Source organism: Lonchura striata, chromosome 4 (genome assembly GCF_046129695.1).
Source record: "Lonchura striata isolate bLonStr1 chromosome 4, bLonStr1.mat, whole genome shotgun sequence".
Classification (NCBI taxonomy): domain Eukaryota; kingdom Metazoa; phylum Chordata; class Aves; order Passeriformes; family Estrildidae; genus Lonchura; species Lonchura striata.
In genome coordinates, this window is record NC_134606.1 from 18660355 (window position 1) to 18732443 (window position 72089).

The 72089-nt window shown below is 37.5% G+C and overlaps 1 protein-coding gene across 1 annotated transcript; it reads left to right on the forward strand.

Annotated features, from left to right (window-relative positions):
* Window positions 1-1663: 1663 nt before the first annotated feature.
* On the forward strand, window positions 1664-58749 carry RBPJ (recombination signal binding protein for immunoglobulin kappa J region). The gene is made up of 11 exons (XM_021554435.2): window positions 1664-1723; window positions 33896-33934; window positions 37227-37322; window positions 42871-43036; window positions 44193-44367; window positions 45867-46004; window positions 46220-46332; window positions 48386-48526; window positions 52792-52947; window positions 53685-53788; window positions 54589-58749. Exons 1-11 carry the CDS (start codon window positions 1704-1706, stop codon window positions 54902-54904), a joined length of 1464 nt encoding a protein of 487 aa, XP_021410110.1. The 5' UTR covers window positions 1664-1703; the 3' UTR covers window positions 54905-58749.
* The last annotated feature ends 13340 nt before the right edge of the window (window positions 58750-72089 follow it).

A 72089-nucleotide genomic window follows, 5' to 3' on the forward strand; every position in this document is an offset into this window, starting at 1 on the left:
TTGTCAATTATTAAAAGAGACCAGACACTGCAGATTATTGTGTGCTATATTTTTAGATTTTCCAGTTTGATTCAAAACACACTAAAAGAGGGGCCCCACAAAATAACCATCTAGAGACAGTCCATGGCAAACATCCAGAAACTATTCTTAACGGAATGGAGTTAGCATGAGCTGAGATAATTCTTTAGCCTTGGGAGAAGAAAAAAAAAAAAAAAAAAAAAAAAAAAAAAAAAAAAAAAAAGAGAGAGAGATGTTTTTAGGAAAAGATTTCCAAACGGATTACGAGTTGCTCTTTGCAAACAATACAGATTTCCAGTATGCATTGTGTTTTTGCCGAGAACTGTGCGCACAAGGGAGCCAATCAAAGTCCTCTTGTATCTAATGAGTAGGGGGAAATCATGATGGGGAAAGTCCCTTAATGACAGGAGACAATAGCTGTTTGTACAGTGACACGTACAGAAAACTTTGTCACTAAGGAATCTCTTGAAACGTGTTTTTATTTATCTGAGACATTATTCATTCAATTAGCATAAGCAGTGAAGCGCATATGTGGGCAAGAAATCTGAAATCTTATTCGTGGGACTACTGAAATGTTATTTTTCCCCGTAATTTGGAAGACAGCAGACGTAGAGCTAACATAGTAAAAAAGATGTGGGCTTTGGAACCTCAACAATCTTTAATCAATGTAGCATTTGTCCCGGAGTTAGACTGACGTGTTATACTAAACACAGACGAAGTTGAAACAGACAGAAGTCTTAATGTAAAAGGATTATTTTTCAAACTTAGTCTCCTAATGGACAATCACACCCGCGCCCCGAAGGGTGCTGTTACATGAATCCAGAATAGGGATCGTCTTTTTCTGTGGTCTTTATCAGACGTGGAGCACAGCCCGTGCGGCAGATCGCTCGTGTCCCCGTGCCCGCACTCGGCCGCCTGTGGCCACGGGGCTCGCTCAGCTGGCTGGGACCCTGCCAGACCCCGCTGCTTCTGTTTGCTAAACAAACGCATCTTACGCACTTCAGCTGGGGATGAAAACAAAGTTATGAAACCGGGTTTCTCATGTAAAACTGACTTCTACAAAAAAAAAAAAAAATATGTTAACAATTCCACGCGAGGAACCCGAGAGGTCTTCCTAAGAGCTGAGGCTCCAAACCGCAGCCCCCCGCCCTTTATTCACCGTCAGACGAAGAGCTCCCCGCGCCCCGTGCCCAGCCCCGCCCCACGGGCCCCTCAGCACGTGCCGCGCCCGCGGGCAGCACGAGGCGCGCGGCCCCGCGCGCTCTCCCCGCAGGGGGCGCGGCTGCAGGCGGCGGCGGCCGCGGGCCGGTCCCCGCGCGCCAGCGGCGGCCCCGCCCCCCGCCCCGCCCCGAATGGCTCCTCCCCCTCCGCCCCTCCTCGCGCCGGCGGGGGCGGGACGCGCGAGCGGGCAGAGGGAATCCCTCGGTTTCCCCGGAGCGCGCTCCGCTCTCGCGAGACCTGCGCCGCTGTCCGCCTGCCGGCCGGCGGCGCACTCTCGCGAGAGCGGCGCGGTTCCCACGCCCGGGCTGTTGTGTCTGAGGGAGCAGCCCGGGCGCTGAGTGGGCGGCGCGCACCGCCCCCCCCCCGCCCCGCGCGTGTCTCGCGGGCCCGCGCACGCGCGCTCTGGGCCGTGGGGAGGGGGGCGCTCTCGCGAGAGTAGGAGTTTTGGCGAGAGTTTGTGGAAGATGGCGCCTGTTGTGACAGGGTGAGTGCGGGGCGTTCGCGGCGCCCGCCGGAGCCGCCGCCGCCCGCGGCTGCCGGGGCGAGACCGCGCCGCGCCCTCCCGCTCGCTCCTCGGCCGCCGCTCGAGCAACGGGGCACTGCCCTCCGGACGGCCCGCGGGCGGGCCCTGCGGCGCAAACCTCGTGGGGCTGGGGTCCCGCCGGGTGGGCGCACGGAGGAGGCGCCCCGGGCGCCGGCCCGGCAGCGGCCGCGCTCTCCGGCCGCCCCGCGGCGCGGCAGTCCCGGCGCGGCTGGGCGCTCACTTTGCTCTCGTTCTCTCCGGCACGGACGCGCCGGTCGGGACTCCGTGCAGGGTCAGTGCTCATCCCGGCTGCTTCGGAGCGGGTCCCGCTCTGAGGGGTCCCAGGGGAGCGGCGGAGCCCAGCTGGGAGCAGACCTGGGGCTGGCACGGGCTCTTCTCCCTTCTCGCTCGCCCTGGCTCGTCCCGCCGTAGGCGTGGGTCCTCCAGGCTCCCCCGGCTACGGACGGGGAGCGCTCGGACAAAGGCGTTTGCTGCTGCGGCTGGAAGTTGAGCGCGGTGCCCAGCGCCCCTCGCACGGCAGGGCCGGCCGGGGCCCGGCCCGGCGCTGTCACTGCCGGCGGAGCGCTCCGGGCGCGCCGGGCGCGGGCGGCTCTCCGCCCCTGCTAGCGGGACACCCGTGCCGTCGGGCTGGGCGACCGAGGTTCCCTTTCTCTCCTCTCTGCACACCATTCCCAGGGCTTTGTTGAGTTTTAGCTGCCTTCCTTCAAATGCTGGGCTGCAAGGAAGGGTAGCAGCCTCCCTACGCCACTAAGCCACGCTGGATCATAATGAATGGTAGTCTCCATCCCTTTCAACCGCACTGGGTAATACTTAATCATGGCTAGCCAGCTGCAGCATGTGTCACTGTAATAAGTGACACTCTCTTAGCCACCTACAGCTGATGAATAATAACAGATCCACTGCTGGTATACAGTGTGCAATCACACCTGCAGTGTCACATTGCACGTTGCCATCCTTGCCACATCTTGATTGCTGCTGCTGCTGCTTTTTTTAAGTGCTGTATCCTTAATATTGCACTACGCTGAGCAAGTGTGACCTCCCTCTATGTGTTGAGGGAAGAGACAGGAGAAGAGCAGGCTGTATCTGTACTCCACCTGTTCCAAATGAAATTTTGTCTCGTTAAAGTATTTCTAGGACTTTCTAAAACGCCGAACTTATTTTAAGATTTCGCAGTGTCTGTGACCTTCTGTCTTCCCTGTGGGATTACATTGTCTACAGCATTGGCTCTGTGGTTAGAGAGCAACAGCCTGCTTGGGGGTGGGGTGGAGTTGGTGGTTGATGCTTTTGTTCTTGTGGAGAAGGTAGCATTATGGTATTTTGTTGTTTTGATTAGCTGCAGTAGTGTTTCCAATTCCTCACTCTTGTTTGTCAAAAAATAAGTTGAAGCTTTTACTTGATTTCTTTCCTGAAGAAGGTGTCTTGTGGCTGATACAAAATTTCCCAATTAAATGTTCTTTAGGGAAGCTAATCTTGTTTGTAAATGATTCCTGGATTGTACTAGTTTAGAGGCTAGACTTGAAAGAAGGGAACAAATGCTTTTAAAGTTTGCTATAACTATTAGCCTGTGCTCCACTTAGTAATTAAGTTTTTCTATGTTTCTATTAGTTTACTCATCTGAATATTTGGACTCCATTTCCTTTTGTTTATTGATCATTACAGGATTGTCAGAAGTGATGTCATGTTTGTGACATTAGTTTTATCCTTTTCAGATGTGTGTTAAAATGTTGACAAAACAACTGTGGATTATTTTAAAAACAGTGATCAAATAATCAGAACAGTAGAAAAAAATGCCATTTTAATGAGAGTTAAATAATTGTTTGTAGTTTGGGATTTTATGCTACCTTTATTGTTTAAGCCCCTAAGTCAAATAATTATCTGGAAAAATAATTTTGTTTTCTTATTGTTAAATATTTCCAGTGTAGGTAAAATGAAATATGCTACCTTTTGTTGATGTTGTAGTTATATTATATGAAGGAGCCTGTTTTTTAATTGTTTTTATTAAATTACCTGTTTTTGGAATGTGGTTCTGATGCTGAGTTGTCTGTGTGTATTAGAATTAAAAATTGATGATTCTGCAGTAGGTGGTTGTTTTTTTTTTTCAAAATAGTATAGGAAGTTTTCGTTCTGGGCTGTTCTGTAAAAACTTACTTGGACGGGGGGAAAAAAGTGTTTTAAAAAGCAATAACTAAAGAATGTAATATGCAAATCCTGTACTGTGTTTGACTAGGCATCACATGGGCACTCAAACTTATAGCTCTTTTGCAGTCAGTGTTACTTGAATGAAAAAAGTTGTTTTGTTTTTCTTTCTTGTGAAAACTATGTGCCTAAGCTTAAGTTATGGTACATAGGTTTATGCGGTGTTGGAATGCAATAGCAGGAATTTCCTGCAGCACTTTTGGGGGGCAGTCAGAGTGTGTTTGTGCTTTGTTGTTGGCAGCATGTGGCACGCTCGTGCTGCTGCCTCACAGGAGCCTTCTGATGAAACTTGTGCATATGTACAGTGTGACAAGCCAAACTGCACAGTGTCAGAACCAGATACAGTGAGAAAGTAAACAGAAACATCAGACAAGTAACTTAAAAGGAATTACTATTCACAACTACTGTTTAAAAGAAGTGGATAATTTATGGCTGGGATTATAGGATAGTATTTTTTGGGTTTTGTGAAGTATTTTTGGTTTTGGTTGTGTACAATTTAGGGAAATAGCATTTTAAGATGACAAAATTAATGAACATGCTTCTTTATTATATTGTGAGCGCAAGCCACTTGTTTTTAAATAATTGCTATACTGCAAAAACACCTGTAGGCATCCATTAGCTTGAATATTGCTCTGCTAGGTCTAATAAAGCCATAGGTCAAAGAAAATCTCTAGTGCTATGAAACTAATTTTATAATTTTACAGTGACATAAAGTATGGAATGGTATCTTCTTAGTAGCCTGGGACAACCTGATCTTAGAAATACTGGAAGTGAACTCAGAAATAACAGATGGAAATTATAAATAGTAGACATTGTTTTAAGTACTCAATTACCAGTTAAAATCTCTGTAACAGCAGTATACAATATAGCATTTGGATTATTTTTCAAACAGGTTGAGAAGCCTTGGAAAAGCCAAAAATAGTTTGAGTAGGCTTATTGCTGGTATGATGCTGGTTTTCCATAGGCACTGTACAGTAGAAAATTGTTTTAGTCACATTTCTAAGTAACAAGCTGTTCAAGTTCCATGTCTGAATTAGTCATCCTGGAGTTCAGCGGTTATGAGGGGTTTCCTGAACCAGAATGCTTAATGATTTAAGGGTAAGGGAAGACCTAGGAGGTGTGTGATGGCACAGGAGAATATTTGGTATGAGTGCCGTGACTTTTTGTATAGTAGTATAGATGTGACAGCCATCTGGTGATTTTGTTTCTTTGTTTTTAATGAGAAATATGAAAAAAAACCCAATTGTAGGAGGTTTTTGAAAGAGAATGCTGCTTCTTGGAGATCTCCCAACCACAAGGGCAAGAGAAAAGAAGTTCAGAGGTGAAAATACAACAATTCACCAGAACTTTAACCTCATCTACAGCCTGATTAATAATTTTAGAATAAGGGCCTTGACCAGTGAGGGTATTGAAATAGAGAGTGAAGTGGATGCTGCTCAAGAAGTGAGATGAGGAAGGGCTTTTGTGACCTGGCTGTAGCCTAAAAATGCTATCAAGAGAGAAATGTCCTTAAGGATCAGACTCCTGTGGTCATGTGATAAAACTTCAGATAGTGGAGGGGTATCTTAGTAATGTGATGGGCATTGCTAGAATCTCTAGAGCAAGTTATTTCTAGGACCTATAAAGAACCTAGGTTTGAAAGCTAATGCTTAGTTAAGTTCAGGACTTGCAGTAGTGGAAAGGAAACTGAAGCAATGGTGGAATGAATAAGACCAGTGTGTTGTCTGTGCTGAGGCTGAGCTGATAGTGAGGCATCAGTGTAGGGAAAGAGAGACTCAAGCTGGGGTGTTGACTTGGACAAACACAAGAGATAGGGAGTAGAAAGAATATTTCTGATTGATGGCAGGTCGTTCATGGTTGAATTTGAATCATGGCCCTGGATAGAATGCAGACAAATGGAAAGGGATGCAAGACCAAAGCCTATGAAGTGATTCATAAAATAATACAGGTGAATGAGGAGGCTCCTCGAGAAGGAAAGATTGAAAGAACAGAGTGATAAGGGGTGAATCATGAGAAACAACAATGCCAAGGGAATGAAGGAGAGTTATTTCTGGAAAAGAAGCATTGCTGGTAGACTTGGGTGGTTGACAGGTCAAGGAAGATAACAATTATGTATTGATTCTGAGCCTCATCATAGGGTTAGGCTGCAAGAGGTGTCAGAATGGTTTCAGTGACGTTTATGGAGTGGAAACAGGATGATGTAGGCTATAGGACTAGCATTCATGGATGGGTTCTTCAGGCTACGGTTTTTACTGTCACTGAGGATTTTAACAATGCTTATTAAGATTTGAGTAGTATAACTACACCTATTGTATTGTGATGAGTGTTAAAGATTGGGAAAAACTCGTTCACAGTCAAATGAGTAGATGGTTTTGTGTGACTAACATTTTAAATCGTTATCAAGCAGCAAGAGCTGTCAAGTCAGACTATTGGGAAATCCTTGTGAGCACTATATTCTTGAAAGAGTCTTCTGAAATGCTGGCAAATACTCGTTTTAACCTTTTAACCTTCTACTTTCAGTAGAAGCAATTTTATGGAGTTAAGGTCTTAATTTTGATTTTATTTGCTTTTGCTGTTCACTATATTAAGTAGCTCTTTGTTGTTTGACTTATTCTGCTTGATACAGAGCACAAAGAAAGTTTGAAAATAATCTTTCTATAGCTTCATTTCTCCAGAAATAATCTGTAGACTATTGTATTTGGTATAGTATGTGTGTGCTTGTTACAGCCATTTAAAAGGCAGTATCATTTGCTGATATCTCTTTGCAAAAATAGTTCTCTTTTAAGTATTGTTCCGTACTATGAATTGCATAATGATAATGGGTTTGTGTTCTTTCCTCTGACTTGCTAATTTCTATTTTGCAGTCATAATTTATTTTAGGACTATATTTTATTATTTAGAACTCCAATTTCTGTGTTTAAAAAAACTGAAAATAAGAGCAAGTAGCCTGTAGGTGTGTATAAAATCTTTCTAAAAGACTTGTGGTGCCTTCACAGGTAAAGATTTTGAGGAAAGGTTTTATAGTTTTAAAGGTTTTATATATTCATTGCTGGTGAAGATTGCAGTTAAGGTGCAATGCATACCTGTTCTGTGCTATGTTTGGTTTTAGATAAACTTGAAAAGATAGGTTGGCATTTGAATTTTTAAAGTACAGATTTAATACAAATAAGTATTCTCTTATGCAGTTTGTTAGAATCTCTCTTGGGATGAATTATGTAGCTTATGCACAGTATTAGTTTGACATTTGGGGACGAAATCATGCTGGCAGAATTCTGAAGTTTCAGGACATCAATTTTCTGTGTTCGTAATACTTGCAACCCTAAATTCTCTGGATGTTAATTGCAAGCACATTATTAACTGAACTATATGGCACTAATGTGCTGAAATACTGCCTCCCAAGAGCATTTCACAGGGAAGGTGTATTTTAGGTGTTTTTTTTTTTTAAATTTGTTATTTCAATGTTTCTAAAAATTGAGCAATTATGAGTATTGGCTTTGATGGAATTACTTATTTTCTTCTTTTGTGTTTAGGTGAAAAGAAGAAAAAGGTAAATGTCACTAGCTGTATTGAAATCCTAATTCTGTAGGTAAATGTCACTAGCTGTATTGAAATCCTAATTCTGTTGACAAAAGTGGACATACCTTTTAATTCTATAGTATTTCAAGGCAGTTTTATAATTATAAATTAGAGTCTCAATCTCAGTGAACTTCTATTATTTTTATGTAGAAATGCTTATAGCATTATAATGTTATACACTTCATCCTTACTTTGAACATAATCACATTAATTAACAAGATTATACGAAGTAAGGAAATAATATAGAATTATGGTTATTTTTGTAATGTAAAAACTCAGAGAAGGAAACAGCTAATACACTTCATTGAAGAGGAAATTATTAATAGAAGCAGCTTCCATATCCCTATATTCTTACTGAGCCTTGGAAAAATAAGGGCTAAACGTAGAGTTTCTCATTTCCTGGTGTGCTACTTATGTGGTGTTCTTTACTTGTATTTTGTGGTTGCTACCTTTTACAAAAAAAATTAAGCAACTTTTTTGCTTAATTTTGCAACTTTTTTGCAAACTCCTTCTTTGTCACTATTTCTATGTCACTTCACAGCCGTTTTTCAGAGCCTATTTATACTGTTAAAAATAATTTAATTTTCTAAAAAATACTTCATGCTCTTGAACTGCACTTTAGTTATCCAGATGGTGACATATGGCTGTGTATCTTCTTGCTCTTGTGCTTGTAAATGTATAAACTACATATTTGTGGTGGTAAATCTTTTACCAAGAAAGAAAAGAATGTAAGGGTTTCAGTATGTACAGTGTGAGAAGTCTCTTGATTAAGCTTGCAGATTTGGATTCTTACAATAGACAGACTATTATCATATATATAATACTATATATGTATTAAAAATACATATAAAATATAAAATGGAGATTAAGATAAAAACTAATCTTTTTAGTTTTTTTTAAGCTTGACTGATCTGTAAGATTTTATTATAAGGTATAATTGTTATAATGTTTTACTGTTTGATTAATAAAATATTTTAGTGAATGGCATGCTGCTGGGACATTATTTGTTCTCTCTAAAATAGCCTGAACACTTCAGCCAACAACACATGTCTTGAGGAACCTTGTGAAGCTCTTTTTTGAGCATGTCATTTTATGTAGATGAGTCTTGAAACATTCGTGTTGAATTGAAGAACATATTTCCATAGTTAAGAGAAGCCCTTCAGAGTGATCTTGGCTAGTTAGAGGGCTGGGCAATCACCAGATGTGAAATTTAACAAGGACAAGTACCAGTGATGGGGCAGTTGTGGATGTGCATAGGCTGGGGCAGGGGGGCTCAAAAGGGACCTGGGGGTCCTGGTTGACAGAAAGTCGAACATCAGTCAGCAGTGCCCTGGCAGTGCCCTGGCAGCCAGGAGGGCTGAGGTTGTCCTGGGGTCCATCAGGCACAGCATCTCCAGCCGGGCAGGGCAGGGGATTGTCCTGCTCTGCTCTGCACTGTGCAGCCTCACTCAAGTGCTGGGGGCACTTCTGGGTACCACAGTGTAAGAGAGATGTAGAGCTCCTAGAGAGCATCCAGAGGAGCACCATGTAGATGCTGAAGGATCTAGAGGGGAAGTTATACGAGGAATGACTGAGATCAGCTGTCTTATTCAGCCTGGAGGAGACCTCATCATAGCCTAGAGCTTTCTCACGGAAGGAAGCAGAGAGGCAGACATGATCTCTTCTCTGGTGACCAGTGACAGCATGCAAGGGAACAGGCTGAATTTATGTCAGGAGAGGTTTAGGTTGGATATTAGGAAAACACTCCCCAGGGACATGGTCACAGCACTGAGCCTGACAGAGTTCAAGAAGCATCTGGACAATGCTTTCAAGGCACATGGTGTGTATCTGGGGGTGTCCTGCACAGGGCCAGGAATTTGGCTTGATGATCCTGATGGATCCCTTCCAATTTAGGATGTTTTGTGAGTCTGTGATTCTAAAGTTGTTTACATGCTTCACTTGGAAAACATGAAGACCTTAGCGTGGTTGTGGTTATGGTATAACTTTTCTTCATTTGTTTCTTATTCAGGAGCAAGTGTTTATCTCCATTTTGTTGTACTGAATGACTAGCTTGTATGCAGTGGTATTTCATCAGTGCATTGAAAATCCAGAACACTTTGTCAAATGAGCAGCAAGCTGTATTGGCAACTAATCATTTTTAATTGTTCTGTGTGAGAATCATACCTGGTTCTTAATTTAATTTTTCTACTTCTCATAGGTTAGATTAAAATGCATATACTAGAATGGATCCTAGTTGGTGTTTCAGTTACTAATCTAATTTCTTATAGTTGTTTGAGTAGAGGAATAAATACCTAAATTTTTTCCTTTGAATACAGACAAATATCGACATTCTTCTGAATGTGCCAGAAAAAAAGTCTTTCTGCTTTTATTCTTGGTAACATTGCTTGGTCTGTGGGATGTTTCACTGCACTTTGTTTTTTTTCAAAGCCATACTTGTGGCATATTTTTAGTGTGTGGTGTTTTGGGAGATTACCAGGAAAAGTTGGTATTGAAATGAAACTTGATCAGGCTGCTGTGAAATTCAGAATTTTCCAAGCCTAAAGAGAGAATTGAATTGTGCAAAATACTGGTCCCTAATTTTTGCCGAACTGTAGAAACTGCATGGAATAAAATATACTCTTCAGAAAATATCCTGCTTCCTTTTCCTGGCAGCTCTTATTTTTACACTGTAATGTAATTTTGTCTGGGAGCAGTGGCAAAGGATCTTGCAGGCAGTGCTTGTAAGTTGCAAATTGTGGATTAGGAACTACCAGTGTAGAAAATAAGGTTAGAGTTGTTTGTTTAGCAGAAGAATTTGTGAAACTAAGCTTTTATCAGTTATGGATTACAGAGGAGGTTGTCTTGGTAAGGGGTGTTACTGCTTTTGGTGGTGACCTTACATAAAGGGAACTTTAACATTAAGGTCTAGAGTTTTGAAGGTGCTTGTGCACACTCTTGGGTTTATGCCATTGTGGAAGAGTTCTAAGGCCAGGCAGAATAAATAATAATTAGCCGTACTCAGTTATTGTTGTTGTCCAGCCGTCTGCGTAAAAGCTCCTCATGTCCTGAACATGAAAAAACAAGCACAAAACCCCAGTGCCTGCCAAGGTCAAACAGAGTCTGTGGAGAGGTGGAAATAGAATTACTGTCTCCAGCCTCTGTTCTTGTACTTGGTGTAGTTATGGGCTGTTTGCTGGGTTTTGACAGGTGACATCATGTTGTCTCTCCCACATGCGGCCATGAAAGCTGGTCAGGAGAAATCAGACTTCCTTAGGTTTTTCATCTGCATAAGAGAAAGGTATGGTAAATAAGACTTAAGTGACTGTATTCGTCATTAATGTGTTTTGGTTATAGTGGGCAATATTAGAGTGGGCACTAGAGAGATGCTGCTCTTACTGAGGCAGATGCCATGGTTAGGGCATCACCAGTATATAAACGTGCCATGTAATAAAATGAAGTGGTGCTACAGTGTGCTGTTGCCATATCTTTATACTGTGGGGGAAATTATTCTGTATAGGTACTTATTTTCAAAATGAAAATATTTCATTACTTTCCAAATCTGCCACCCAGCTCTGGTTTCAGTGGTGAGTGTCAGAATTCAGAAAAGAAAAGGCTTTGGTGAGAGACTGCAGTTATTCTGCATGTGTGTGCTTCTTTTCATGCTTTATTTTGTTGTAGATATACAGTAACAACTAGTAAAATCCTCAAAAATGTAATATCTTCCAGAATTTATGGGGATATATCAGAACTATTTTGGATATGTCTTTTTGTCCAAGTATTTTTTTGGCCAAATTCTTTTCTTCTGCTGTTCAGTTCTTCTTTGTCAGCATTGAGTCGTGGGGTGTTGTTGGTTTGGTGTAGTTTGGGTTGGTTTTTTTGTTTGGTTTGGTTGTTGGTTTGGGTTTTGTTTGTGTTTTTGTTTGTGAGGGTTTTTGTTTGTTTTTTTAATTTTCCTTTTGCATTCCATTTTTTTATTTACTGTTGTGTGGTTGATGCTGCTTTTGATTTATTTTGTATGTGTGCATTACATATTTCTCACAATAAGTCATGGAGTGCAGTTAATCAAAATAACTATTTGGGGTAAGGATTCCTCTTTGAAAGAGGCTTGTAAGTACTCTTGATGTATTGTGACAAACTGTTGTAGTCAGCACAGATGATACTGAGATGGAATTCTGATCACAGTATAAAAGCTCAAGGGATCTTTGTATAAATACTAAATTTACAAGAGTACCTTCCTCTGTTAATTGTTTTGCTGTTGACGATGGAGGTAACGAGTCTCTTAGTTTGTCTGTTAGAGTGATAGAAGAATGTGTTAAGTAGAGAGGAAAAAAACCAGGCAGTTCTCTAGAGCTAAAGCAAATTTCTTGCTCTAAGAGTCATCTAAAGCAGGAAAGGTATGAAAATTTATCCTGATAATCTGTTCTAATTAATAATACAGCTATTGGCCAGACTCATGTTCAGTTTTGATAATACAGTAAATAAAATAAGTGTTCCCGATACTTACGTTGAGATAGCAGCACTCTCAAAATACCAAGAACTGTGTTAAAACAAACGTGAGAACTATGCCAAAACAAACGTCAGAACTTTCCTGCTTTTTTTTCTTTTTTTATTTGCAATGGGCAAAATACCTGTATTTCACAACAGTTAGCAGGCAAAACAAAGGAGTCATTATGAAACAAGGTTTAAAAAAGGTTTTACTGAGTTTTACTCCCAGTCAGCTTGTTGAAGTGATAAATTGTACTTCAGATGATAGCAAAGGAAAAGTAGACCAGGCCTTTACAGTCAATTGTGATTGTTAAAGACTCCTAGAAAATACAGGGCAGCTCTTGTGTACAGGTTCCCTTGTGCTACAAGGGTAGCAGTCCATCTTTTTGACTTGCTGCATCTGCATGTAGCTTTTGAGACTGCAGTAAACAGAAGGTGACCTCAGAAGATATGCTTAAGGTACCTCTCCAGACAGAGTATAAAGCCAGTCCTTATGTGAACATTCCTTGAATGTAGCCTGAATTTCCATATGGAAATAAAATAGAGAAGAAGAAAAGCTCTGGGCATATCCCTTGCTTTTCTAATGTTTCTGGGTTCCATGTTTTTTCTGAAAAAAAAAAAAAAATCTTAACTTTTTTTTGATTGTTAAATACTTAGTAAATAATCAGAAAAACTGAACTGACTTTCCTGTCTAATGTCTCACCATATTGCTGGATGGCACTTAAGAGTTAGCAGTAGACTGGTTAGACTTGTCAGTTTGCATAGTCACAAAAGTAGTATTGCATCAGGTTAAATTTAAGTTTATCTTTTTCAGTTTGACTAGTTCTTTAAAAAAGACTGAACCATAAGCAACAGACATGTTTGCCAGAAGGTATTAGGAAGTGATGAATATTATATCTGTAGAGCTAAGAGACTTCTTCACTTACTGAAAATTTTCCTCTGTCCTTAGGATTCAAATTGTGGATATTGCTGGTAACACTTCTGATATTTTCTTTGTTGTGTTCAGTACTGTCCTGCTTAATGGCCCTGATCGCAGAAGAGTTTTTTCAGTAGTGATATTAGATTTTTAAGAACAAAAATACTATTCTACCATTGCACAAATTGCATTCCTAGCTAATATTCTGCTTCCTCTTGTTACATATATAAAGCATACTGAAATAACAGAGGGTATTGTGTTAGCTTAGTCATTTTCAGTTGTGTCCTCTCCTGAGTATTGTGAGCAGCCCTCAATTAGCTTTGCTTCTGGATTTCATTTTTTTCCTCCCTCTCTTTAATTATTTTAATGGAGTAACACACCAGAATACTTTCCCTGGTTTTGTTGGGTTTTTTTGTTTGGTGTGGGTTTTTTTTTTGTTGTTGTTGTTTTGTTTGTTCGTTTGTTTTTTGTTTGGTGGCTTTTATTATGTTTGTTTGTTTTGTGAAGTTTCTGTGTAAGCCCTGTTCTCTTTGTTCCTGGGCAATCCAAATCCTTAGGTTTGTCCAGAGGAGTACTTTCAGACTGCTTCCCAACAGTGTTGTTCCTTTTTCCCCCCTAAATTTTGCTGTTATTAGCCCTAAGGCTTGTGGTGTACTTAGAGCATCACCACAACCATTATCTACAGAGCAGAGAAGTCACTGTTGCTACTCAACTAGTGTGATAATCTAACAACTGTATGTTTTAAATCAGATCCAAACCTTATTCCTCACTTTTGGGAACTTGAAACTTTGCTTTGTCAATGTCTTGGATCATGAGAGGGGATGTCTAATAAGCACTTGTATGCGACTTGTCTCCCCTGTTAAGAACTGATGAGGATTGTAGAGAATATAAAATCTAAGGAATTCAAGAACCTGAGATATCTCGTGTAACAAAAGACAAAACATTGATACAGAGGGAGAAGCATAAAATTTAAGTTATACTGGTGAAGCCAGAGAAGGATCCAGTGTTACTACTGTGAAGGCAGGAAATACATTTTGGGAGGGGGAAGAAGACATAGTGAAAGATTACTTTATTTTGGAGGAGTTTTGTTTTTTGCTTTTATCACACTTCTTTCTTTTGAAATGTTTCAATCCTCTTCATACATGGAAGCTACTACTATTTTTTTATGCTTTTGCTACTCCAAAGAGAATGGATAAAATAGAACTTTGACTGAACACAAACTGCAGTCTATTGCTAGTGGCTTTGTAGGGTGTATATTGAAAGCTGTGAAGAAGCAGAACACTTCGTTCTTACTAACATGGTGTATTTCTAAAGCAACAGAACATGGTGGAAGGATTGTTTTTGAAGTGATGAAAGCAAAGTAAAGCTGAGACCAGGTTAAATTCTGTAAATAAGCATTGCCCAAAAAGTGGTGGGGGTGTGTCTGGGTATATATATACACTTAAAAGTGTTTGCTATACAACTTTAAAATATAACTTGGGTTTATATTTACTATACAGACAGTTTCTTCTAATATAAGATGTATTAAAAGAGCTTGTGTGACATTCTGCATAAAATTGTAACTTTTTTTTTTGCCTGGTTCAGTGGTTGAATTTGATTTTCTTTTCTTAATGCCATTTCAGAACCCTACAGAAATGGTACATATTGGGGTGTCTAACTATAGGTTAAAAATTACCGGTTTGATCAGGATAGTTCCCTTACACTTCTTGTTTTTACTATAGAAGGCATTATAATTAGCGATACATATCCTGGTCTTGTCTGTTCTTGCTTAAAAAAAAAAATGTATTTGAAAGATGACTATACAGGTATTCTGGAAGTAGATGTGTAACAATGGTGCACTTTTTCTTCCAACAGCGAGCCTCAGTTTACTTTTGCTGATTAAACAGCTCATGTAGGCCTTTGTCCAAAGCATTTTCCCCACTTCATTTTGGAATAAAATTTAGAAAGTCAAACAGGCATATCATTTGGATATAAAATTTGAATAATTGTTCCAGCCAGTGAGGTTAATGTGTGCGACCTTGCTCCTTTGGTTAAAGGTTTTTTCCTTTGGTAAAAGGAATCTTCAAACTCAGACTTGAGGCACTGGTCCATAGTTGGAGAAACAGGAAGCAAACACCTAAGCATTGCTCTTTCAGTCTGTGGCATCTTCCTTTTTTTCAGCTGCTTTCTTAATTTCTTTCTTGGAAGCCAAGAGTAGCTTCGTGCAGTTTTCCTAAGAGTTGAGTCATTTATCAGCTTCTCCTTTGCCAAATAATCTGTAATGGAATCCACTACATTTTTTCAGCCTGAGGCTGTTTATTACATTGTCTTCTTGCTTTTGACTTGCTGTCTCAGTCCTTTTGATTGCTTACTTATTCTTTTTTCTGCAGTGGTGTAGTTAATTGTGGCTGTTAGAAACATCTTGAGGACTCCTAAGTTCAAAGTGCCCTAGGTCTTGGCATAGTGTCCTTCCTGTAAGTAACCTGTATTCATCTGTCACTCAAGCTGCTTGCAAGCTGTTGGGTGGCATGCAGGTCCAGGGAACCCTTTTAGCAGGGCTCTAGTATACCTTAAAGGATGAACTCTGGTTTTGATTATAAAACCAGCCAGGACAACTGGAGCTCTCTATATTGCTTGTGTTTTGGGAAGAATGGTGTCCTGAATGTTGAGTATACTTCAGGTTTGTCCCAAGGTGTACTGGCATGGCCAGATGGATTTTATAACTAGTAAAAGGATCATAGATGAAAAGCTGTTGGGTTGAAAAACAGTGCCTGTCATGGCACAGTTTGTGTAGTTAATGTAGATTTATTTCCTAAAGGGCATTGTGCTTTGTAGTTGCCAGTCTCTTGGGAAAAAACGGAAAATCCTTTCATTTTTAAAAAAACCCACAAAAACAACTTGATCCAGAAAACTCTGCGGTACCATTCCTTTGCTGCCCTCCCCTCCTCCCAAAAAATTACCAGTATAGATGTATTTTGCTTTCCTGTAAAGTTTGTGGCTAATTTTATTAATAAGCATTTGTATTATCATGCCACACTTGACAGCTGGTTTCTGTGTGTACCTTCAGATACCAGTGGCATTCTGTCACAGTGGTGAGTGTCTGTGGCTGCTGAGCTGTGTGATTTGCAGGCTTCTCCAGCGTCACTCCAATATGAACCTGGATTTCCCAATCTGTTAAAACAAAATTTTGATTCTGGGGTGGGACAACTCTTTGAGGCTGATCATTATTGATGGTGTGAAGTTGCCTTGGATTTCCTTGTACTGAACTGAAAATAGTCACAGACAGGAAAAGGTTGAGGGGAAGTACCATTTAGGCTTGTATGGTTCTTCTTCAGCTGTTCATTAATCCTGTTGCTGGAAATGGAGAAATAGATTGCTGGAGCCTTGGTCTGAATAAGAATAACCTGTGCACCACTGGCAGTGGGAGCAGAAGGCCTTGCACACCTTAGTGGATTGTCTTAACTCTTTCTTCCTCATCTTTGCCTTGCTTTGTAATAGCAAAAGAGAATGGAGAGGAATGGATGGATGGATACTCATCTGGGGCTGGGGAACAGAATGAATTCTCTGTAGGTAGATAATGATGTATGTCTATGTGTGTGGAGACAATTGTCTCTTGAATTTTCTACTGCTGCAAAGACATTGAAGAAATTTTGGGAAAAGTAGATTTTGCTATCTCAGTGTTAAAGTTTTTATCTGATTGTTTAAGTTTTTATTTATTGGAGCTCAGAAACATTGAGTGGCTTCTCTGTTTTACACATGCTCTTTTATTTAGCTGTAGGGAAGTTGTTCTTTCTCCCTCCCCAAGGGAGTTTCCTGTGTGTATGGAAAAATAAAAAACAGAAGTGAAAAATACCTCAGGCTCCCAAACCTGTGGCTCTCATTTCACTTCTCCCACTACCTTTCTTGTCATACAAGTAGTCCAGCAGTCCTTCCCCTACCCATAGCAATGCCACCTATCTGAAGAGCTAGACACTGTCATAGCAAAGGTGATAGCTAACTTGGCACACCAAATTATTACAACAACCTGTGAACCATTGGGGAAATAAAAAAAAAAAAATTATATGGTGCTACACTTCTCTGGTGTTTAACTTGCCAGAACATTCTATTAGGCTTTTTTCAGGGTAGTAAATATAACATAACTTTGATACCTGTTCCAAAAGGTTAATAGTTATAAATAAATTCAGTATGCAACTCATGGGCTTTTTTTGTTTAAAAGTCCACTTAATGCAGGGGCCCTAAAGTTGTGTGTAACTCAGCAGTTAGATTGCATTTCAAAATGTCAATAGAAATTCTGGAGATGCTCTGTTTGTAGTCTGACTTACAATCTGACTGGCAAATGGTTTTTCTATTTCTTATGCCTAGGTGAGCAGTATGTAGTACTGTAGTCAATATGAGTGCTGTCTTCACAGTATTTAATCTTTCCCAAAACCATGTAAGATAATTGAAGCACTTTAAAACTTGTATTCTGAATCTCCTTCATTTGTTTAGACTGCAGTTTGTGTATGTTCTCTTGTCATGTGACAGGTTTGTGGTTTTTAGCCTCTTTTAAGTTCTATAAATGGTAGGACCAAAGAACTTCTGTGTCCTGTGCACTTGTGTCTTGTATGGTGCGGAAGGTTTATGGGACAGTACCATGAACTTATTTATCCCTAATGGACAAAGTGTAGTGGTAATATATCTAAGGCATAATCTTACTGTCTAGCCAAATGGCATATGCAAAGTGATCAGCTGTGAAACAGTAATTTCCAAATTCTGCTTTGTTTTTTTGATGACATTGGCAATGTCTATCCAGCTTCCAGTTTTCATAAAACTCATAGCAACTTAATTTGCTTTAAAATCTTGTTTATTCTTTTTAAACTTAGTTAAAACAGATTTATGGGCTCCTAAGTTATTGCAAGGGTGGCTAATCAATTTGTTAATTGTACTAATACAGCACTAAGCCTGCTCTGCTGACAGACTGTGCCATATTTTCCAGAATGCATTAATGCCTTGAAGAAAAAAATACCATTTCTCTAAAATGGTGAATTCTAAGTGGTAACTTCTAATATAGGTTATCCCTTGATTGTTTTTGGATGAGATTTTTTTCTTCATTTATATTGGCTGCATGGCCACCTGCATATTTTCATTCTATAGTTCAGGTTATCTATCTGATTGTTGAGCTTTAATGATTGCATTTGTCAATTTTTTCTTCTGCTTTGGAGAATTCAGACTGCCCTGTTTGAGGCAGCAGTGGGCAGAAGGAGATCTCTCTATAGAGTGGCATGTTCCATGTACTACGTGCTTGGTAGTCCTGTGTTGGTAATCATTTTACTGGTCAAGGTACGCTTGAGAGGGTTGGTAGGTGCTAACTGAAATGACAAATTTGATTGTTTAGTGCTTCAAGACACTTCTGACAATTTACATTCCCTTCTGGCCTGAATGTACTTGGAAGGATGAGACAATGTTTTGAAAAGAGGTTGGGTTCAGAGCTCAGCAATTGGGAGCCTTCACAAGAGTGCTTAGGCACGCTTTTCATGCTGTAAAATCCTCACAAAAAAATTGTGCCAGCACAGGTGTTATTCTGGGAAACTCATGTTATAGCAGTCACAGGTTCAAGATCATGCAGAAGTTAAGTGCTATTAGGTTGTGTTTTTTTTAAATACTGTTTTCTTAAAGATTTAGAATACCTACATTAAGTTTGTCTCAAAAAAAAAATTCTTGTTTTCAAATTGCCTTAATGGTTTATAGTGTATCTCATTAAGATGCAGGGAGAAGTTTTACCAGTAATTTGCATGTGTGGAGTTTAAACTTGACAAACTCGAAAAGCAAGCCTCCTTGAATTAAGTATGATTCACACAATTTCCATTTTAAAAAATGGACAATAATAACTGCTTTGCATTTGTGCACTTCAGATTTTTTTTCTTATTAAAAATGCTGCATAAAAGCTGTTAGGGCACAATAGGAACATGTGTGACTATGTAAGAGACCAGTAATACTGTAATACCAGAAAAAAGGATGATAAGGTGTTAGCTTGCTGACATTCCAGCCATGTAATCTAATCTTTTCATATGGTTATTGTAAATGTACTGTGATAAGGAGGAGTAAAAGTTTATTATTGGAGTGTCTGTTTAATTATCTTGTACAGGGATCATTGACCCAGTTACCATAACAGTTGTTAAAATATTATCAGGTTTGATGGTACGCATTGTGGAGATTATGTTTCTCTAGCAATTTGTTTCTAAATATTTTAGTTTTACAGTTAGAACTAGAAATCATTAGAAGGAGCTTCTAGCTTATAAAATTGAAACAGAAATATGGTTTTTGTTCTACTTAGCTATTTTCATCTTTCTACTTCAAGTCAAGCATTTTTTTAAATGCAGTGTGAATTTCCATCTTTCCTATGTTGGAATGCACTATTAATTATTGCTGGGGCTGTAGCTGCAGTATAATTTAATATCTTAGAAACTTAGAATTTAACTGTAAATTAATTCAACAGCAGTGACAAAAAGTCCAAAGCTTTCAAATCTTTTATAACAACTGCTTTTCTTAAAACACAGGTTTGTAAACTGTAGATGGAATATTACCTAATTTTGCTGCCTATGCAAGTTATGTGACTTTAAAGGTTTAAGAATAATTTGCTTTTATTAAATGCTTCCCAGTTAGAGACCTTCAGCACAATCACAAGGAAAAAGTCTAAGAGCGGAGAATGGCCTCCAACTGATTTAGATGTCCTGGAAAGTTAGAAGAGAGCCTTCTAATTCTCATTCTTTTCTGGGATGTGTTTATTGCTGCTGTTTTTATATTCATGGGATGATGTATTCATAAGCTTAATTATGAAACAATACACTTGAGATTGATTAATTCTAGGATACTGACAGTTCATTTCATAACTGCGCCCAGTTAATGTTAGTGTAATCACGTAATTCCTGGGTGATGCAAGAAAACATCTGATATCTAGGAAACCCTATAATTTTGTAACACAGGTTGGTGCCAAATCTAGCGTCGTTAAAAGGTATACGTATGCACAGGTTTTGTGTCATTTCAATTTACTGATGAGATAAATTTTATTTACCAGTTTGGAAATTACTGTTGGCATGGCAGCCTGCTTAGGTGCTGATAATCTATTCTCTGCTTGTGTACTGATACAATTTTTGAATTGTTTTACAAGTCTAGGATCAGTGAGTGGGACATAGTTCAGAGAAATAAGCCTATAGAACTCTAGCAGTTTACTTTAATTGACTATAAGGAGCTGCATCCATATTGCATTTTGAAGGCTCACAGTATAGAAGCTGGAGGAAGAAAGGGAATGAAAGGAGAGAGTACATACTGTATAAACACTGTGTTTAAAAAAAAGAAAAACAATTACATTGCATAAAAAAAAAAAATTACTGAAAGTGACTGAGTTGCCGGAGGAGGGAGATGATAGGGAATTGTCCCCATTTCTTAGAGGTGTGTTTTAGAAGTGTGAGAATACAACAAAGATATTTAAAAATTACTCTTGAAACTTGTTTTGGAAGGCTAGGCACTGCTGTCAGAGCTTACAGTTCCTAAAACAAGACCAGTTGACGGAGTGTATGAACTGGTTTTTGTTGGCTTTTTGCTATTACTGTTGTTATTATTATTAACATTATTTACAATAATATTAAATGGGTCTAAATAGAAGGTGCACCAGGTGTGAACCAGGTTTATAACAGGGCCCTGCTACTAAAGTAGGTGGTCACATTCTCCTGAGTGTGCCTGTTGATTGCAGTGAGGTGGTACTGGCATTCAGTGGCTTTGCGATTGAATCAGTGAAGTCTTTCCTCTTTCTCCTTTCCATCTCTGGCCTTCCCAAAAAGATAGGTTTTTTTCTAGATTACTGATTTGAATTATCTGTGGAATGGTCTTACAAGTGCTGGAATTTGGTGTTTGAGGGTAGGTCAGTGCAGCTGGGGGAAGCTGACAGGCAAGACCTGTTTGGTAGTGACAAATCAGCTCAGCTGCCTCTGAAGCCACAGTCCAACTGTGAACTGGAGCAGCTGGGATACAGGCACGTTTGCTTGCCCTGACCTAGCAGAGAGGTGGGAAAGGCATTTGAGGCAGTGGTGACTTAAAGTGTCACAGCAAGACTTGTCAGAGTTGGTCTGCTTAAATCTTAGAGTTGTCAGTTTACTTAGCTGTCATTTTGCATTAAGTTCTGACTGGACTTGTGGTGAGTGTCTTACAGGTATTCTAAGCTAAACTTTGACTAAAGATGTTAGTCTCTTGGTAAGATCTTTTTATTTTGCTTAAGCCTTGCATTTTGCAAGTCATTTTCTGTACTGGACTCCTCTGTGTGTTTTCTTGCGTTATAGTTCTTTCCCATGAGAGTTACAGGCTTGCTTAGCTGCTCCTGTGATCTTTCTTGGCTTCTGTTGAAGTTGAGATTGCTGAGGTGACCAAACAGCTTTTTACAACCAACATGACTGGTTTCCCTGTCTCCTGCTTCCCCATGTGTTAGTGGTGTGCCAGATTGATGGACTGAGTTAGCTTCTTCTGAATGTCTGAGCACTGCAGGTGGTGCAGGGCAAGTGAGTTGAGGAGCTTGGAGCAGGGACAGTAAGCCCCTTAGAGACAGATTAGACCATTCTCCTTGTTTTTCTGCTCATAGGGACCATTTGCTGTAGCAATAAAGCTCCTTTGTTTATGAGGGTATAGGGTAAGTAAGGAAAATGACATGGAAGAGTGATTATCCCATTACTTTATTAGAGTGGTGGTTAGATATTTTGAAGTTGACCAATGATTGTACCCATCAAGAGCCTGTTATCTCTTAAAGAGGTGCTGCAAAGAAATACCTATTTACCTTTTTGGTTAGTGAGGTTAGTCTGGCTTTTTGAGAATCTTCTGCCTTTGCAAATTTAATATGGTTCCTTACCACTTCCTTATAAAATCATTCACAATTTATCCTTCCGTTATATATTTTTTGTATTACAGTGAATGGTGGTGGTTTGGAGAAAACCATGAACCTTTTGCCCTTCTTTTTGTTCAATTTTTTTAAAGTTATCTTCTGCACAGAATATCTGCTTATCTTCCAGTTAAGGATGGAAATTATATTTACAGAGGTGAAGCTGTTCTTTGAATGCTGCAGACATACAGTCACTGAAATGAAGGTTGAACAAATCCTTAGGTACTATACTATAGTGCTGGGCTCCTATATTGGCAGGAAAGTGGTTGAAAAAGTCTCCTCTTATTTCTAATTTGAAACTTTTTTCAAGTACTTGGGCAACAGAGATAATGATCAGTACACTTAGTAGTTTTTCTCTCATGCGTCTAAAAAAATTTCTTCAGACTAAATCTTACTTGCAGTTATGGGTCAGTAGTAGCTCTAAAAAGCACTGGTTTAGTACTCAATAGCTCTGTTCTTGCCATATTTAGAAATTTAGTTTTTTAAAACATAACTGCTTGTTTTTAAGGACTTGCTGATACTTAAATTATGGTTTACTAGGGGATATATAATCACTTTCTTAGGAAATAAGAGTCAAGTTTGCTGGTGAGGTATGTATTCAAAGGTGGTATGCATGGTGAGATCACGAAGAAAATATGCTGTGTCAGATGGACGAGAAGAGTTCTAGTAATCATAAGCTGAGCAAAGTCATTATCAATGAAAGCTGTGACTGTGGGATGTTTTGTGTAGTATCATGTTCCAGACTGGTTTTATGTATTGCCATTACTTTAATGGTCAGTTTTGTGAAATGAATGTTCAGGTGCTTTCCCTTTTCCAAGTATCCACTCTCTTTTGGTTTGAATGGATAAAGATAAAACTAATGAGCACATTCCCTATGCAGTTACTGTTGCTGAGCCAGATTATACTGTGTTTTAGGGACTGGGATTCTGCTGACATGCTGATTTTCAAGCTAATAACTTGGTCAGTTACTAAGGTATGTGTGTTCAAGTCTACAGTTTCCACTAAATATTTGAACTAATGTTATTAGGCAAGTAATAAACAAGAAATAATAGCATGTGAATATAAAGGAATCATAATAAATTGACTAATATTTTACTAAATTTCTTACATTCTGCACCACTCTGACATTTTAATGGCTTTATCCTTTAAGTTGATAGTACCTAAGTTCTTTTGTATACCTGAGATCTTTGGATTACTAGCTCCTTGCTGCAGGTACCTACAGCCAAAAGCAAAAACAGGGAAATCACACCTCCAGGTGTATGTTTTGGCACTTCCTCATTAACCATGCTATCATTACCGACTTCCTTACCTCATTTAGTATAGCAAAGTTGTGTGAGTGTTGTCTTGATTAAAATTATGTCCTGTTTGGAGAAGACCTTTGACTTTTAGAGTCATATACAAGTGTAGTGATTACTGCATGGAGCTTTTTTCTAAATTTAGGTAGATTGCTATAAAGAAGTGAATTTGTTCACTTTCTGTAAATTGTTTAAAAGTGACCCTGCTTACTGATACAGTGCAAGTTTTTATTTAAATTGCAGCTGTGGTTCTATGATTTTATGGGGATTGGAAAACAAGAGGACAATAATGAGAGTAGTGTGGGAGGATGAAAGCAGGTCAGAAAAGGGAGAGGGAGTTTCTAATTGAACCACTGACTTGAGTGAGAGGGCGTGACTAAGTGAAGCAGAGCTTTTTCTATTGTGTTTTTGTCAGTATTATTTGATATAGTGCCAAAAGTGTGTACAGTGCTGTAGAGTGGAAGACGTGTTTCAAACAGATAACACGCTCCCTGTGTTGCGGGACTTGAATTCTTTAAGTATGGTCGGGGACAGTACAGAATCATACAGTACAAAGATGTGATAATGTTTGGTTGGTGGCATTCACCCTGGAACAGGTGGGTCTTTTATTTTGTCATTGTTGAAGAGGGTGAATGTTTTGTGTATTGATAAACAACTTTCTGGTTTTGTGATTTCAGGGGCTGCTGTGCCCCTTGCTTCCAGAGTCACAATGCAGTTGGACCACCCATCATTGACTCTTTACAGAGGAGAAAGGGACTTTAGGAGTAGTAGAAATCCATTGGTCATGTCCATTAGACATTCTTGATTGGTGTGTTTTTAATTAATTTTATCTACTTTTGTAGGATGGATAGAGGATACCTTGTGTCAATAGTGTTTCAAAGCAAGCTGGCTGAGATTGGTTCTTTGTATGTGAATATGAAAACTGTATTTATTTATAAAAATGGGTTAGCTTTTAATTCAACTCTAACCTTCAGGACAAAGTCTTTATAGCAATATTTATTACAGTAGACACCCTAATGAGAATCAGGGCCGAAGTGCTGCTGGCAGGCAAAAGTGCGAGTGAGTTGATGACTGCGGGTGACTCTGTTAGTGTGTGTGTTCATCCTGAAGGATGAACCAGCCTGGGGTGGGTGAGCTGGAAGCTGTCAATCAGTCTGTTGACTTCATATCCTTGGGAGGATCACGCTTATGGACATAGTTGTGTCTAGAGGGAGCAGCAGGGGGAGATAGGTGTCATTTCTTCAGCAGTTTCTGTACCTCAGATGTGTGATATTTTAAAGGAACATGACAATGAAGTATTTAGGGTATGAGTAGTCTAAGGATTTAAAGACTCCTTACCCTATGATGCTATGCAGATAGTTAGGAATACAGGGTATGCTGGGTCACAATTAGACTGTATGGCATTAAGTTACGCAAAAATTGATGGAGGGCAAAACCCCAAAAAACCTGTGGGACATGAAGTGGGAGTTGCCTGAGAAGTGTTGTGAAGCATGAAGGTTTTGTGGAACTGTAGGTTGTGGAGTATAGAGTGGGTAAGAATTACTTCGTCATCACCTGTCCTTTCTTTTGACAATATTAACTAGTTATTTTCGTTCTTAGTTTGTGTTTCCAATGTGGAGGTTGTTTAGTGCTGGACGTTACTGGTAATACGACTGTTTCTGTTTCCCATAATCGGACTTCTGTATATTGAACCCAAATTGTTTTTGAGAAGATAAAACTTGCCTTCTGATGGTTTTTTTTAGCCATTGGTATGGTTCATTTATTTAGTATCGTCATCCATGGAGAAGATCGATGTGAAATGTTCTGTTTGAGCATAGATAATTGCTTGTGTTTATTTCCGTGTTAACTGAATTCTCATATACAATTGTATGTCTTTTGCATTAATCTCTTAGAAATTGTGTCCTTGAGGTGTTTTGGCTTTTTAATCATATGTAAAACCTGTAGATCATCACTTTTTTGAGCTCTACATTTTTAGCATTGACATATCATAACAGTGCACTATTTTCAGATTCATTTAAAAATAAAGGATATCAGTATGGAATAAGATGCACTTAGAGAACTCAAATCCAGCAGTTATCTCCTGCAGGAAGCATGTTTAAGTGCTATGGATCCAACCACTGTATGAAATGTGGTGGTCTTTATATGCCAGCTCATGCTGGATCGTAAATGGCCCTTTTTTTCAATACATAGGAATTCTCTGGGTCTATGAAACCAGATGGGAAAATGTTTTTTAGTAACAGATGATCATTTCCCTTGGGAGTTGTGTTCTAAAATGTTTGTAATAGACTATGGTTGTGTAGGTGAATGCACAGAAATATTTTCAGTATTTTCATCTTGTCTTCATCAAAATCTGTGCACAGAAAAGTATACCTACATTAACAGAAAACACTGTGTTTTAAAATATACACCTGCTTTTGCAGTTGATCTAACACGTTATCCTAAATGTAGAAATCTGCAAAACCAAAATAAGTCTGATGTGGAGTGGCGGAGTCTTACCATGCAAGTTGTAATATGCTGTTCAACCCAAAGGAAGTGTTTTCAGCAAATGCCAGATTAAGGGATTGCTCCTGAGAATTAATGAGTGTGCCCTGTACATGGGCACTGTTGCATGTGTTGGCTTTGATAATTTCAAGCATTTTAAAAGTCCATAAATATGAACTTTCCTCAGTGCTTCTTCAGTTATTCACTGATTTGTTTATGGTAAGCAAATTGAAGCTGCAAATAGGCAGAGGATAAACAATTCAAAGAAAAAGAGAAAATAAAGTCCCAGTGTGCCTCTTAAGTCCATCCTTCAGCTTTTCTCAGGTGATGTCTCTGTTAGTGGCTGAAAAGGAATACTTATATATTGATCCTCAAACTTTGAATGGAGACATGAGTATTTCACTTTCCCGGATCTTAGATAACCTCAGTAGGCCAAGTAAACCTTTGTACTGGTGGGCTTATAATGTAGTGAGTTTGTGGCAACAGGTCACAAAGTATCTTGAAATTAATTATTTGAGAAATATTTTCATTTCTCATGGGAGAAAGCAATAGAGCCTGCTACAACGAGGGTCTGGTTATCTGGTACTAAGAGCTGAACAAACACTTGGCAGACTTCCTAGCTTTCCAGATACATAGCAGTTACTTTAAAGCTGAGGGAGAATGATAAAAAAATACCTGTAAAATACTTCTCTTATTTTAACTTCTTTCCTTAAAAGGCTTTTGTCTGATTATTAAGTCACAAACTCTTCTTGTTTGTTCACAAGTTACATGGCATTGTAAGATATCTAGGAAAAGGTTGCACCTGACAGTTGACACTGTTTTTAGAAATGGAATTAAGTGAAGCACAGGAATTTCTTTTGCTGCACTCCTGGCTGAAATGCACTTAAGAGTAGTTGAAATGGCAGGATTTCTTCTTCCCCAATCCTATCACAAGTAATGGTTTGTGGGATACCAGCTGTTTGATAAGTATTAGAAATGTTGGGACTTGAGCCGTTCACCAGACTTCTTTGTCACTTCATGTTGTTGGAGAGAAGCTGGATTTTCTTGCGTTCTTTATTTCTGAATTCATAATGTAGTCTGAGATGTTGCCAAAGACTATATAAAAATCTGGAGGTTTTTTATTAGGCTCCTCCTGTTTCAAGCATTGTATCCCTTGGATCTCCTCTGAGGAAGTAAAAACTTTCCTTGATCACTCTATTCTGTATTTAGTTTCTATGTTTAATACTCTAGGTCTTACACTGCCTTAAATTAGTGATTGCCATACCTTACTTATCACAATGTTGAGACATTTGTGCTCTGGGAGATGGAACTGAAACCATTGAACTGAACAGTGTGAGGTAAGTTCTGTCCAGGCCAGTTTCTTTGTGACACTTGTCTGGGGATTTTTTCCAAAATCCATACTGAGGTATTATAGTCATCCCTTGTAGCCTATTAAAGAGTTCTTCTAACATGCTAGGCAGCAAATATGTACTGCGATATAACAGGACTTACAAAGAATTGAGTTTACTGTTCAGGAATGACGCTAGGCCTTTGCTACATCAGTCAAAAGCACCAGCAAGTGAGGAGGTCCAGTTGGAAATGATCTTGCAGTCAGGTAGTTGGGGGTGAAACTTTTCCAATGAACAGGCACTCTGTGCCTTTTTAATCTGGCATGTGTTTCCCATGCAGAAAGCATCCATTTTTCTTTTCTCATTGTACTGGGTGTGGGTGGGACAGAGTTAATTTTCTTTGTAGCAGCTGTTATGGTGCCATGTTCTTTGTGACAGAACAGTGTTGATAACACACTGATATTTTAGCTCTTTCTGAACAGTGTTGGCACAGCATCAGGGCTGTCTCTCTTTTTCACTCTGCCTGATGCCTGTCCCCCCACAATGACTGAGAGGGGTACAGGTACAACCAGGCAGATGATCCAAACAAACTGAAGAGATATTCCATGCCATATAATGTCATTCTCAGCACTGGGAGGGAGTGGGATTTAGAGAGGTTACCCAGCTTTTGCTTAGGAAGTGGCTTGATATTGATCATGGGTAGTGGTGAGTGACCCATTTCACTTTGTTTTTCTTTGCTTCCAATTCTGCTTTCTATGTTAAACAGTTATTTTATATCAACATAGAAGTTTTCTTGCTCTTTATTCATGTTTCTTTCTTCATCCATCTGATGGTGAGGGAGAAATATGCACCTGGATCTCTTTAGTTACCTGTGGGCAGCAAAGCGTGATCTCTTCATACTTGTGTAAGGCAGAAAGGAAATAGAGATCTCGCACATGGGTATTTGTTTTGAAATGAACCTCTAAAGGTCATGGAGTCCAAATACCATGCAACAAGCAGGGATGTCTTCAGTCAGATCAGGTTGCTCAGAACCCTGTCCAATGAATGTTCCCAAGGATGGGGCATCTATCAGCTTTTTGGACAGCCTGGTTTTGTATACTATGCTTTTGGATTTTCAGGGTAAGGAAAGTATTTACTTTTATTTTCAGTGTTGAAATTTTTAAGACACCAGGAAAACTTCTGTCACAAAAAAAAATTGACACAGAAAACAGTAACTGTAGTGTATTTTTACTACTTTGTATATTCTGGAGTTGAATTTGAATGTTTTGCCTTGCAATGGATTTTTCTGGTGCCCCATTTCCCATAGTGGTCTCAGGTCCATGTTTTTCATTTAGCAGTTCTTAGTTTGCAGCTCATGTCTTCCCATTCTTAGTCCACATTGTTTCTGCTGCTCCCCCATGTTGGCCTCTCCAACACGCTTTCTTTCTCCTCAGCTGTTGTTCCTGCTGTAGTCAAATTTGACAACTCCCTTTTGCATTTTGCTTCTCTGGAGACCATTTACAGAAAGATCCATGCTCTTCTGACTGGATGCCAAAAACTGTGTCAATCCATAGGCCAAGTGAAGATACAATACCTAATTGCTGAAGTTTGTCTCTATTTGTACGTTTTGGAAATATTTTTTTAAGGCTTCTGTGCTCAGCACATAAAGGTGAATGGTCTTTCTCAGGGACTGTTAAAATGATGTTCTTGGCTGAAGGCCAATACCGGAAAAATTTGAAGTTCATATTCCAGGCAGGAGGATGCTAGAACTGTTCAGTGACCATAGATCTTCAGTCAGAGTTGAAGATAGGATAGCATGTGATTTTTTTGTAGAGATTTTTTTTTTATTATTCTTGAAAATAGCAGAACTGTTTTGGTAATTCTCATTTATTTTTCCATCCAAAGTTGATTTGACACATAGAACCATTGAATAAAAAAATGGAGTCAAATAATTTATGTCCAGAAAAATAAGACTATATAACAAAAAAAGTTTGGCATGTTTAGTAAAGGCATACAACTAGATAAGATGCTGAAAACAGAGAAAATTCCTATTCCTGCAACCATAGAAAATTGTAGTGGTATTGTATCTGATCTAGGAATTCTAAATAGGATTTCACATTCTGTATTGGATGAAAATTTGAAACTTATTCTGTATATTGTGCCTGTATATGTGTTTACCTAACCTGAGAATTTTAAAAGTTTGAGTAAAACTATGTACTGTACTGATAAGATTAGTGTTACTTCACTTGTTAACTTCCATACTTAGTTGAAGGGCAGTAAAGAGACAAAAGGAGAAAGAATACATTTCCTTACACTTCTGTGAATGGGGAAAAGAATTTTAAATGGCAAATTAGGACTTGCTTAATAAAAAGTATGGACTTGAAAATAAATATTTGGGACATTATACTGAAGAAAGAGTTATGCCTACAGTGCATAGTGTGGAAGTGAAATTAATTTATGCAAAGCATCAGAAGACAAAACACAGGAAGTAATAGAATACTAACTGGTGTTTGGAGAAAAAATCAGGACTGGGAAAATAATTAATTAGGACAAGTATAACTTGCTTGCAAGTGATTATGGTGTGACTAATACTCTCACTCATGTTTCCAGTACAACATGTTGTGATATACTGACAGAACACAGCTTGAGCTGATGTGAATGAAACAGCAATTTGACTGTAGGTCTGTATGTCTAGAATCCCAATACAGGACACCTGAAAGAGCACTTAGTCTTGGATAGTAAAATTTTAAAAACCCAGGAAATAAAAGGGACTTGGTGAGCATTCAGATATAATGATGCATAACCTCTAATTAGGACTGCAAATTACATATATTTATCTTGTCTAATAACCTCTGCAAGAATATAATTATGATACATTTTTAGTTTCCTCTCCTGTACATTTTTGTTATTAATCAATCTGCATATTTTCAAGATAATAAAAAAAGGAGAAATAAAAATACTGAATAGATAAAGAAATTCCAGAACAGTGAAATCCAATTAAAACCTTCACAAGAAAAGTATTGCAGTCTCTGTCATGTCTGACAGGTAGCCTTGGAATGTCTGAACTGGCTCATTTTTTAACATACCAGTCAAATAGGGAAGTTTGAAATAGCAACAATCACAGCTTGTGCAGTGGATGTCATTTAGTACAAATCCATAGATATAATGTGTTTCTTGCATTTTCATCTGTCTTAACATCAGAAAACTTAAAAAGATTCCTCGACTTTTCTTCTGTGTAGAAGTTGCTGAGAGTTTCTGCCCTTCAGAAACATATATTAACATAAAATATACAATATGTGTGCATTGTCAATACAAATCTCTGCATCAGTTTGCAAACATATGGAATAAGTAAACCAGATCAACCATTAAACAAAATACACGTGATACTTTTTTAAAGAAAATTTGTGTCTTTTTTTTATATTTGAGTTTTGAAGTGTGACTGAAAATCTGGCGTACCGAATGCAGTTGCTGCTTTGGAATATATCTGGTACATAGGAGTATACATACTAATCTATGCCTGCTAGTTATCAGTAATGGATAAGTTAGGAAAGGATAAAAAAGACAGGATAAATGTAGACTGGTTTGGGTTTTTTTAAACTCATGCTGCTTTCTTTGCTGGTGGTAGAACATACTTTACATTTTCCTGAGAACAAGGTTATAAAAAACAGGTCATTATACTTAATAGAATTGAATTGAGTTCTGTATGAGACTTCTGTTTAATCTTTTGAGCTTACTTCTACTTTCAGCCTCCACAATATTCTCTAGCAATATGTCTTACAACTTAGTTTTGTGTTTGTAGAGCAAGGAAAAAAGTATTCTAAAATTAAATTTTTGGTGTTGGATATATTTCCCAATTCCTGTGTTTGTGAGACAAGAGATAATAATTATATCCTTTCCACATTTTGCATATCTTTTATCAATCGATCTTTGCATCTGTTTGTCACTTTTCTCTCATACTCTCACTTGAAGGCTGGAGTTTCAGCCAACTGGATACAGAAACTATTGATCATTCATACTGACTTTCATGCTAACTTTTATTACTCAGATAACTTCTTTCCACTGCTGCAAGTTTTCAGAATTGTGAGGGTGTGGCAGAATAATGTCATGACATGATGATGTTTCAGTTTCCTATTTCATTCTTAATCATTTTTGAATTCTAACTTCTTTAACTATTGCTGTTGAGCTAGGGAGGTGAATATCTATGGAATATTTGAAATTACTTTGTAATGATGCAGGAAAAGGCTGTTCTTTGACACCATGGCTGTGATACATAACCATCAGTCATCTGTCAAGACAACATAATTGAGAGAAAGTTGCTGAATTTAATTTAGAAACAGTTAACATGGGAGCTAAAGTAAATATCAAGATGCAATTTCCTCCTATTCATACCTCTCTATAATGTATATTGAAAGAATAATAAAAGGCTTACCCAAATTTACATCAGCTCTTTGAAGGGTTTCTGTTGCTAAGGGTAGCATTTATATGTGTTCATATGTTGATTAAAGTGACATAAATAACTTTATTTTGTGTGGAAGAGGCTGGGGAAAGCTGGTATATGAGTTAGGGAGGTACTGCACTGAGCATCAGATCACAGTTTGCCCTTTACATCCCCAGAGTGATGCAGTGCTTTAGCTCTGATTCTGAAGAATGGGAATTTTGGTACTTTTCTCTTGCATTGTATGTTCAGGATTTGACTAGAGGAAAAGATGAAATATATTTATTTCAGTAATTGCAACTGCATTGTGTAGCTCTCTTTTTAGTAATGAAGTGTATGTGCAAGGGAATGTACCTGCTGCACTCAAGTTCTGCAAGGGCAGTATTATTTTAGGGCAGAGTGAGGTTTTGTCTGTAAGGGGGGTTTTGTGTTAATGCAGTTTCTGGTGTACTAAGATCCTCATCTTGGTTTGGATCTATTGAGCACAGTGTAAGTATTGTGTGCATAATGCCTTCTTTGCTCCAAGATAAGCACCTCTTATTTTTTTTTGTGGTGAATTGAAATGTGCAGAGGGATTGAAACAAAGACAGTAGTTCTACTCAAAAGCAGGGAACTAATCTATAGGGATGTTGTTTGTAGAATACTGCTTAAAGGTAATCTGTTCTCTAGTCAGAGAGTCACAGACCCTCTGTCAAATAGGATGATCCTGGGTCTTCAGGGGAGAACAGCAACTACACAGATAGTATGAGGGAGTTGGGATATACACCTACTCACATTCTTATCCAGGGAAAATCAGAGGCACAGGGTGTGCTCAGGAGCCATCTAGGCAGATCCTGAAAAGATAAGTGTTAGAAGCAGACAGGCTTTGGATGTAACTTTCCCACTGCCAAACTGCAAAGCTGTTTGGGTTTTCTAGTTACCTTTTCTGCATTACCCCTATGTTTATGCAGTGGTTCATACCACAGAGAAAAATATAAATTGTGTCCAGTAGACCTCAAAATTTAAAATGTATAAAAACAAATCTCACAGCAAGAATTTTGGTTTCATTGTTCATTTAAAATTAAAATCAAGCCAGAGAAGTGAACTGTATATTAAATAGCAACAAAGTAAAACATGAAGGGAATTTGTCTGGTTGGAAAAATAAATTTTTATTTCATTGTTTAAGCTGAAAAGAAAATTTGGCTTCATGTCATTTATTCTGTTCCAGTATTTTAGAAAACGTATTTCTCAAGTCTTGAAAAAAACTTTAAAATTGGCTGAATGTTGTCATTGCCCTGTCAAGAGAGTGCTATTTAGCTCAGCTATATAAATTACAATAGTTACATATTTGTACATTTCTGGGATTACAGAAATTAAATTGGAATGTATGAAATCATTCCACCATCAGTGGCTGTAGAGTCCAGGACAGATTCATTGCACGAACAGGGGAATTTCTTGTCACATCACCTAATGATCAAATTCTTGTCCTAGGGAGCCTCCAACACTCTTGTAGGACAATAGTAGGAAAGGGTTCCTTTCCCTATCCAGGAAGCATAAAGGGAAAGCTATGCCCACATATAAAATGAACTTTGCAAGTCACAGAAATATTTATGAACACTGGCAGTAAAAGCACAGTCTCTAATGTCTATTTATTTTTAGGCAAAAAGGTGTTAAGCTAAGCCTGACTTTGTTATGCTTTGGTTTTGCGTTGTGGGTTTCTTGGGGTTTTTTTTCCCCCCAGTTTTTGTCATAATTTTAGCTTGTGGTTGCACTTCCTCACCAGGATTAGCAGATGTACATTGCTGGGTGCAGCGTTCCTTTTTTCATATCTTTTACCTAACCATTTGGTTTTAATCTGAGGATGGTTTTGGTAATGAAAATGTATCTGCCATGTGTTAATTTGGTGTCTTATGTAAATGAAGACTTTCATGGAAAGTCTTAGCCTAGTGTAAAGAATATTCTTTTTCTCAAAGACGGTGTTGGAGCACTTAAAGAAGTACAGCTGTCTCAAAAACACTTTATGGCAAAAAATCGTTCAGTGTATTGCAGGCTATTTATGGATCAAGCTTGGCAGCATTCCATAGGAGAGATTTTTCCTGTAATTCTGTACTGGCATGTATGAAAATGTTGTCATCCTTTTTGTAAGAAGTCATGAAGGAAAAACAGATTTTTGAGAAATTTTCCTGGTGGAAAGCATTCACTTATTTGTCAACACATATAAATCTGTTAATTTCTGTATGTTTGCAATAACTGCTTGTTGTTGGCAAGGTCAATTCTATGGCAAAGATCTGCTTCTTTACATTCTTGTGTTGTCTGAAATTCCCAGAAGTCATTCTAAGAGCAAATGTGACTTCAACAAAGAAAGTTACCTAATGTTCAAATAAAAAAAAGCCTCTGCTGTTGTGGGAAAAGCTGTTACGAGGAGGTGGTTATAATTTAATAGTGGTCTTATCTAGGAAATTACAAAGACAAGATGTAAAATTCTAATACAATTTCAAAAATCGTGAAATTGGGATAGTATCTTACCATAAAATTGTGTCTAAACACTTTTGTTTTAAATTAGCAACTACTTCTTTTTTCAGGAAATTTGGAGAGCGACCTCAACCGAAACGGCTCACAAGGTAAGCATTAAAGAAATTCAGTATTTAACAATTTTCTGAAGTTACCTTTTTCATTCTCAGAAAAATTAAGTTAAAAAATTGTGGTTTGCTAACCCTAGAATTTTAAATATCAAAGCTTTTCAATTATATATGCAAACAGCAGCCAGAAGTGCAAGTTTTAACAGACTGGCTTATTTTTTAATATGAAACTCAAAATGCATTTTTAGAAATGGTGTTGACTTCATGTATCAGTTATTATTGGTTATATTGTATGATGTGGATCTGCTTATTTTCAAATCCTCAGGAACCAGCTGATTTGTTTCTTGAGTAGAAGTGAGGCATGTAACCTTTTTTGCTACCAGAATTTAACACCATGCTGTCAAGAAGTGATCTGAACCAATTTTTGGTGAACCTCAAATAGTCAGAGAGAGTATCAAATAGAATTATCAAGTCAGTCTATTCTGGAAGGTGTTTAGGATGACTAAGTACAGTTCTTGATTTGCTCCTGGCCTGTCTGGGATGTATTTACACCAGAAACTGTTAAGAAGTCACCTTAATTTTTCAAACTGCTTTAACACAGTCTACGCAAATATTTATTATTCTGTGCCACAAACTGTGCCGGTTATAATTAGCTCTTGATTTTAAAATTCACTATTTGCTTGAAAGCAAAAAAGGATGTGCCATTTGTTTTTATAGTTTTGTGTGGTGAAGCCTCTTGTCACCTCATTACAGCCTCTGTTTTGAATGAAATGATACGTTATGTTAGCACATGATGGGGGGGAACATTTACATTTTGTGCTGTGAATATCTGTTTCACTGCATTTCTGAATAAGCTTTAGGTTAGCCTGTCATCATTAAACTCATTTCAAAGCAAAATTGATCCATACTGACAAGTATTTGAAGAAAGATGGTGGTTTCTTGTTGGCCTGGCAGTCTTCTCAGGTATTTGAAGATACAATGTTTTAAGTAATGAGCTGCTTTGCATTTTGAGTAGTAACATCTGTACTATAACCCTCAAGGTATTAATAGAATTTATATTCCTTCATTTTAAAAAAATGAACAAAAATTAAATGTATCTTCTATATTTTAAAAAGAGCAACAAAAAAACAAATGAGTATGCAATGAGAGCTTTTAAATAAGTTTTCTATTTACTATAGTTACTCTAAATTTTCTATGCAGGATTTTAGCTACTAGGTAAGCTCGTTGCTCTTTCCTGAATACAGGGTGGGTATCTGAGAAGTGCCAGCCATCCTTCAAAGCAGCAGTTTGAAAACTTTGCCTGTGATGATAGAAATTGGAAACAAACAGCCTAACTTTCCTCTGAAGAGTAAACTGCTGAAATGGAACAACTGTCACCTAGATTTTTAAAATTGATGTGTTTATGCAATGCCGAAAATGTGTCTGTAAACCCTTAAAAGCATTTAGTTCAGTTATTGGAAAATCACTGTTGTTTAAAGGCTGTGTGATTTGACTATTGATCTCCAGCAGAATAACACTACTCTGTTCATACTATGCTAGCTGGTTTTAGATGTAAACTATAGTAATACTACCTTCATGAAGAATTTTAGGATTGAATAATGAAAAATGTCACATAAGATATCAGTGGGAGGGGCTGGAGGGGGAACATCACTTGTTCTCACAGGAGCTTGGATTGTACAAATCCACTGTAGAAAAAGACCAATAGAAAACACAATCTTTCTTCCTCATACAATGCTAAATAAAAATTAAATAGCACCAAGCAGTTTTCTGTGTGGGTTGCTGGGTTTGGGTAGTTTCTTAATAGTAGTCAAGTCTTAATACAACAGATGTACCTCATTTAGTCTGATAGTACTCTTAATAGAATATTTCATATTGTCAGATTAAAAGTTTTTAGACAACTTAAATGCAACTAATATATATCATAATGAAATATATAATAATAGTTTCAGAGTGAGTTATATTTTGGGGTTTAAAATATACTCTTAACAAATGACTGTAAATTAGTAAGTCTGTGAGCTTTGAAATAGTTTTTCCAGCTATACTTTCATGGATAAACATCAGTTTTACCAATGTCAAATGTAAATGGATCAAGTTAGTCCAAAATAGAAACAGCAATTCAAGTCTGTTTTCTGTTCTTATATCCTGCTATTTACACTGAAAATCAGCTCACTTATCACTAGACATTTATCATGTCTTACGCAGGCATGACAGACACAAGAATTTGCAAAACATGATAAGCAAACCTGAGATGTCATTGTCCAACCCAGCCCTGGCTCAATATATTTGCTTTTCTCTATGAAACTGTGTGGGGATTTCTTTTGGAAAAGGTCTGGTCAATTAAATACTGCTTTCTATCTCCCATGATTTTCTTTCACTAGAAATGTTTGGTTTTCTAGATCTGCCCTAAGGGAATTCAATAATTAGCTCAATTAACAGAAAAAAGACAAATATCCAAACAACCAAACGAAAAATCCTTCTTATGCAGGGTTTTATCTTTTCATATAAATTCCTGATAATTTCATAATTTATTTATTTGGTGAATGACTTTGAAGATTAGTGCCTTGGTGGGCATTCAACCCACAAAAGCTCCTTCAGGAACTGGTGTTCTGCCAGCACTCCGGCACAGCTGATCCCTAGGGTGTTGAATTTGGCATGCTGCTTAATGAACAGTTAGATTATTATACAGAAGAGTGACTGGCTGTTATTGTTCTCTTGTTTCTCTCAAGGAATTGTTGTTGGTGTGTTTGAGGTAATTACAGCATTTATATGACATCTGTAATTACAGTGAACAATAAAACATTTTTAATTTTTTTTTAACCTGATTGTACGCAGAAAGTAGATCTTTTCTCTGGAAAACTAGGTGAAACAATATGCTGAAGAATTTAATTTTTTCTTAATATCTTCAAAAGAAAACTTGTATATAAACATTGCACTGATTTGATGAAAAGCTTAGACAATTTGTCCTTATCATGAGATACTAAATAGGTCGTGAAGGAAATATTTACCTAATAAAATGTGTTCTAATTTGTGGCATGGTGCTTAATGAAACAGGAATTTAAATATGGTGTAATTACTGGCATTGGTATGATTTTACATCACAAGAATGTTTTTCCTAGAAAATGCACTAATTATAAATGATCACAGACCTCATATTGCTAGTTTTGTGTAGGATAGTTACTTCTTTTTCCTGTGTAATTGTCTTAAACATTGACCCTGTTAATGATGGCCTTTTTGGAATTTCAGGTCCTGGGGTTTTTCCCTAAAGCCATCTTTGTTTCGTTGTAAACAAAACCAAAAGGACTTTCAAAGCTTATATTTGTGTTTTGATTTTTAGGGAAGCAATGCGAAATTACCTGAAAGAGCGAGGTGACCAAACCGTGCTAATACTCCATGCGAAAGTTGCGCAGAAATCATATGGAAATGAAAAAAGGTAACTTTATGCTGCACTGAAGTCTGGCTACAGCTGGGAACTAAGGAAACTATACCGTGGAGTTGGGTGCACAGTGCTTTGCAGAATTCCTCAGATTGCACTGTAGTCTGAAGAAACATAAAATGCATCCTACTAAATCATTTAATTATATAATAAGTACTGCAAACCTATAGCATTCAGTGGAGTGATGACAGTTTCTACCAAGAGGTTCCCTATCTATGGGCAAAGCTTTTCTTCCATTGCCTAAATTTTTTATAATTTTAAACCTTCCATTTTAATGTTGGAGTAAATAAACATTAATGATCAACAGTGAATACTTGTAGAGGAGTTTTTTTCTGAATAATTTCACATTAATATGAAGGGGAAATAGCTAGCCTCAGTGAGATAAGTTTCTGAATCACATCTGTAATAAGTTTAAAAAGAAGGATAGGTCAGTCATGACTGTATATATGATAAACATTTCCTTGCAAAATCAATTCAGTACAAGTTGCAATTATAGGTACTTTTCTGAAGGACAGAATCTGCAGGAATACATGAGAATGAATGCTTTTTAGACAAAGGTGCTTTTTTCTGCAGTCTTCACTGTGTGATGGTTTTTTTGCTTGACTAGTAGAAGCAAATAGGATGCTCTTTCATATATGGGTTTCTAGATTTAACAGGTGCATTTGTTCATGCAGTTTATCCCTGATTCATCTAATTAAGGATAGAAGCATGACAAATGAGTGTAGAAAACTTGAAAGCTTTATGAAAGAAGATCAGGAATTAAAAATAATTGCTTGCGGGTTATCAAATAATATGGTGCTGAAATGATTGCTGTTGTGGTATGGGTATGAAATGAAGATGTGGAATTGGTCACCAAATCAATTGGGTTGGAAGGGACCTCGGGGGGCCATCTGGTCCAACCTAGAGCACATGGCACAGGATTGAATCTGGATGGTTCTTGAATGTCTTCAGTGAGGGAGACTCCACGACCTCTCTGGTCAACCTGTTCCATGTGTGGTCACCTGCACAGTAAAAAAGATCATCCTTGTGTTCAAGTGGAACTTCAGTGCATCAGTTTATGTCTATTCCCTCTTGTCCTATACATACTAAAGATTCATTTTTTCAGTTAAATATTTTAGTTTTTCTTAAGCTGTAACTTACCATGTTGACTGTCTCTAATACTGTTCTGCTAGTTCCCAGACTGTCAGCATCAGTAATGATGTCCTGTTGTTATCAGCATAAAAGAAAGCACCAGTTATTAAATCCTTGGATCCATGTGTGCTCTAAGGTACTTAGTAAACTGAATTATTATATTCCTGTTTATTCTTTTCTTTTTTTCTTGAGTTTTAAAATTGTTTCTACTTTACTCATAGCAAACTGTGGCCTTTGTTTCTTCATATTTCTGGAGTAAGCAAAATTAGGAAAGTTTTAATGCTGCTTTATGCAACTCTGCAGTCAAGTTTTCATCATTTTTGCATTCACTACCATTTCTGAAGTGAGTTAGTTTGCATACATCTTAGAAACTTATTTTTTACCCATTTTTGTAGACAATTTTTTTTTTTTTCCCATGGGATTTAATTGTGGCATAGATATAATCTGGTTATTTAAAGAATAACTTACTTTGCATTACGTTTGTAATGAGGAATTCAAGTTACAAAAGGAATTATTTCTTAAGTATGACATCTCTTTCAAGTCAACGTGGAACTTAAACCTAGACAAACTTCCACTTCTTGTTCCAGTCTTCATTTAAGTCTTGTTGCAAGGTCATGGAAAATACTTGCCATTGGCAAACTTTGCACATCATAATTAAAAGGTTAGTACAATAACCTTTCAGTGTTTTGATGAGTGTTACTAGATGGTGAAATACTCTATTAAAAGCTTACTGTAGATGGTGCAGATCTCATGTTTTGTGGCCTGATTTAATAACACTATTCCAGGTTCATGGATGCAAACTTTCTAGGTTAATTTGAGAGTTTTCAGTACTTTTAAGTAACAGGAATGAAAGGAGTTGGCTTTGTTGAGTCATCCCTTCATATGAGCCTTAACTTAACAAAGTTAATGATTTTTAGCTTCACAAAGAAGCCAGGAGGTAAGGAGCTCAGGTTGGGCTCCAGTTGAGTTTAAGACTTTGTGCCTGATGTTTCATGTTGGATGGCTGTCACCTTTCAAAGGCATTCAGCTGATAGAGACTCAGGTGCTGTTTAGTCCTGATGAGTGTGGGGATTTGGCTTGCACTTGTATTGTTTTCCATATTTACCATTAACTGAGACTTCTCTCTTCAAAGTCTGAGCAGTGGGAACATCCAGCAGTGTAAAGGATTGAAGTGTTTTGGATTGCAAAGCATAGTTCATCTAAAGACTGTGAGCCAGATAGGGATTTTGATTGTGCTGCTCAGAGTTAAACATGATCACTGCTGATTAGCATGAGAACGCTGTAGCTGTGTCTTGTTTTACAGCTGTTAGTGAAGGAGCTCCTATAATTTCTGGGCAAGTACTTCCGTTCTCTGAACTGAGTGTGCTTCTGGATAAAATTCATTATTGAGAGCATAGCTTTTTCCAGGGCTTACCCCATGGCTCCACTGCTTTGTCCTTAGCACTGTACTACCTAATGATTGTTTATTTGTTTGTTGTCACATTGAGTTCTTTAGTGGATGTTGTTAGTTCTTTGATCTCCTCTGAAGAAAGATTGCTGAGCAGTTTCATTCTCAGATCAGTGTGGGTAATTGGCAAACACTTGGAATTTACCAACTAGCTAGAAGAAGCATATAGATGTGCTTCTATATATCTATATCTATATCTATCTATATATCTATATCTATATATATATATCTAAATAGAATAGATGAATTCTCCTGAAGACAAAGACTTTTATAAGATGACTGCAGAGATTACTTGGATGATTTGAAAAAGCAAACCTTTGTGACAGAAGCCTGTGGTTTGAGGAGAATGCTGAGTGCATCTGGACGAGGTAGAAATGACACAAGTGGATCTTATTTCCCTTTAAGCCCTTGCTTCCCAGGAAGTTCCATTGGAGTAGCTTCTCTGCTTGAAGTACCACATTTTCTCTGTATTGATTGAATTGAATTGACTGAAGGAATATTGCTCTCTTCTCTGATGTTTATCTGATTTAGTACAGTGTTTTCGAAGTTCAAACCTGGTTCACTTTTTCTGTATTGGATAGAATATTCATAGCTGATACATGAGTTCTATACATGAGTTCACGGAATGGTAACTATGAAATTAAAAAGACCCAAGACTGTAGCTGTCTATGCCTGAAAGCTGAAAAAGAGGTAGATACATAAGGAAGAAAACCCATTTAAATAGTGAGTGTCCAGAGTCTTGTCTTCTTGTTTGTAGTTTTAAACAAACTTAAAATTTTAACAGCTTTGAAAGTTCCTTTGTTCAGTAAATTTTCAAACATTTTTCTCTGCGTTCTAATTTTAAGAGTGCATTTTGTTGTGGTTTCTTTTCTCTTCATCAGTGGGTTACGCTTTGTTTCTTACAGGTCTTTATTGCCATCTAGTGGCTGTAGTTATTCAAAGGACTTGGTTTAGAATAAAGCTGAAATGGGAAAGGGTATGAGAAAAAGTAGGGATTTTTTTTTTTTGTGTTCTGACCAGTAAGATAAATATAAAAGAGTACATAAGGAAAGAAGGTAAATGTGTCATGTTTTATATGGTGTAATATTATTTGGAATAGAAAGGATTTGTTGGATTTTTGTTTTGATGTTGTTTATTTTACCAAAGCATTGCTCTGTTAATAAAGGTTGACACTATTTTTTAATCCGTGTATAATTTCTTCATCAGGAATACCTTGTAGATGATGACCAGGCTACTTTTAAAAAAGGTTTATAAATATTTCAGCTGTATACTTATTGGTGTAACACCTACTTTGCTGTGTTGTAAATAGAACAAATGCAAATGAAAAATTTTGACTGCAGATTTATAGTCAAGAAAGAAGATTTGAGGAGGTTTTTTTGCCTGCAGGCAGTAAAGTTTTGTTCATTTTCATAACCACTAATACATTTTAAATACCAGTAAGACTTAAAATTTGGTGATTTGTTTCTCGGACAAAGAATATACATTGTTTATGTCCATTAAACAAAAAATAGTACAAATACTTTTATTTATTTATATGTATTCTTAAGATGTGTATTTAAGTATGGTATTATTAACAGCACTTTGGTTTAATCTATTAAGAATTCTGTAACTTAAAAAACAGTTTATATCTGTTAAATACATGTGATCATGCTGAAAAAAATAATGCTGAATAGGTGAGATAAATAGGAGTTTTACAGTAGATTTTCATACTAAAGCTAGCATTAATGGTGTTTAATAGAAATAAGAACAATTTAGGATGAAAAAGACCTTCCAGGTCATCAAGTCCAGCTGGTTACCTGTCACTGACCTCTCTTGACAGGACTCCCATAGACACTTCAGAAACGGAATAATTTTGTCCTCTGATCGTTTTCCATGACTTTGAGCCCACAGTTCAGTTTACTCCCCTACCCTGACAGCTCCTGCCCACTAGCAGAACTGGCTGCTGCCCCAGCATGGAGCCTGCTCCCCCTGCCAGGAATTCAGTTGTCCCAAGACCAATTTTAAAAAATGAAAAAAAAAACCAAAAAAACCAAAACAAACAAACAAACAAACAAACAAAAAAATCCCACCAAAAAACAAAGCCAGAAAACCCTCACCTGTAAGGTAGGAGTCATTGTTGGGTTGCATAAGTGCCAGGTTATACTGCTACTCTCCAAATTGAAGTAAATAAAGTAATTAAAAACTTTTTTATGTTCCCCTCCATTACATGTCTCCTTAGCTACCTCACTACTGGATGTACTCATTCCACTTTATCTTTGATCATAATGAAATGATGATAAAAACACAGTAGCTTGTTTGCTAACCAAAACCATACCTTTTCAGGATTTGGTCTTTAACAATTTGCAGAAAATTCAAGACCAATGCATTGTTTATATAATGCTGAATTTAAATTTGAACATATTGCTATAAGTAGCATCTAGACTGATTAGAGTGAGTGCTGCTGAAAACTAGGTCTTATTTTTTACACATACTGATAAAGATATAAAATTATCTATTCCATTGAAAACTGGGGAGATATTTATGTATGGACAGAATAAACTCCCTTCTTACTTATGACAAAACTCAGCATTTAGGAATTGTAGTCAGCAGTTGTCCATTAAATTAGTTTGTGGAACTGTTCTGCTTGTATTAATTGCTCCATCATGTTAAGCACCTGCAAAAGACTATAATAAGTTTTGAGGCCTTTTTTCCTTTCTTTCAGAATATCTTTGTAAGGTGTTTTGTCGAGATGCAAACTGTTACCTGAAATATATTTAACTGGATGTATTCTCTCACTGACAGTGCATCTACTGCTGATTTCCTTGCCTTTTTTTTTTTTTTTTTTTTTTAATTTATATTTTAGAAAACCTTCAAGACAACTGAAGGGGCATGCCTGTATAAACTCAAGTGCAATATGAAAGCATTGGGTACACATCAGTTTGTTTATCTGGAAAACTGTGTGTAATTCCATAATCTATTCTTTTTCAGGTTCTTTTGTCCTCCTCCATGTGTGTATCTCATGGGCAGTGGATGGAAGAAAAAAAAAGAGCAAATGGAGCGGGATGGTTGCACTGAGCAGGAGTCACAACCTTGCGCCTTTATCGGGATAGGAAACAGTGACCAAGAAATGCAGCAGCTGAACTTGGAAGGAAAGGTAGAAAAACTGTAATAAACCACTAAGATAACTAACTGCAAAGGATATTATAGCTACATGGTGCATATTTCAAGGAATGCCCTTTCTTATTTTTGAATAATTTTTTTTCTAGGTGTTGCATAATGGTTTGAAAAAAAATCCCTCAAAATACTTAGGACAATTGAATAGTTGGTTTTGGCTTATAGGGTCATAGCAAGGTACTAACATTTAATTTGTAGGTTGTTGATGCAGACTCAGTAAACTGTTAGGTTATTTGGTAGGCATCAGTGGCTAACTAAAATATGGTTTCTGGCCCAAATTCTCTATCCTCCTTGGCTTGCATGAGGGGATAATCTTATCAAGGAAATATCAAAACATCTGCTGCTCGAAGTAGCTTTTAAGTCCATTTGCCTAAAAATACAATTGAAGCAGCATCTTTAAAATCTAGTAGGTTATTTTTACAGTAGTGTAAATTTCTTACAAGATTTTTTTCTTAAGGTATTTGGGATGACTTAAACAGTTGGAATAGAACTAGCAGCAAAAGTGTTCATTTTACCTGGTTGTTTTATTAAACTGTATTTTATAGCTACCTGGTATTTTATAGCTAGCTGGTATTTCCAGCACAGTCTACTAGAAATGCTTCATATATTCAGAATAGGGAAAGAATAAAGAATAATTGAAGTTCTTTATGAGATTTTTTTTTTTTTAATTATTTTGTCACCTAGCATAAATACTTAGCCAAAAGTATTCCTTGTGTTTCAAAACCCAATCGTTTCCAATCCTTTCAAGAAAAGTTTAGCTCAATACATTTTCTGCACAGGCAGTCCCTTGTGCATGCCCAGTGCAGAGTCTGTACAGCCCTAATAAAATGTAATTTTTAGTAGTGCTCTTGACTCCTCACAGGTGGCTTTGACACAGTTATGGTCTCCAGTCATCTCTTCTAGTCCTGGTAAGGGTCTTTGGAATGGCCATAGAGTAATGAGGTTGAGTGCAACACTTCACAAAGCTGAACAGCAGTCATAAAAGATATGCATAGGAAAGACATGGAAAAAGCAGGTTCTCATCTGTTTTAGAAACTATTGCATCAGTTTTCTTATTTTATTCATAATTAAATATGCATAGTTTCTTGAACTGGGTTGGCTTCAAAGAATAAACCACAGAATGTTTTCACCTACAGAATTATTGCACTGCCAAAACATTATACATATCGGACTCAGACAAGAGAAAGCACTTCATGTTATCAGTAAAAATGTTCTATGGCAATAGTGATGACATCGGCGTGTTCCTCAGCAAACGGATCAAAGTCATCTCCAAACCCTCTAAAAAGAAACAGTCACTGAAAAATGCAGACTGTAAGTATTTCTGTTTTTTTCTTTATTTAGCAATTAATTTTGTTTCATACTACTTTTTTGTTATGTATTCTAAGGTCTGACTACAAGGGAAATACATTGTAATTTTCAACTCCCGTTTTTTTTTGCTTTATTTCAGAACTGTACACATCAATGTATTTTAAAATATTCCAATATACATAGGTTACCTTGTTGAGTTTTATGCAGTCATGGTTAATTATTTAATAAATACAAAAGGCCCACCTAAACCCCCATATACTCTGGGGAATGAATTAATGTAGACAAGTGTATAAAGTATGTTCTACATCAGCTTTCTAAGCTTTTGGATCTCTTTAATTGCCATGATCTGGTGCTTAGAATGTTTTGATCAGTATCGAAGAGATTGCTTTCAGATTGTGATAAATGAGTAGCATCATGTTATGCAAACTGCACTAAGTCACGTCACAGCCACCTTCTTACTTTCTCATGCCATTTTCATGTTGTTCATATTTTTGTTTTGCATGGTTCCTTTTAAGTAGTTATTTAAGAAATCTGTATGGTGATATTTCACCCAGATTTATTTGCTTACCATGTTTTTCAACTAACAATATCTCTGGTGCTAATGTATAATTGGGAACATTTTTGCTTTTCCTCCACCGTTTTTGCCTGCATACCACTGGAGCACCTCAAGAGATACCCTTTTTTTTTATTTGTTTTTCTCTCTCTCTTCACTAGTGCTTTAAAAGGCTCTTCCATCTGTGTTGGGCTGGAACCCATTCACCTATGGAATGTGGATCTCGGGGCCGCTAGCTTGGCACATGACTAAAGGCAATCTGTTGCTGTGCAGTTCACACCCGTGGGCTCAGAGTATGCACTGTTGAATTTGTATTCGACAGATAGTTTTGATGGACAGTGAATATGAACCAAGCATTCTTCAATAGTAAATATGAACCAAATAGAACAACATGCCCGTTCTGATGGCAAAATTTTAGTTGCTGGTGTTTTTTTTAGGGGACAAAACTTTGACATTTCTCTCTTTTGAATGATAAATAAGTTCAGATCTGAGAACATTACAAGTTGCATGGTTATAATTTGATATAGTTACATCTGTCATCCTTTCAATCGCTTGTGATCTGTAAGAATACTTTCAAATATTTTTCAAATTATTGCTGAAATCATTCACAAGGGCTAAAGCTTCTGCTTAAATAATCAGTTGTTGGAGAACTATGAACAGAAAGAGTTTGCAGCTGGCAAGCACTAGCCCATTTGGCTAAGTGGCAGCATTCTGTGAGCTAGCATGCCTTTGGAGAACAGCCACTATGTATGTTACTGCACTCATAATTTTATGTCTATTTTTGGTCTGTCACAAATATAAATATTTTCTAAATTAACCAATATTTGATAATTATGTCTTGATTTCAAGTATTCTTCAGTTTATTTTATGCTATTTGTGACTTTTTGATACTTTTCTATGTAATAATGAAGTAATTTTATAATCTCAAGTCTGTATGTGTTCCTTGCAGTATGTATTGCATCAGGGACAAAAGTGGCACTATTTAATAGACTTCGATCCCAAACAGTTAGCACCAGATATTTGCACGTAGAAGGTGGTAATTTCCATGCCAGTTCACAACAGTGGGGAGCATTTTACATTCACCTGTGTAAGTAAAAGCAAATCTGTATTTTTGTTCACTTTCTTTCCTTCATCCTCATGAAAATACATCCTGCAATTTTTTCCTCCATATTAATTGCCCATATACACACTTGTTTTGTTACTGAGTGTATACTTGATGTAATAGTGTGATGTTACATGTTTCTTGTATCAAGAAAAATGGTGATTAAAACAAGTAATTCTGAAAAATCCTGTTTCATGCAGTGGATGATGATGAATCAGAAGGAGAAGAATTCACAGTGAGAGATGGCTACATTCATTATGGGCAGACTGTCAAACTTGTATGCTCAGTTACTGGCATGGCACTCCCAAGACTGGTACAGTTTCATTTCTCCAATGCTGTAATTAATTTATAGATAGAAACTTAATGTAATTCCATAGTTGCGTTTCCAGTGTTTACAGTTTTTGGCCTTGTGTGTTGCCTTTGGGCAATGTTTTTTATGGAAAATGGCATTTATTTTAATTAAAGCATATTTTTGCATCTGCAGATTATTTCTGTAAACAAAGAACAACTTGCAAAATAGGATAGGGACTTTTTCAGAATTTAAGCCTTCCAAAATAGGTTAATCTGTCTATTTTAAAAACAATATTTTAGATTTCTCTGTTCCAAAATGCTTCAAATATTGATATGGAATAGATGAGTAAATATTTTCAGCTAGTAGGGCTCTTCCATGTGTTGAGTTCCAGCACAGCTTTAAAAATGCTCAACTGGTTTGAATCTAAAAGCACTTCTATGTACTCCTAAGGATATATTATACCAGAATCAGGTTGCAAAAAACATTTTTTCGTATTTATTAATACTTGTCTGTTTTAAATCTGAAATGTGGGAATTGCCTTCGGAATAACCAGTTAAAGTTTGTGAACCAAAAAAAAAAAATTATCTCTGGATACACAGTACTGGGTTTTGTGAATAAGTAGAATTACAGATTTTTTCTCTGTTTTATGCACTTAATGCCAGCCTAAGTGGAATTTTATTGTGATTAATAATCAGTAGTGCTTCATACAGGATCTTCTGTGAAATTGTGGTTTGTACGCTCATTACGAGTTTCATACAAGGCTCTGGTAATTCCAGTTTAGGTAAAAGCAATCTTTAGAATGCACCAATATAAAAACAGACTTCCTGCAGTGAGGCTTTTGTTCCTCTTTCCAGACTAATTTTGCTAGGACTGTAATGTGAATTTCTCTCCCAATACCAAACTTGGCTAAAAGAAAAAAATAGCCTGCTCAGTATAAATGGTACAAAATGAAAATTTTGTTTGACAGTAAAAGCAGTTATACTGGTTACCCTACAGATATGGTTCTAGCACAGGAAATTCAGTAAGAGGATGTCACTTTTTTATGGGCTTCATGTTAATACTTTTTATTTATGAAAGGAGAAGCCATCATTTATTATTCCAGAAACCTTATTTGTACACAGAAACAAATTGAAACAAATTAGGCTAAAGGTTCCTGTTTTGTTTGCCATGGGGAACATTTGTCATACTGCTTACAGGACTGATGGAAGGTGGCGCAATTAAAAGATAACTTGCAGGTATTTTATAAGCAAATGCAAAAATATTAACCATTAAACTTGTATTGCTAATAATATTCTTTATTATAATTAGATATTGCAGAAGACAGTTGGGTTCTGATTGTCAGCCTAGAAATATTCAGGCACTTTGGCTGTTGCTTCTGGTAGTGTTGCATAAAGCATTAACCTTCTTTTTCTAGGAGTTGAGTTAAAATTACGAGCTACAAATTTTCACTATCTAAGGGAATAGCTTTTGATTCTTGAAATAAATTGACAAAAGTGATCTGAATTAAGTCAACAGATATTTTTTCACTGAACTGCTAAATGTGAGGAACAGTTGTTCTTTGCAGTTGTCTTTAAGTAATATTTAATGACCAAATCAATATTGTGATTGTTGTTTCCAAAACTGTATTTAAGGACATCTCAGTACCTTTAGTTAATCCTTATTTTAATTAGTCTCCTTCAGCAGCCAGTTTGCCCCAGAATGTTGTTGATCCTATCAGTGGTGAAAGCTTCTGTAGAAACATATTAATTACTAAAAATAGTAATTAAAGATAACAATATAATTAATAACTGCTCTTTTACGCCAGCAAATGAAACAAAGGTAGATTTTGCTGAAACTTCAATTTTTTCCCCACTCCTTCTGCAAAATGCCTGCAGCACATTGAAGTAGTACTGAATATCGCTTCAATGTTGTGTTCTTGTTCCAAAAGACTTAAGAATTCTGAATCTAATGTTGGTATCAAAATGAGAGGCATGAAAATGTTATAAAAATTACTTTTCAATTCCTTTACTGATTGTATATATGTAATAAAATATAGAAATTGTTCTAAGTATATATGTACAATTTTCATTCACAGATAATTCGAAAAGTAGATAAACAAACGGCATTATTGGATGCAGACGATCCAGTATCACAGCTCCATAAATGTGCATTTTACCTTAAAGACACTGAGAGAATGTATTTGTGCCTTTCCCAGGAGAGAATAATCCAATTTCAAGTAAGTTGTTCAAAACTATTTCAATACATAAGTGTAGTTGCAAAGTTTTCCCAAGTATCCCCAAAATATGTATGAATGCCATTTTTACAGTAGGTTTTGAATGTGAGTCTAATACTTTGTTTTGAAAAGAGAGGATGGAAAGCAACAAATTGTTATCTGTGCCTTTCCAAATCTGTTTTTCTTTCCTCATAATCTTCTTCCACTGGTTTCTCCAGTGGAGAAAAAGGAAACACACTAGAAACTTGTGCATGTGGTCATGATACTGTGGCTTAACATGTTGACATATGCCAGTGGAACTGCACCACTAATTTGTGTGTCCCTTTCTAGGTTACAGCAAATAGGAAATGATACAGTTGATAATAGTCTTGTTTCATTATGAACTCAACAGAGCTGCCATGTGTTGCTCTTGACTAAGAGTATAAACATAGGCAGCTGTGGCAGTTGCCCACAGTAACTTGAAAAGCCACAGAAATTTAATTTGTCTGTAAAGAATAGAACTGTCTCAAATATTTTTTTTCTCCAGCAGGTGGAGAAAAACATCAGGTTTTAGTCTCTTGTATGTTAGCATGCTTGTAGCACTTTCACATGGTAATTTCTACCAGACCAGCAAGGACCCTGAGATTGGCTCAGCTGGTCAGAGCATGGTGCTGAAAACAGCAAGGCTGTGGGTTCAATCCCTGAACATGCTTAGTCTTTTCTTGAGTTTGGCCTTGATGACCCTTGTGGGTCACTTCCAAGTCAGAGTATTCTGTGACTCTGAAGACTTTGACCAAGTTTAGGACTACCTAAGTATTGCAATTTTCTTTAAATATTTTGGGGTCAGCTCAAATAATGAAGGGTGTTGAAAGATAATGCTGTGCTCCAGGAAGATGGCCAAGCTTGGGAAAGATTCAGGACTTCCTTAGAACAGCTGTACCTTCTTGGGTAAGAAAAATAGAGGTAGGAAATTAGAAGCTAGCATTGAAGATGTCCTTTAATTTAAGGGAAGGGACGGGAAGGCTTGGTAGAGTAATTTCATTTCTGTCCTGAATTGGGACAATGGAAAGAGAATATGAGAAGCTTTATTCCTATTTCAGTAAATATTCATGACCTGTGGTTCAGAAGGGACTAGATCTATTGTTTCTACCCACAGCACACAGCAGAAATACCTATCTTTCAATTCATATTTTTGTAAAGGAGAATGGACTATCATTAAGAAGAGAAAGCTGTGAAACATGAAGTACAAGAACTCAGGATCAGCCTGCTATTTAATCATTCTTAGAGTATTGCATGGGAAGTGCTGAATGAAGAAACAGCTCCTGCTTCTCTGACAGCTGCCTTAGTTCAGCATAGACAAGTCCTGCTGCTTTGACAGCTGCCTTAGTTCAGCATCCTAGAATTGCCTGTGGGACTGTCAGGATGTCTTACCCCTCTTCAGTTTCAGCAGCACTCATGGAGCCCTGTCTGATTAGAGCTCTGAACTTTCTGCATGGGTAGGAGTTAGATAAAAGGACACTCCCTATCCTGAATTCTGTTGGTGGAGTAGGAATTTGCTGCTTATACTTGTTGGTAAAAATCTGGTAACTTGCACATCAGACTGCTACCATGCTTTGGTAGGTGAAATCACAGTGGAAGAGAAACTCTTTCTGCCAGTGTCAGGAGAGAAATCCTGTTTTATCTGGGTTTTTTATTTTGGATCAGAGGACAAAGACCAGGGAAACAGAATGTGTATTTGTTCCTGTAGCAGGAGTCTAGACAAACTGTGGTCACTGTTTGGAAGAAAAGGGAAAAAAAAAAAAAAAAAAAAAAAAACCCAAAAAAAAAACAACAATAACCAAAACAACAATAACAGCAACTCCTCCCCAAAATCCTGAAACTTTAGGATGACAGGTCTCTCTTGGGTGAATGGAAATAGGCCTATATAGAGACCATAGAAGCTTAAAGCATCTCTTTCAAGACATGCATGTGTTCTGGTGCATGGAGAGAGGATATGAATCATGCTTTACTAGATCAGAGCACAGTCCATGTCCGTGTCTAGTCTGCCAACAGCAGTAGGAGTTGGTGCTTGCAGGGAGCAGGTGGATCTGGTTGTGTTTCACAGTCCAGTGTGGTTGTACTCTGCCAGCATCCACACTTGTACCTAGTGTTGTTAAAGGCTTCATTCCTGACTCGTGTCTTTTAGTGTCATTTTGTAGATGTGTACATTGGTTTGATAACCTCAGAATGTGCAGATGTTCCTTTTCTTCAATAATCTGTAGCAGAAAGTTCAAGAAGCTTCCTTGAGTTCAGGAGGTTCCCTGTGTAGTAAATGTTTGCTGTATTTAATGTTGTAACAATTCCTGTGAGCGATTCCTACCTCCAGTTTTGCAGGATTTAGTAACAGTTCTGCATTCACTTAGCCATCAACATTTTAATTTCTTCTCTTCTAATTGGAAAAGCACAGTTTTCTCCATTTTTTCTCATAAGTTCAGCACTCCTTGGTGATTTTAGTTGCCCTTTCTGTCAGTTCTCTTGTTTTTTCTCCACGATTTTTTAAACAGGGAGACCAGAACTGCACCCAGTATTCCAGAATTAAGTGAACAAGGTATTCACACTGGCAAAATAATACCAGAGAACTTGTTCTCAGTCCTGTTTTCTGATGGTGCCCAACACAGCTGCCACTGCACATCAAGGTGGTGGTTTCAGAAAACTGTCAGTGGCAACCCTAGGATCCCAAGTTGTAACTTCTGTCCCTAGTTGAAGGCAGACAGTACATAAGTACTAAGCATGATGTTAAGGCATTTTAATTTTCCAGTGCCACCTGTTGAGAAAATTCAGTTCAAAAATGAAAGGAAAGAAGGGGTGAGAAATATCCCTGGAGCCCTATTTGGAAGTGACAAAGAAGAATGCTTCTCTAAAAGAGAAATTGAAACCTTTTAAAGATTTCTGTAACAGATGGAGTAATGTGTTACTGAAATGATTCTTAATGTAACAGGATTTTGAGAACAAATTCTGTGGCATTTGCCTTCCACGTCATGGACTAGGAAATGTGAAAAAAGTCAATCAAGGATCTTTTACAGGGTTGTTGATTTTTTTATATTCATGGGGTTTTTTTGTCATGATTCAAAGTATGTAATTTCATGCCAACAAGAATTGCAGTCAGCCTATAGGAATGGTGTCATGCTTCAAAATGGTATACAACAGTTCCTGTAGAATAGGTCCTCTTTTGCAGTTGGGCTAGTAATTCAGAAACTGTATGTTTCTGGTGGAAGTTTCATTTGGGAATCTTGAGTTTGAAAAGATCTGTAGTTATCCATGTTGCACACTTCCCATGTCAGCTGTTTTCAGTACTTTTTACATGATCATACCAGCATGAAGAGTCCAAATGAAAATGCAGTTTTTTAAACATCTAATATGGACGGTTCATGCTAGTTGAAGTTTATCTGCCTCTTTGAAGAGTGAAGATTATGGTTACATACCATTATATCCTCAAAGCTTAATGGAGGGAAAGAGAATCTAGTTATTAGAATTTTTTGTTCCATTTTTTTATGTGTTTAACCTATACACAATTGTCTTATGGGTTACTAGGTGGTGAAATTGTTCAGAGAGGTTTTTGTTGCCATAAAACAATATTGCCATAAAAAATGTTTGTCTGTGTATTTTCTATGTATCTATCTATGTATACTAATTTAGTAGTATTTAGAGGGAGATACTAGATGACCTTTGAGGTCCCTTCCCCAGTGCAAGCCATTCTGTGATTTCATTATTTTGTAAGGCTGCCATTTCAGCTGCTCTCCTATGTCTTTGCACAAACGCTGACGTACAAGCTTGTGTTTGCCATCATTTTGTGGAGGGTGAAGAACTCTAAAAAGAAAAAAAAAGTCTTGATCAGATAAAAATCATAACTAACGAAAAGTATTCCATTTCACTCTGTAGCTGTTTTAGACATTCTGCCTTACTAAGAGATCTGTTTTAAAACAGCTACTTCTAGTTGCGGTAGTTCTTTTGTTAATGCCTATTGAATAACATTAAAACTTTGAAAGTTGAACTAAAATAAAACTCAGACTTAAGGTTGGAGAGGTGACAGTGTTCTAGGCGATAGTTATGGTGTTCTATGTACAAATAGTAGTTGTCTAGTAGTTTTTCTGAAATATGAAGAGGTTTTCCCTAGGTCATTTTTAGAGGAAAAGGTAAAGAAACATGTTTTTGAAAAAAACAGGCGTTGTTACTGGCTGAGTTGGTTTTTAGGTCTGTGACTTGACAAACATGTCTACAGATCAGATTTTAAACTTTTCTTTCTCTCTAAGGCCACTCCATGCCCAAAAGAACCAAATAAAGAAATGATTAATGATGGAGCTTCTTGGACAATCATTAGCACAGACAAAGCAGAATACACATTTTATGAGGGGATGGGTCCAGTCCATGCTCCAGTGACACCTGTGCCTGTTGTGGAAAGTCTTCAAGTAAGTTAGTAGTTTGTTTTAATAACCTGGTTTTTGGTGAGATTATTTTTGTCATACTCATATAACCTTCATGTTACCCATGTTAAATACTGTAAGAAAGCAGTCTTAATAGCTTTATAAAAAATAAAATTACTTTGTTGTAATTTTTTTTTCCTTACATTTCAGAATACATGAGCCTATCCATCGTAGGAATAATATTAATATTGTTGTATACAATTAGAATTTTATTTCTGAAACTACCATGGTAGTGATATCCTTAGGACTTCTGTTTGATTATTTAGAAATTGTTTTTGACTCTTGCCAATAATAGATCAAAGAGAACCTTACTAAAAAAACCTCAGCATTTGGCAGAGGAAAAACTTAAAGCTCCCATAACACTTTCTCTGAAAGATTTTGTTCTCCATTTTCAAAGCCTTGTTGACATCTATTCTAAGCGACCATTATCAAAACTTGGAAATTCCTTCATAGGTATCAAATTACTTAGCAGTATCTTTTAGATGTGTTACTTCTTTATACTTCAGTTGTGTAGATTTTGTGTTTTGTTTTGGTTTTGTCCAGCTGATAAAAACATCACTATTTAAAGTTCTTACCTGTATATGAGGGTTTTGTTTGTGACTCTTTTTGGTTGGTGGGGTTTTTTGTTTGTTTGTTTTTTTCCTAGGGGAGAGTGGTTATTCTTAATAATACATATTTGGGGGGGGATTTTCTTGTTCTTTTTCTATTTGCTCCGTTTCCAGTTGAATGGTGGTGGGGATGTAGCAATGTTGGAACTTACAGGACAGAACTTCACTCCAAATTTACGTGTCTGGTTTGGGGATGTGGAAGCTGAAACCATGTACAGGTATAATATTTTGTATTACTTCTATGGTGTTTGTGTTTTACTGGGTGCTTTGAAGAATGTATACTCGTGTACTCACTCAAACGTACACTTTTCTGCACTGTAGAAAAGGGTCTGGGAGTGCTGGCTGCCAGGGGCTCAGGATGAGTTAGCAATGTGCCCTGGCAGCATGGAGGCCAAACTGCATCCAGCTGGTCAAAAGGTGTGTCTATCCCACTGCAGTCAGCACTGGTGCAGCCTCACCACGAGCACTGCATGCAGTTCTGGGCTCCCAGTTTAAGAAGGATGCTCAGGTACCAGAACATGTCCAGAGAAGGGTGGCAAAGATGGTGAGGGGCTGGAAAGCCCTAAGAGTTGCAGCTGAGGACTTTGGGCTTGTCTGGTTTAGAGAAGAGGCTGAGAGGTGACCTCATTGCTCTCTGCAGCTTCCTGAGGGGGGGAAGTAGAGAGGGAGCTGCTGAGCTCTGCTTCCTGCTGTCATGTGTCAGGACACATGGGAATGGTTTAAAGCTGCACCAGGGAAGATTTAGACTGGACATTGGGCATAATTTCTTTACTGAGAAGGTAGTCAGACACTAGAACAGGCTTCCTAGAAAGGCATTTGATGTCCCAAGCCTCTCTGTCTTTTACCAAATAAAGGGAATTGGGCTTCAATAATATGACTGTAACTTTTGGTCAGCCCTGAAGTGGTCAGTGTGTGCACTAGTTGAATATTGTAGGTCCCCTTCCAACAGAGCTGTTCTGTTCTATTGAATTCTTTCAACTTAAGTACATTGTTCTCAGTTGAGTCTCCTGTTTTTCAGATGTGCAGAGAGCATGCTTTGTGTTGTTCCAGACATTTCTGCGTTTCGAGAGGGTTGGAGGTGGGTCCGACAGCCAGTCCAGGTTCCAGTAACTTTGGTCCGTAACGATGGCATAATTTACTCCACCAGCCTTACCTTTACATACACACCGGAACCAGGGCCACGGCCACACTGCAGTGCTGCTGGAGCAATCCTCAGAGCCAACTCAAGCCTCATGGCCTCCAGTGAAACAAACACAAACAGTGAGGGAAGTTACACAAGTGTCAGCACAAACCCCACCAATGTCACATCATCTACGGCAACTGTAGTTTCCTAACTACTGTTGTTTGTCTGGACTTTAATTGACTTTTCGTGCTACATTCAAGAGAACTGAACAGTTTTTGTGGTTTCATGGGAAAACACTTTTCCATTTTAGGTGATATGATTTCAACCTTGTTACCTGCAAGTGCTGATCTTAAAAACAGAAGCCACAATAAAAAAAGAGAAAACCAACATCCGATACATAAGAACTTTATTGAAAATCTATTTTTCAGCTGTGGTTTTTTTAGTGGGCAAGAAACAAAAATGTGGCTGGGATACATGTTGAGCAAACTAGAAAACATGAACACAACATAGTTTTTATGGACCAAGGAACTTGTATAAGCTTTAGTATAAAAGGTACATTTTCACCATACCTTTTTTGTATCACAACATATAGTACACTTTTGTTACCAAATAGTTTATATTTTTTTTTCCTCTGAGCTTTTGCTCTGAAGTATATTCAGGTTCCAAGCCTGACCATGCTTGTATAATCTAATTACCATACTCTTCCAGTTTTAAAAAAAAATATATATTTTTGGTCTGTGGCTGGAACTGTTCCTTTTTTTAAACTGAAGTCTTGTGACTTTTTATGAACTGAAATTGTTTTTATTTCAGCAAGTAGAACCTTGTAAAGGCCAGCATATTTTTTTTAAGATTATATGAAGTCTGTGCAAAAGCTTTAAAAAATGCCTCTGCCTTGCCTGCAATACATGCAATGTATGTTAACTTTAGTGCTCTGTTTTCAGTCATTGTTAATAGTTATTTCTGTTTTTCTTTTTAAAATATGTATTTATAGTGATAATTCATGAGGTTCTAACATTACATGAGTTTTTTTTCCTAAAAGTGGCATCTCAAGCAGTCATATTAATGATTGTTCATGTCACAGGCATATGTTGGTATTTTTGAAGGGTTGTTACTGGGTTACTCCCCTCTTCCTTGCTCAGTCATATTACATCTAAAAATGTTTCAGGATCTGTTCAGGTTTTTCTAATCTTGTACATAATTTGTATTAAGTGTAAGTTAAATGTTTTATTTCAAAAGTGGAATGTTCCCAATAACTTCATTTGGCAGCATGTCTTCTGTCTTGTTGGCATGAAACTAAAGTACCATGAGAAGTATGTGCTACCAATGGCATTGGTAGGTGATGCCCTTCATCACTTGAGAATCACAAGCATGTTTTTCTTCATACTGTTCAGTAAATTAGGCCAGATTTTTGTGTAACACTTGTATTGAGAACGTGCTTTCATTGTGAAGTGATCATACAGTAATAACTAGAAGTAAATTTTATTACTTAGAGATGGGCAAATAGAAAATCATAAAAGCACTATGAAGATGTCAACTCCTCCCATTCTTGTTTCCTGTGGGTTTCCCTTTCCCTGCCAACAGCTTGTGCAACATTCAAGTCTTCTCTCCAGCATAAATTCAAGGCTCATTTGCACTTTGACTTTGTTGGTTGTTGCATTTGTTTTCCATTTTGACTTTACCATGTTTTGTCCCTCCTTATAGACCTGCCTGCTTCATTTGTATTTGAACGTATACCCCAGTAGTTTATTTGTAGGCTAGGCATAGACTTGTAGGACAAGTTCTGACAGTGTGATCTTCCTCTTTAAAAGCCAAAATGTCGTGGTGTGTTCAGCCTTTTCTATACCCTGAAGCAAAAGTCACAACTGCTGTGTAAATGTGAACCTGTGGTTTCCTGCAGTGCATTGCTTACATGCTTACCTGTTGACCATTTTCATAGGGTTTTTATTTCTGACCACTGATTCCAGTTTCAACACCCACCACCATCTTAAAGTATTGTCTCTGCACCATATTTGTGTACTCTGACGCTCCATTCTACTTGTTTGCTTTAGTGCTCCGTTGAATGTGTGAGAACAATGTGTTTAAAGGAAGAAATTGGTTATAAAGCATATTTAGCAAATAGTAAAATCAGTGCCACTATCCTCCAGAAATGTGCTTGTATTCTACCACAGGCCTTCATACTCGTTACTCTGTATACAAGAGGTGTTCCCGTGATGTAGTCGCAATGCTGGTTCCTAGCACTAGTGAATGCTGCCTCACCTCATCTCCATTTCAGTGACCAAGGGCAGGATTCGTTGTGGCCTTAACTCTGTTTTCAACTGTTTACTGACATACTTGCAAATCTGTTTACCTTTGTATGTGCTGTAAAATTTTGGTTTATTGTGTTGTGGCAGGAATAGTTTCACAGTGTTTTTGTTAGAAGCACATAAATATCTTGCAGTACAGCATAGTTCAAGAGCCACAGATTTTCATCACTAATTAGACTGAGAATTAAAATAAGCAAGATGCATATATCAAATTTAGAGGGTATTCAAGAAACCATGATAGACACACAGCAGGCAAATCGTAACAAGCCTTTTAACCTTCAAAGACTATTTAAAATAGCTTTTCAGAACTTGACATGTGCTTTTATATTCATTATTTTAAATTTTTTACATATAAATGCAATACTTTTTATATTCAGTTTCTTTACATGCGGTAATTTTGCCCAATAGGTATAATATCCCTCGACTTCTAAAGATTTATCCTAATATCTGCTGTTCTACACACTACAGCCAAGTGGGTGAAAAAAGAGCCTATTCTGCTTACAAGACCATTTTAAACAACATTTTTTCATTTGGCTTGTGGCTCTCTTGTTGCCAGTAATTATTCTGTAGTACAGAAATGGTCTTCCAGGTTCTTACTGTTGTTAATACGTCCAGTTGTTCAGATATATTATCTTCCTGAACTTTTTTCTGTGGGGTGATATTGTTACATATATTGGCCTTGTGAGCTGTTAACAATTTTCATGCTATTAACAATATCTCAAGATTTTGATAAAACTACTTATAAAATGTTTCAGTATGAAACTCTTATAACTGTTCAAGTCTAGCTGTTAAGTCTGCTGTTAATTCTGTATACATAGAGATCGAGTCTGTGTTCAGAATGTTGTTATAGTTCCAACTATAGGAAGAAGAAGCAAAGTGAGTGCTCTAATTTAGCTATGCCTTTTCTTGTTTTCTGTTGCTTGGAACTGCATTTCAGAATTCAACACTAGTGTAGTCTTTAATAATCTGCTGCTGATGTTTTTCCTAATTATTTGCCCTGAGGGCATCCCACAGCTATGTTAATAATGGTATTCTGTACTTGTTTTCATTGCACAGACTTATAAAATCAGAATGGTTGCCTGAAAAGACATTAAGTCAAGACATGAATTGATGAATTCCCCATATAGAAAATATTGATGCCTAGTGAATCAAATTATCTATTGGAAGTAAGCTACCCACTTGTGGATTAAATGACTCCATAGAGATGTCCATCTTGAAACTAAGATGCTCTTCAATTATTAACCATATTATTTACTTTCTATCAAAAGCAGCTGTGTTTATGAGTACTGAACAAATGTGTATACTTTCCTGTGCCAGACTTTTGACTTTGTTTTCAAGCACTGTACTGTGGGATTGAGTGGCAGCTTTGTTAGAAAAAGAAGTATATTAGGGTTTCTACTTAACCCTTTTAGGACTGAACAATTTCTTCCCTTTAGAAGCTGTAAAATAAATGAGCAGTTCTAACTTCGTCAACATTCTGTCTGTGTTCAGCACTGCATTTGCCCCATCTGGAGGTGCTATGCTAATGTCATTTTTTAAAATCCTGTAGCATGTGTATACATTCAGTCTTAAAAGGGTTATTTTTACAAACTGTGCACCTGTAAAATTTCTTAGCAATAAAGGTAGAAAAACGAGCAAGTTTTTACCATAATTTTGTAGAATTAATTGCTCAGTTCCATATTTCATCAAGAAAATCCCTGCAATATGGGCAGTTTTGAGGATTAAATAAAAGTGAAATGTAAACCACATAAAAGTGTTCTTGTCAAGTGTACTCTGTGTGTGCATGTGCATAAACTGTTTGGTTTAATTTTTTTCTACAAGGCTAAAGATAAAATACCATGTTACTGTTGCTGTGACAAACATAATTGAACATCTGTATGATGATACAAAAGTACTTATGGTTTGAACAAGTGTTGAAACTTGCCACATTTTGTTGTTTTTTTTCAACATTGACCAAGCAATATGGGTTTGGTTTTTTGTTTGTTTTGTTTGGTTTGTTTTTTCCCCCCCCAAATGAACTGTGAGGTCATCTATGGAACCAGAACAGCACAAAGATCATCAACCTTGGGAGTGAAAAGTCATCAGTACTTGTGAGGCTGTGCGCACTGGACTCCACTTAAATGGGATATGGAATGTCCACCCAAAAATCGGTTTCATTTTTGCTTGTATTATTGCTGAAGTTAGATAAGAAACTGTTTTTTAATAATGTGTAAAAAAAAGTTTCACTTTTTTATATAATTTATTAAATAAGAAAAAATGAACTGTGTTTAATTGTTTAACTTTAGCAACTTCATTTTTGCAACTAGTACACCTGACTTCTTTTAATCTTAGTTGCAGAATGTCTGACATGTCATTCGGTTGGTTGATAACTAGAGCTGGAAATTCAGCAAATTAATTTATTTCTTGTTTTGACAGAATAGTAGGGCTGTCAGGAACAGCCAGAAATTTGCAAGCACAAGTGATAGTCATTTCAAGAACGTTTTTGAAATGGGAAGAGAGGGAATATAGAAGAGCAGAAGCCTGCGAGTGAGTACTAGCTAGTGTTGCATTAAACTGATTGAAGAATTACAAGTTTACCTGTAAGACTGAGAAGGGGCTAAAAGTGGTTCTTAAGTAGGAGAGGCAAGAACAACAACAAAAAAAATCACTGGCTTTAAAGAAGGATTGCAGGTACTTTTATTTAGACACCTGCAAGGTGTTTGCCATTAAAATGCATTAAATAGTCAAACTCAGCAGTTGCAGAACTTCTGCTTTTTGAAACAGAGACATTATGAACCTTATTCTCAAAAGTATGGTCTCAAAATTATTTCCAAGACCCTTCAGTCTTTTTCTGAAATGATAACTTGATTGTTCTGGAACAGCGTAGAAATTAGATCTGAGGTTTTTGCAAAGAGAATGGTCACTTGCTAAGGTGCCATTGGGAGAAGCTGCATGGGATGGTGCAGATCTTAGAGGAAGAACTATGGATAGAAGAAAATGTCTTCAGCTGAGCTGTGGCAATTAGCTATATAGGTAGTCTCAATAATAAATCCTAGTAGGATCCAGAGAAGAAGGTTAAAAGGAGAGTGGTTTGAAATACCTGGGTTAGAGGAAATTATTCATGTAGTGTTTGCATGTAATATGTGCCATTTCAGAACATTCAGAGCTAATGAATTCTGTTGAGTAGTTGGTCTTTCATGGTGCTGTGTTTAGATTGGAGTTGCATGCTCCTGAGCAGGGTAGAAAAAACTTATGTCTTTGTAAAGGAGATTTATTTCTGATACCCAGTAATACAAACTCAGTGTTAGATCAAAAGCATGAGGAGTTACAGCCCATATTACTTTAAAATACGTCTGTATTGAATATAGACTTTAATGACATATGTTAAAGTGAAAAGAAGTTGAGAAAGTCTTGATTCATTGTAGAAGCAAACTTGTAAGTTAACTACTATCTGAGAAAGATCTGATAAAATATTTTGAATTTGGCGTCTTCCATGTTCTGCATCTCCTTCAAGTATGGAAAGGGATGGTTAAAAGTTGTATATTGTCTGTTCTGTGTGCTATTGCTTTTGTATTCTAGTTTCAGTTCCCTTATTTCTCATGTGTACTTTTCCAGGTCCTTAATTACTTTTCAGTTTTTCTCAGAATGCGTACATTTTACTGCATAATTTAGGAGAGGAGTTGGTTTAAGTAAGGTGAACTCCAATTTTTGAGACTACACCCTGCTATTTCCTGGTGCTGTTTCTAGTGCTGGACTGTGGGGTGGGGAGAAAGATATGTTTGTTTTTTAAGCTGCTTGTAGATACATGCAGTGGAGGGATCTACAGACCTGGCCCTAAAGATTTACAGGCTTTGAGTTGAGGGGGCACAATTTAGAACCATGTAAAGTTGTAAATTCTTTGAATTTAGAAATCCTTGACTTTTTATTTATTTTTAATTGTATTTTCTGACATGTTGCCCCCTCATCTGTGTTCATTTAAACCTTCAGTCTTCTCTGTTGCTCTGTTTGCTGATTTGTTTACTGGGAGAAGTTGTCTGTTTCCACCTCTGTGAATCCCAGTGGGTGTGTTCACAGGCAAGATGGGGCCTTGTGCTATGGCAGCTACTTCTGTGCATAGCCTCCAAATCATCTTTCTGCTTTAGCTTCTCCTGAGTGACTTGACTTGGAAGCCTTTGGCATTTACAACTAATAGCAACTGCATTCATCTGTTCATTGCTATGCCAGTACATTACAACATTTAAATAAATTGCCACCTATTGGCCATCAAAATAAGGATTTTGATACAGAAGCCACAGCCTTGCAGACCATACTATCAGAATCCTTCCAGTAGCTTCATAGTTCTGTTTGGAGAATAACTTCAAAAGTTACATAAAAGATAGAAGCACATATCTATACATACTATGGTTTCTGTCTTGAAGTTACCTGTTTCAATAGCTAGCTGGTGACAAACAGAAACTTAGTTCTTAAAATCTCCAAGTGATTTTAAGGGATTTTTTTTATGAGACAGTTTATTTTAGTGTTTCTTGTTGATTATGATAATTCTAATAAAATTGTACATGATCTGTTGAAAATACAGCCAAGGTATCTGCTGTGAAATAGGATGTGATCCTGAGATCCATGTTGGCAGTGTCCTTATCCATATAAAATGTGAGCGCAATGCCTTCCAACTTCATTGGTCTCTGTCCAAGTATCTGCATGATACTTCTGTATGTGCAGTGTAATTGCAGGGTTTAGTTCAGGGCAGACTATGACTACTTCTTTATCTGCATAAGCATGTCTTGTGCAGAACCATGTAGATATACACACATAACAAAACAACCCAGACACAAATGTTTGGTTTGTATCTTGTTAGCCCTGTTTTACTTTGTTGCTGTTTGTTCTCGCTTAGGTGTGCTTCAACTGCCAATAGATTCTCTTTGTGGAAATTGGGAAGGGCAGTGGAGGATTCATATGATTGAATTTTCTGCCTCAAAAAATGTAATTGTAATTTTTCCAAAAATGTGATTGACTTAGATTTTAATGTGAAAGAAATCATTAGGTTAGGATGTAGCATGTCTGATTTTTAGTGCCCTCATCTTAGTCCTAAGACAAAGTGTTTCTATGCTTTGCCTTTAAAAGAAAAAAATTTAAATTTTTTGCACTGTTTAGCGTAATTCTGAGCAATTCCTTGTTTGCCAAATTCAAAAAACAAGCACTTCAGTGTACAGACAGAGCAACTGCAGAGTTGCATCTTGGTGTCAGTGCAGTTTCTAGCACAGCACCTGTTGCTTTTAGGAGAGGAAGTGAGTGGTCTTGTTGCTTCTTTACCCTGGCTCTGCTTTTGTAGGAGCTGCAGCCTGGTCATTTCCAGCATTGTGGGGATGTGGGCTTGCTAAGGCTGGCAGTCTGCAGGAATGCAAAGCAGGATGTTTTATGAAAACATAAAAAGAAAAGGTGTTAAATCTTGTATTGACCAAATAGACAGCTAACACAACATTTTCAACAAAGGAGGAGTTTGGTTTATTTTCATTACACATGAAAATGTTTTGTGGCTCTGCTGTGAAGATTACTCACTAGTTACTACAAATTTCAGAAGAGAGATTCAAGAAAATGAAACTATTCTTGAAGGATCTGATATTGATTAATCTTTCTTTGGGCTTGTGTATCTTACTTGTGAGTCCTGCTGCTGCTCCATACTGCTTTTTACAGTACTCCAGGGCTTAAGGAACCATCTGCCTTTTGGACTGTGCTTGTTGTGGTAACCTCAGGCATGAGACGGATGTTGTGTCATCCTCCTAGTTTCACACATTCAGTTTTTTGGTAAACAGTTTTACCATGGAGATTTAATAGATATGGAAATCAAACTGGTCTGAAAAAAATGGTTTATTCTTCATTTAATTTAGAAATAATGTTGATAAGGAGAATTCGTTACTTTGGGAGGATAAATGTAATTCGTGAGTGTTTAGACTTTCAAATACAACTCCACTTTTGACTAAGTGGTTAATTTTTCAGGTTAATAATTATTTTGTGCTATTTATTCAAAGAAAAAAACCCTAATCTGATTTTTATTGTTGTTCTCTATTTCTGCCTTCAGATCCTTGGCTCTTGAGCTGTCATGAGCCAAGTATGTTTCATCCTAAAACTTATTATTAGAGTGTCTTTATACCCTGGATGTCTTCCAGATCTAGAGCTTGAAATAATAAATTTTTATAAAATTCTATTTTTGCACAACTTTTTACTGTCAGCTTACAGGTAAACTTGTAGAAAATAGATACTGGCTACCAAGAGAAATGTGTTAAGTTAGAAAACAAAGAATTTCATCTCCTCTCACTAGATTTTATGATGGTGAAACAATAAACTAGGCTTACTACCTACATGGGGTTGTCTTCAAGGAGAAAACTGAAATATGTCATGCAGTCATAGCTTTTAAAAATGATACTAAGATCTCTGCAGCATGTTTTTTCAGCCACCTTGAGGGATACAAGTATGAAATATGGTAGAGTTTTGCCATTCATCTGCTGGAATCTGAAAAACCTGTATTAATTAGTTGCACATTATACACATTACAATGTAACAAATATTACAGTCTAACTTCTTTCTCTCACCTGTACTTACACTTAGTTGTTTAAACAAATTCTTTTCCGCTGGTCTTACTAGAGTGGACACTAACAATGTTTTTCAATTTACTCTGTATATGTGACTAAAAACTTCCTAATTGTATAGACATATATATATAGAGTGAGGACAAGAGGATGAGCTGTTAAAAAGCCACACATGAAATCCCTCTATTGAGTACCAGATGGAGCCTTGATAGCCAGAGCTTAGGAATAATTTTTTTTCTAAAACCTGGTGATGTAAAATGGAAAAAATTGAATAACAGACTAATGATAATTACAGTTCAATGTACTGCTGGACTGTACCAGAACTGAGTTTAAAATTATTATTCTCTAGCAATTTATTGTCCTTAGTAAACTGTCAAGGACTCAGATATAAAATAAAATCATATGCAAGATATCTACTTTAAAAACTCAGGCATGTGCCCCATCCAAGTTGAAATCATCTTGAATTTACCTAATCTTAACTAATTTGATGTGTTTTGCCAGGGTCATATGGAGGAAGTCTAAAAATAAAATTTTTTAAAGGGGGGGGAAACAGTAAAGAAAAAAGTCTGGTCAAGTTCCTTGCCTTGGATGCAAAGTTGACATGCTTCTTACTGAAATAATAATTAGAGATTTAAGTATTTATGTGTTCCTTGTTTTTTTTTCAATAACAAATAGTTCATAGATGTTGATAAAGCATCAGACTAGAGAGGCTGTAAAATCTATCTTCCATCTTAACCATTTAGTGAGTCCATCTTGGCTGGAATGGAGCAAACTGAGGTTTAAATCCCTTTTCTGAGGCAGAAAGAGCTAAAACCTGATTCTCTCTCACCTTGACACCTTATCTCCATCAAAAAATTTTCTTTTGGGTAGTTTAATAGGAAAGCTCCTGAAGAACTCTCACTTCACCTAATTTCCCAGCTGGACTTGAACGGTGAAGTTATTCAAGGAGTGAATTATATTCCTGAGATGGAGAAATATGAATTATTTAGTGTGCACAAATGAAAAGTCATGTAAACTGAGGATGCTGAAGAACCATTGCCTTTAGCACTTCCAAGTCCTCAATAAGGATCTGGTCATGGCAAACCTTAGCAAAAATGCAAGAGATAAGAGTATTTGCATCTAAGGGAAAATGGGGACTACTGAACTTCAAGCTGTAGCTGCTGCCTGGAAAACCCCTGCTCTGGCAATTGTTGGATGAGGACTATGCCAATGGTGTGCTGGGTTTCTACTTAGTAAGGCATGTAAGTCAGTCAGTCTGGTCATCAGCTGAACTTGGAGGCAGAGCTAAAAGTTCATTAGAAAAGCGAAAGAACTGTTTCCTTGTAAATGATACAAACACTCCACTGCCTTACCACAGCACTAAACCTATTCTGCCTGCTCAAAATGATGTGAAAAATAATAATGAAACCTGAACTTTGACTGGGCCAATGCACTCTAATTCTGTGGCCTTCCAAGCCCACCCTCACCATAAGATGGGTGTTTGGGGTCAGAAGTCCTAATGGACACACCCAGAGTAGGATTCTGGGCAGGTGTATTTGTGACTAGAGTGGACAAACACTTGAAAACAAATAGGCAGTTTCCTGGATACTCAGAGAAAAAGGGGAGTTGTGCGTTATGGGTGTAGTAGTTTACACTTGTGACAGAATCCACAAGTGTAAGCCCAAGATTGTTTGCAGAGCTGCTGTTTGGGAACAAACAGGGTTACATGGCACTGACCTAGACTAAGTTTGAAGTAGAACTAGCTAATAAGTGTGTAAAAGGTTTCCAGATCATCAGCAGCATCTCAGGTATTGTGCACCTTTATTTACACCATTTCTTGCACGATAGAGCTATTCCTTATCTGCTGCAGGTGTAAACTACATCATCTTCTCACCCACACCAAAAGACTTTAAATGTGTGCATTTTACGCTAATTTCCTCTCCAACAAAGTGCATTCTATGTGCTCAGTAGCCGCCTGTTTCATCAGGTGCTAAAAATTTTAATTTTCTCTTGCCTTGCTGGCCAACATTCACCCTCCTTAAGTATGCATGAGTATGTGCTGTCACTACTTTCGTGCAATTTATTGCAGACAGTGGAATCTGGAAAATGTATCTGTGTCTCCCCTTACTTGCAGTGTCTCCTGTGGGCTGCTCCTACAAGGTAATTTATTGTCACATCTCACTTCACCCCACAGAAAGAGCTGAAGGGCCCAAACACAAGAAACCAAAAAATGCAAGATGGTCCACAATTGTGAATTGTAATTTGTCAGGGCACACATGGAAATCCTGAAATATTAATAAAATTAGCCTTTTCAATTTGATGAAGCTGAACACAATGCATCAGAAGAAGCAATCAAAATTTGCTTTAGTTTCCTGGATACGAAAAAACAGTAGTTTTGTTGGTGACCTGTGTGTGAGATACTCCCCAAGGAAAAGGGGAATTGCTGGAATTAGAGATCAGTTATAGGAGGTGAAAGAGGAAGATTAATGTTAAAGCTATGAAACAAAGTAGAGTGACTTCAAGCCAGATGTGAAATTTTGCAGTATTAAAAATTGAAAAAAAAAAGTGGGTGTATATTTACTTGTAACTAAAAAGCAGGTGTTTCCAAGTGTCCCTCCTTCAAAGCCCTCCCGCCTGATTCCTATGATAGTTGATCACACAGGTGGAGAGATTCTCACAGACACAGCAAATTGCTCAAAAGCACTTGCACAAATAATGTTGGTCCAGAGAGGACCAAGGACAGATGTAAGTAAATAACAGTTCTTGGCACACAAGCAGAGCCTGAAGTTGCACAGATGGCTACATTATAGCCCACAAGCACATGGAAATAATATCAAAGTTCTTCAGTTTGTTTTATGTGTTAGTAGATTAGAAAATGTTATTCAAATTACATTTGGAGGAAGCACAGACACAACATGAATCAGTTATAAAATTGCATTTTGGCAAGTTCGTATTAATTTAGATATGTTACTTTTGGTAGAGTTAGGAGAATAATTGAACCCTTAAGGTATTGTAGCCTAAGCAGACACATAGGTTTAAAAATTATTATCTAGACAAGCCAGGTGGTAGCACTGAGATGCACCAGAGACTGCTGCTGTCAGTCCTCAAAATGAAGACACAGGAGCTCTGTGGTGAAAAAGAGCTTCAGAACAATGAGCTGGAGGTGAGGCAGGAGAGGCAATACCTGCTTCTTTCTAGTGAAATGCTAGTTACTTATTGGTAACTATTAAATGCAAGCATCACAGTTAGGGGAGGGGTTTGGTGGTGGGGTTTTATTGTTTCTTTTGTAAATAACCCTTTGCTTCACTAGATAGTTGTTTTTCTACTTAGTGCAACTGGTTTTTATGGTTTGTGAAACCTTTGTCACTCCTACTCTGTCTGATGGAGTATCATGTTCCTGGAGGCTGCCTCTCACCATGGCAGTGGTAGCAGAGGTGAGCTCTATGTTGGCTGGTGGACAAGAAGTGGAGGAACAACTCCTGAATTAATTTCAGTGCATACCTATAATGTTCTTTTTCCTTTTTGCGTGTGGCTGAACCATCTTTTGGGATGCCAACAGGAAAAACAACTCCAGACAGTGTCTTGGATGACCTTGCTATTCTCATATTCCTTTGCAATAACAGCAAGCCAGCCACAGCAACACTGCCAGATGCCCCCACAGGGATATGGGCTGAGATTTGAGCCAGTTGCAGAGCAAGGAGCATCTCTGGTTGTTGCACACTTACCTTCAGTTTAGCTATGAGATCCTGAGGATCTCAGGTGTTAGAAGGACCATAGCAGGTTTGTAGGAGTCAATGCAAAGTTCCCGGCTGGTTGGAAAGTTCTCTCTTGGGCATTGTTATCTGTTCAGCAAAGTTGCCCCTGTGGTTTCACCTCTGTGTGTCATTCTTCACTTGCTCAGAAATGAGGCCTCTTAGCAGTTGTTAAATATTCTCAGAACAAGGCCCTAAGCCAATGTCCATTCAATAATAATAATAATTTAAAAATTGTCTCTGACAGCAAGCAAAATGCATGAGTAGCCCCCTTCCAGTGAATTTAGGTTCTGTACGTGTGATTTTTCTTCATGCTTGTTTTGTATCTCTAGTGTTTGTATGACTTTCACAGGACCTATGAAGTGATTTTTGTCTACTGTTTTAAACCAGACTTTGTATATAAGTTGCATTTCTTCATTGTAACAGGAAATATTTTTTTAAATTTTTAATAACTGTCAAAATAGCAGGACATCAATTAACTCATGTTTACCCCATAGGGGATGATTCCTACTTGATGTTTACTACCAGCTGATGCTAATGAATGTGCTTTGTTCTTGTCTCACTGTACAGTGGAACAACTGACATCTTGCTACCTCAAAATCAGCTTTTTGGACACAACTGGGAGTGGAAGCCAAGAAAACTCTTCATGAAATAGTTATCTGTGACGATGCAGACAAATAGCTCCTAGCAGGGATGAATTGCCATTAGGCAGCAAAACGGGAGTTTTACAATTCATGAAGATTTCCTTTGCATTTTTTTCTTTAGGAGGTATCCAAGGCAGCCTAACAAGCATTGCAGAAGGAAAAAATAAAACCAGGTAATTCTAGAAGTTGAGGTTTTTATTCACACTGAGAGAGAAATTCTGGTGTGTTAAAGGCATGCATTACTCTGCTGTACATGACCCCTGGGAGAAGAGCTGGGTGCATGCTGAATGGATTGTGCATAAAAAGCTGAAGCTGTTTAACTAAAATTAATAATGCATATAGAAAAATTGACTGGAAAACTGGCCAGAGAGTAAGCAAACTGCTGACCTACATGCACATCTGACATGAAGTGGTATTTGGTTGGTCTCTTATATTTGAATGAAGAGCAAAACATTTTGCAAACAAATAAAACTGAACTGAAAGTCCAAACTTTCATTTTATACTCTTTACCTCTCTGTCTCCGATGCTGTAATAAAATGGCTACAGCCTCTACTCTCACGTAATCCTTTCCGAAACTTAAAACCATTAGGTTTTATCTTTCTATACTTTCCTTTTGAGAATAGGCATCTTTTTCTGCCAGCAATCCTCAGTTTAGCTCAACATCTATTTCAGTATTGATTGATCCTGCAGTCATCTATTCCAGGTGAGAAAAGCATTGTGGTGAACCATGGTGGCTGTACTGGGGTTGCAGCATCCCTGTGCTCAGAGGCAGGAGGAACAGGAGGGGAGGGATGCAGGAGCAGGTGGGATCACAGACAGGTTCTCCACTTTGCCAAGAAGGGCTTGGTGGTATTGGAAAAGAGGCCATGACTTGTATAAGGGATGTAAACCTTTAGTGGCTGGAGTTCAAAATCCACACCGCTTTCCATGAAGGTATTTTGTCTTGGCAACAGTGAAATACCTTTACTTTGACCCCTCACCAAGTCCTGTATTTAGCATTAGCAGTATTGTAAGGCATCAGTATTAAAGCATGCCCTAATAATAGAGGTTGCTAGTAATAGTGACAGAAGTATCAAAGGAGGATCTGGGTGTAATTAATGCTCCACTTTTGTTTTCTGAACTAGTACATCCTGCTCATTAGAGAGCTGATGTTCAAGAGCCACTGTGTGAGCTCAGAAGTAGGAGTGAGGAAGGATTGCAGAGCTGCTGTGTTGTGGGCAGGATGTATTGCTTGGAGAAATGTGCTGCAGGAGTCTGTCAGCCGGAGATGATGGGGGAAATGAAGATGAGAGTGCCTTCTGGGAAAGTAAATCTGGGAAGGAAAATAAACCTGTCAAAGAGAAAAAAATCATCTAGCAATTGGTGGTGCTGGGGAAGTAACCTAGAGACTGAGAAGCATGCAGGAGAAAAATCGCATGGTGCCATGCAGCTGAAAGAGATAAGAGAAAGACAGACAGAGGGGGGAAAGGCCCCGGGAACTAGGAAAAAGGGAAAGAAGATAAAAACTTCCAAGATTTATGGACATTATGCACCTGAAATCATTGGTTTGCCATTTGTCTACTACATCTGGAAAACAGTTTGATTTTACAGAGTACTTGTAGTAGGATAGGATTTTTATCCTCAACCCCTGTAAACTACTGCTCAAATGAAAAGATCTCATAGGCTATTTTTATTTTGGTATGTTTATTCCACCCATATTTATTGCTGAAGATGCCTTTTCAAGTGACATCAGCATCTGAATTAAAGATACTGTGAGGATGCCATGAGTCTTTAACAACTAATGGGCAACATTTGGACCCAGGAATGATTTCTGCAATACACAGATCAGGAAAAATGGCATTAAGATGCAGAAGGGCTGAAATTTCCTGTGCTAGGAGACCAGGGCAGAAGAATATAAAATGACTGGATCGTTATATTGCATTTCAAAAGCTTAATTCCTAATTCTTGCTGGAATTTGGCATAAGGTTTATGGCTTAGGGAGCTTGATCAAAAGAAATACTGTGTTGATATAACAAGAAAATAGGTGCAGAGGGGGCAATGGAGGGGATGAGTGACGCACACGCAGATGGGCCTTGGGGGATTGGCACATTTCAACCCATCCCTGATTGTCTCCCAGCCACCACTCCATCAGGAGATCCATCAGGATCTTCCCCTGCCTTCCTCATTTCATCACCTCCAAATTGTACTCCCTGAGAGTTAAGAGAAGGGAATCAATCAGAAACTCTGCTCCTTTCAGCTGCAGCTACTGGAGGCTGTTGGGGGTTGAGGTCTGATTAAGGCATTGTTGAAAATAGCTTTTGGCTTTCATCTGAAACCACTATCCTCAGACTCAATCAGTGAGAGCAGGTGAAATGTGCATATCCTGTTATGTCACTCAGGTGACATAACAGGTACTGGAGAAGCTGCATTTACAAAAAGGAATTTGCTTTTGAAAGAGCTGTGGCATGGGCTGTCCTGCAATACATCATATAGACAGCAACAGTGACATCAAGTGTATTATTAAAATGTGGAGAGTTTTCTTAGTTAAACAACCATTTTTAAACTATTGTCTATAATTGATCCAGGCTTTCAAATGGTATAAAATATTTCACAAGTATGTTTTCTGCTGTTACTGTTCCACATAAATTAGAAAACAATTAAGTTTGTTCCTTAGTTTCAACACACAGGACAGTTTTGTAGAGGGTCTTAACATGTATCTGTAAGTGAAGTAAAATTTTCATTTTATTGCTATGAATTAAATCCCATAATTTAATTTGTTTGGCATTTGCAAAAGGTCAGATCAATGTCAGTAGTCTCAGCACTGTTCCAGGAGCAGTGCTACTTTATTAACTAGGCAGGCAAAACGTTGTTTCTATGGATTGTGCATAAATGGTGTTTAGAATTCTTTTTTTTTTTTAATTTCCTGTCTGTGGACAAGCTGGGTGGAAAAAAAATAATAGCCAAAGTTGTGTCCTAAGTTGTTAGGGTAAACCATTTCAGGCAATAACTGAGTGCAGAACATGGATCTGGGTCCTGGAACACACAGTGTATTTCTAATTTAAAATCATTCTGTAAAGAGATCAGATTTTCCTGATTAAAAACCTTGAGAGGGCTTATATTTAATATCCACATCTACATTCCATGCTGTGCTCGAATTTAATCTCTGTCTAATAACAAGGGTTTATAATGATATTGATTCAGGTAGAAGATAGAAACATCTCCAACAGGATATTTTCACAAACCAAAATAAGGAATGTAACTTCTCCATCTGAGTTCCATAGAGCAAAGGACAGGACCTGAACACCCACACCCACCTGTGTGCTGCACAGGAAAGAGGCTGGATTCCCTGTGCAACAAAGCACCAATAATTACATCGTTCAAAGCTGCTCTACTCCATGTTGAATCTGTTTACAAGTACATGTAGTTGGAGAAAATAGCTGCTACAAAGTTTAGAAAAGCTGTTTTCTGACCAAGCCTTTCAGCCTTTGCTCATTGTATCCGCCCATTCTGCACCCAATTTCCATGTTGGCAGTGCCGTGCCTGAAGCGGCTGTGAACGTATTTGTGAACTGTGACTGCCGTGGGCACCAGCCTGTGTCTTCAGTCCTGCATCTTCTCTAAAATACCTCTTTTTGCTTTATCCCAGGCATTTATCCCTGTGCTTCCCACTGGAAATTTCCACACGAGCCTTTGTGGCTCATCTTAGATCCCACCACTTGCATATGTGGGTGTTTTCAGCTGCACAGAAGAAAGTCACTTCTTTGTCCTTGTTCTATGGGGTTTATACTAGTGAAAAATACATTCATTTATGTTAAATTATGCTAGTGCCAGAATGAAGACAGCATTCCACCCACAAAGCCAATGGTATTTATTTTAATTTTATTTTTTAAAAAAGAAATTATTTTATTTAAAAGCATTAATTTCACATGGACAAGCCCATTCTCACCACCTCAGAGTTCCTGTGAGAGTGACACCAAAATTATCTCAACATGTATTAGCTCAGCTAAAATAATGTGAAAAGATACTATAAATATAACAGAAATATTTTTGCTTATGAGGCATATCTAGTGAAGTGGAGATTGCATTACATATATTCATGTTTGAGGACAATCTATTTGCATCTTGGGGATATCTTGAGATACTCAGAACTGCATCAGAAAACTGAGCAAAGCTGTTGATG

What these genes read in the sequence shown, in the direction of transcription:
- RBPJ (XM_021554435.2), top strand. Translation starts at nt 1,704, where the DNA reads ATGGCGCCTGTTGTGACAGG. An exon ending in TCATATGGAAATGAAAAAAG is followed by an intron (nt 37,323 to 42,870) that starts GTAACTTTATGC and finishes ATTCTTTTTCAG; the next exon opens with GTTCTTTTGTCCTCCTCCAT. An exon ending in AGCTGAACTTGGAAGGAAAG is followed by an intron (nt 43,037 to 44,192) that starts GTAGAAAAACTG and finishes TTTCACCTACAG; the next exon opens with AATTATTGCACTGCCAAAAC.